Raw genomic sequence first — 72,089 nt, 5'->3', positions numbered from 1 at the left:
AAAGACTTGTACAATGAAAACTACAGAACCCTAAAGAGAGAAATTAAAGATCTTAGAAGATGGAAAAATATACCTTGTTCATGGATAGGCAGAACTAACATCATCAAAATGGCGATATCACCAAAAGTTCTCTATAGGTTTAATGCAATGCAAATCAAAATCCCAACGGCATTTCTTGTAGAAATAGATAAATCAATCATGAAATTCATATGGAAAAATAAAAGACCCAAAATAGCAAAAACAATTCTAAGCAGGAAAGGTGAATCAGGCAGTATAGTGATACCAGACTTCAAACTATACCTCAGAGCAATAGTAACAAAAACAGCATGGTACTGGTACCAAAACAGGCAGGTGGACCAATGGGACAGAATAGATGACACAGAGACCAATCCACAAAATTACAACTATCTTATATTTGATAAAGGGGCTAAAAGCATGCAATGGAGGAAGGATAGCATCTTCAACAAATGGTGCTGGGAAAACTGGAAATCCATATGCAATACAATGAAAATGAATCCCTTTTTCTCACCATGCACAAAATTTAATTCAAAATGGATCAAGGAGCTTGATATCAAATCAGAGACTCTGTGCCTGATAGAAGAAAAAGTTTTCTCCGATCTACATATTGTGGGGTGGGGCTCCAAATTACTTAATAGGACACCCATAGCACAAGAGTTAATAACTAGAATCAACAAATGGGACTTACTCAAACTAAAAAGTTTTTTCTCAGCAAGAGAAACAATAAGAGAGCTAAATAGGGAGCCTACATCATGGGAACAAATTTTTACTCCTCACACTTCAGATAGAGCCCTAATATCCAGAGTATACAAAGAACTCAAAAAATTAAACAATAAGAAAACAAATAACCCAATCAACAAATGGACCAAGGACCTGAACAGACACTTCTCAGAGGAGGACATACAATCAATCAACAAGCACATGAAAAAATGCTCACCATCTCTAGCAGTCAGAGAAATGCAAATCAAAACCACCCTAAGATACCATCTCACTCCAGTAAGATTGGCAGCCATTATGAAGTCAAACAACAACAAGTGCTGGCAAGGATGTGGGGAAAAGGGTACATTTGTACATTGCTGGTGGGACTGCAAATTGGTGCAGCCAATTTGGAAAGCAGTATGGAGATTTCTTGGAAAGCTGGGAATGGAACCACCATTTGACCCAGCTATTCCCCTTCTCAGTCTATTCCCTGAAGTCCTTAAAAGAGCTTAATATAGGGATACTGCTACATGGATGTTCATAGCAGCACACTTCACAATAGCTAGACTGTGGAACCAACATAGATGTCCTTCAATAGATGAATGGATAAAAGAATTGTGGCATTTATACACAATGGAGTATTACTCTGCATTAAAAAAGGACAAAGTCATCAAATTTGCAGGGAAATGGATGACATAAGAGCAGATTATGCTAAGTAAAGCTAGCCAATCCCTAACAAACAAATGCCAAATATCTTATTTGATATAAGGAGAGCAACCAAGAACAGAGTAGGGAGAGCAACCAAGAACAGAGTAGGGAGGAAGAGCATGAGAAGAAAATTAATATTAAAGAGGGATGAGAGGTGGGAGGGAAAGGGAGAGAGAAGGGTAATTGCATGGAAATGGAAGGAGACCCTCCGGGTTATACAAAATTACATAGAAGAGGAAGTGAGGGGAAAGTAAAAAAAAAAAAACAAGGGGGAGAAATAAATTATAGTAGATGGGGTAGAGAGAGAAGATGGGAGGGGAGGGGAGGGGAGGGGAGGGGGGATAGTAGAGGATAGGAAAGGCAGCAGAATACAACAGACACTAGTATGGCAATATGTAAAACAGTGGATGTGTAACCGATGTGATTCTGCAATCTGTATACGGGTAAAAATGATAGTTCATAACCCACTTGAATCAAATGTGTGAAATATGATATGTCAAGAACTATGTAATGTTTTGAACAACCAACAATAAAATTTAAAAAAAAAATAAATAAAATTTTATGGTGACTTTTTGAAATGAGATACCAATGCTAGTATGTGTCCATCCTGGTATTTGTATTTTAATGGCTTATATTCACATATAATTTAAAGATTGTAAGCATCGTGAGAACAAGAACCTTGACTCTCCTGTTTTCATCTATATTCCAACAATTTTACACAGTTCCACGCATTCAATACCAATTCAATGGAATCAAGGAATGTGGAAAGAAACTGTTTGGTTCAAACAGAATGAGGAGAAAGGTTTTTAGTATATTTTGATAAGAACATAGCAGAAATCTGTTCTTCTTGTAGTTAGTATACATAATTTTATAGATCAAATTCCTTTGAATTAATAGGAGTGAAACTACATAGTGCTTTTATCCCATTGCATGTATTGTCAAGTGGTATTCTGTCTGACACTGAGTAAGTGCTAAAACCTATTGAATGAATTAATGTTATCAATATCAATAACTTGTTTAGAGTATGTGGAGATAAGATTTATATTGGAGAGAAGGAAGATGGCGGCGGGGAATGAGTGAGCCGCTCTGTGCTCCGCGCCACCGCCGCCGCAGCGTATGTTGCTGCTTCTTAAAAGAAGAAGTAAAGATCATTAAAGGAGATCTGTCGACAAGGATTCAGCACCGTGTCAAGAAAAGGGCCTAGATGGAGTGAATCCGCCACGACTTCAGCGCGAGCAGTAAGGCTGCAGCCCCCGAGCTGCCGGGCTCCCTGGGCCCCTTCTCACTCCCCTCTCCGCCTCTCCACTTCGCTTCTCCCCCACCATCTCTCCTCCCACGCTCACTCCCTAAATCTAGATCTCAATCTCTTTCCCCCACCCCACCCGCCCTCTCGCATGCCCAGTACCCAGCCCGCGCGGGCCCCGAGGCGCTGCCTCCCCTCCCCCAGCCCGCACCCCCTCCACGGGGGTCCCGAAGGCCACAGCTTTGCCGCCGCCGCCGCCGCTGCCACCGCCGCTGCAGCCACCGCCGCTGAAATAACTAGTCGGCCCGCCTGAATTCAAAGAGGTAAAAGCCAACTGAGCACCACAGCCAGACCCAGGGAATCAGGAGTGACTCAGGACTAGCTGCGCAGAAATCCCAGCTATTGCTATCACCAGTGCTGACAACAGGTCCCTTGCACCAGCTATCAGGGGAGTTGCTGCTACCTGAGGGCAAACAAATTCGCTGGGGGCCCTCAGCCCCAAGCCCTACAAACTTAGGGTCTGAGGGAGGCAAACAGAAAGGGTGTGCCCAGGCACCCATGAAAACAGGGCTCCCAGGAGCAGCAGACCTGGCGTGTAGTCAGTATTGTGGTGAGTGTCACAGGTGAGCGGGGCCTGGCTTGAGGAACCACAAGAGAAGGCCCTAGGCACTCAGGATTAGAGACCCACACAGTCTGGGAAGAAGAGCTGAGGCACAGTGATTGGTTCCCACCTATCAGGAAGAAAAGCCTGGCCCAGTGGGCATAGCTCCACCAACTGGATGAGAAGTTAATCGAGCTATATGACTGCATTTATTATTATTATTATTATTTTTAATGATTATTATTAGTATTTTTTTTAATTTTATTTTCACTTTTTGTTGTTGATGTAGTTGTTGTTCTTTAACGTTCCTATTAATGGTTTCAATTTTTTTAAATTCTTTTTATTTTATTAGTATTACTATTATTTTTTAAACTTTAATTTCCATTTTTTTACTATCATTATAAAATTTTTTCTTTTTTTTTTGGTTTTAAATTTTTATTTTTTTTCGTTTCTTCTTTCTTTTCACTTTTTTTTTTCTTTTGTCTTCTCACTTCTTTCAATTTTCCTATTCCACCTTCCTTGAATTCTACCTGCCTACACTCATTCTCTTTAGTGACTTCTTCCCTCCCCTTCTAATATCTCTCCTCCCCAGTATCACACTAATTGGAGGAGGATCACAGCCACTACCTGCCCTGAAAGGGTGATTTTTCAACTATACAAGAGCAATATAATTAAATAGAGGGGGAAAATATCAAAGACACACAATTTCACCAAGCAGAAAGAAACGCCAGCAGTATGAAACGACAAGGAAAGAAAGGACCACAGGCAATGCAGGTCAACTCAACTTTAGAAGAGGTAATAGCTGCAACAGATGGAATGTCAGATAGAGAGCTCAGGACATACATGCTTCAGATGATCTGGAGTCTCAAGGAAGACATGAGACAGCAAAATCAGACAATGAAAGATCCTATTGACAAACAAATCCAGGAAGTAAAAGATCAATTTCACAGGGAGATAGAGGTAATAAAAAACAAACAAATAGAAATAATAGAAATACTAGAGATGCAGGAAACAATAAACCAACTTAAAAACTCAATTGAGAATACTACCAGCAGAGTTGATCACTTAGAAGATAGAATATCAGACAATGAAGACAGAATATTTCAACTTGAAAAGAACATAGATAGCTCAGCAAGTCTACTAAGAAACCATGAGCAGAACATTCAAGAGCTATGGGATAATATCAAAAGACCAAACTTAAGAGTCATTGGGATACAGGAAGGCACAGAGCTCCAAACCAAAGGATTAAGCAACCTATTCAGTGAAATAATACAAGAAAACTTCCCAGACTTGAAGAATGAGACAGAATCCCAAATCCTAGAAGCCTACAGGACGCCGAATGTGCAAAATCATAAGAGATCCACACCTAGACACATTATAATGAAGATGTCCAACATACAGAATAAGGAGAGAATTTTAAAAGCTACAAGGGAAAGGAAGCAGATTACATTTAGGGGTAAACCAATCAGGATAACAGCTGATCTCTCAACACAGACTCTAAAAGCTAGAAGATCCTGGAATAGCATATTTCAAACGCTTAAAGAAAATGGATTCCAACCAAGAATCGTGTATCCGGCGAAATTAAGCTTCAGATTAGAAGATGAAATTAAAACCTTCCACGATAAACAAAAGTTAAAAGAATTCGCAGCTAGAAAACCATCTCTTCAAAAAATCCTTGGCAAAACATTACAGGAAGAGGAAATGGAAAATAACATTGATAACCAACAATGGGAGGTAGGACAGTAAAGGGGGGAAAGTAGTCAAAGAGGATAACAAATCAGGTTTAGTAACATCAATAAACAAATATGGATAGAATAACAAACCATATCTCAATAATAACCCTAAATGTTAATGGCTTAAACTCACCAATTAAGAGACACAGCCTAGTAGAATGGATCACAAAACAAGACCCAACAATATGCTGTCTACAGGAGACGCATTTGATAGGAAAAGATGTAGATAGACTGAAGGTGAAAGGTTGGGAAAAATCATATCACTCATATGGACCACGGAAACAAGCAGGAGTGTCCATACTCATATCAAATAAAATAGATTTCAAGCCAAAGCTAATCAAAAGGGATAAAGAAGGACACTTCATACTGCTCAAGGGAACCATACACCAACAAGACATAACAATCATAAATATATATGCCCCAAATAATGGTGCAGCCGTGTTTATCAAGCAAACTCTTCTCAAGTTCAAGAGTCTAATAGACCACCATACAATAATCATGGGAGACTTCAACACACCTCTCTCACCACTGGACAGATCTTCCAAACAAAAGTTAAATAAGGAAACTATAGAACTCAATAACACAATTAACAACCTAGACTTAATTGACATATATAGACTATACCACCCAACATCAAGTTGCTACACTTTTTTCTCAGCAGCATATGGAACCTTCTCAAAAATAGACCATATACTATGTCACAGGGCAACTCTTAGACAATACAAAGAGGTAGAGATAATACCATGCATCTTGTCTGATCATAATGGAATGAAACTGAAAATCAATGATAAAAGAAGAAAGGAAAAATCAAGCATCACCTGGAGAATGAACAATAGGTTACTGAGTGATCAATGGGTTTTAGAAGACATCAAGGAGGAAATTAAAAAATTCCTAGAGTTAAATGAAAACACAGACACAACATATCGGAATCTATGGGACACATTGAAAGCAGTTCTAAGAGGAAAATTCATTGCTTGGAGTTCATTCCTCAAAAAAAGAAAAAACCAACAAATAAATGGTCTCACACTTCATCTCAAAATCCTAGAAAAAGAAGAGCAAAACAACAGCAAAAGAAGTAGAAGGCAAGAAATAATTAAAATCAGAGCGGAAATCAATGAAATTGAAACAAAAGAAACAATTGAAAAAATTGACAAAACTAAAAGCTGGTTCTTTGAAAAAATAAATAAAATTGACAGACCCTTAGCCATGCTAACGAAGAGAAGAAGAGAGAGAACCCAAATTACTAGCATATGGGATGAAAAAGGCAATATCACAACAGACACTTCAGAAATACAGAAGATAATAAGAAAGTACTTTGAATCCTTATACTCCAATAAAATAGAAGATAGTGAAGGCATAGATAAATTCCTTGAGTCTTATGATCTGCCCAGATTGAGCCAGGAGGATATAGACAACCTAAACAGACCAATAACAATAGAGGAAATAGAAGAAACCATCAAAAGACTACCAACTAAGAAAAGCCCAGGACCGGATGGGTATACAGCAGAGTTTTACAAAACCTTTAAAGAGGAACTAACACCAATACTTTTCAAGCTATTTCAGGAAATAGAAAAAGAGGGAGAACTTCCAAATTCATTCTACGAGGCCAACATCACCCTGATTCCGAAACCAGACAAAGACACATCAAAGAAGGAAAACTACAGACCAATATCTCTAATGAACCTTGATGCAAAAATCCTCAATAAAATTCTGGCGAATCGGATTCAAATACATATCAAAAAAATTATACACCATGATCAAGTAGGATTCATCCCTGGTATGCAAGGTTGGTTCAATATACGGAAATCAATAAATGTTATCCACCACATCAATAGACTTAAAAACAAGAACCATATGATCATCTCGATAGATGCAGAAAAAGCTTTCGACAAAGTACAGCATCCCTTTATGTTCAAAACTCTAGAAAAATTAGGGATAACTGGATCATACCTCAACATTGTAAAAGCAATCTATGATAAGCCACAGGCCAGCATCATTCTGAATGGAGAAAAATTGAAGGCATTCCCTCTAAGATCTGGAACAAGACAGGGATGCCCTCTCTCACCACTTCTGTTCAACATAGTCCTCGAAACACTGGCCAGAGCAATTAGGCAGATGAAAGAAATTAAAGGCATAAAAATAGGAAAAGAAGAACTTAAATTATCACTATTTGCAGATGATATGATTCTATACCTAGCAGACCCAAAAGGGTCCACAAAGAAGCTATTAGAGCTAATAAATGAATTCAGAAAAGTGGCAGGATATAAGATCAACACGCATAAATCAAAGGCATTCCTGTATATCAGCGACAAATCCTCTGAAACGGAAATGAGGACAACTACTCCATTCACAATATCCCCCCAAAAAATAAAATACTTGGGAATCAACCTAACAAAAGAGGTGAAAGATTTATACAATGAAAATTACAGAACCCTAAAGAAAGACATAGAAGAAGACCTTAGAAGATGGAAAAATATACCCTGCTCATGGATAGGCAGAACTAACATCATCAAAATGGCGATATTACCAAAAGTCCTATATAAGTTCAATGCAATGCCAATCAAAATCCCAACAGCATGTCTTATAGAAATCGATAAAAGAATCATGAAATTCATATGGAATAATAAAAGACCCAGAATAGCAAAAACAATACTAAGCAGGAAGTGTGAATCAGGCGGTATAGCGATACCAGATTTCAAACTATACTACAGAGCAATAGTAACAAAAACAGCATGGTACTGGTACCAAAACAGGCGGGTGGACCAATGGCACAGAATAGAGGACACAGTAACCAATCCACAAAACTACAACTATCTTATTTTTGATAAAGGGGCTAAAAGCATGCAATGGAGGAAGGATAGCATCTTCAACAAATGGTGCTGGGAAAACTGGAAATCCATTTGCACCAAAATGAATCTGAATCCCTATCTCTCGCCGTGCACAAAAGTTAACTCAAAATGGATCAAGGAGCTTGATATTAAATCAGAGACATGGCATCTGATAGAAGAAAAAGTTGGTTATGATCTACACGCTGTGGGATCGGGCTCCAAATTCCTCAATAGGACACCCGTAGCGCTAGAGTTAACAAATAGAATCAACAAATGGGACTTACTCAAACTAAAAAGTTTTTTCTCAGCAAAAGAAACAATAAGAGAGATAAACAGGGAGCCTACATCCTGGGAACAAATCTTTACTCCACACACTTCAGATAGAGCCCTAATAACCAGAATATACAAAGAACTCAAAAAATTAGACAATAAGATAACAAATAACCCAATCAATAAATGGGCCAAGGACCTGAACAGACACTTCTCAGAGGAGGACATACAATCAATCAACACGTACATGAAAAAATGCTCACCATCGCTAGCAGTCAGAGAAATGCAAATCAAAACTACCCTAAGATACCATCTCACTCCAGTAAGACTGGCAGCCATTAGGAAGTCAAACAACAATAAGTGCTGGAGAGGATGCGGGGAAAAGGGCACTCTTGTTCATTGCTGGTGGGACTGCAAATTGGTGCAGCCAATTTGGAAAGCAGTATGGAGATTTCTCGGAAAGCTGGGAATGGAACCACCATTCGACCCAGCTATTCCCCTTCTCAGTCTATTCCCTAAAGCCCTAACAAGAGCATGCTACAGGGACACTGCTACATCAATGTTCATAGCAGCTCAATTCACGATAGCAAGACTGTGGAACCAGCCTAGATGCCCTTCAATAGATGAATGGATAAAAAAAAAATGTGGCATTTATATACTATGGAGTATTATTCTGCATTAAAAAATGACAAAATCATAGAATTTGGTGGGAAATGGATGGCATTAGAGCAGATTATGCTAAGTGAAGCTAGTCAATCTTTAAAAAACAAATACCAAATGACTCCTTTGATATAAGGGGTGTAAACAAGGACAGGGTAGGGACGAAGAGCTTGAGAAGAAGATTTACATTAAACAGGGATGAGAGGTGGGAGGGAAAGGGAGTGAGAAGGGAAATTGCATGGAAATGGAAGGCGATCCTCAGGGATATACAAAATGTCATACAAGAGGAAAGGAGGGGTAAGACAAGATAATACAAATGGAAGAAATGATTTACAGTAGAAGGGGTAGAGAGAGAAAAGGGGAGGGGAGGGGAGGGGAGGGGAGGGGAGGGGGGATAGTAGAGAATAGGACAGACATCAGAATACATCAGACACTAGAAAGGCAATATGTCAATCAATGGAAGGGAAACTGATGTGATACAGCAATTTGTATACGGGGTAAAAGGGGGAGTTCATAATCCACGTGAATCAAACCGTGTAATATGATGTATTAAGAACTATGTAATGTTATGAACGACCAATAAAAAAAAAGAAAAAAGAAAAAAAAAGATTTATATTATATGTTGCTTTAAATTGCTGATGATAAATGAAGTTAGAAATACATATAGTGTGAACCTCAACTGAATTCATTTTTGTATTTCCTACAAAGATGCCTTATATGTCCTAGAAAAATGTAACTAATGATTGGGATGGAGAAATAGCTTAATGTTAGTATGTGTTTAGCATGTGAGGAATCTTGAATTCTATCCCCAGTACCAAAAAATAAATACATAAATAAAAATAAATTAGTGATAGCATAAAATTGCTTTAGAGAAAAAGCCTAATTCTCATTTTGACTAATTAAGGAAACTTCACAAACTTCATATGTAGGTTTAAAGTAAGGGAATAAGCATAAAACATTAACATGCAGTTTTGAGAATGAATTAAAGTAAAATTTTACTTTGCCACGAATCCAATTATTGCAAAAAGAAGCATATGTACCTCATTTGTTAGTTCCCAATAGTTTATTCTAAAATAAATTTAAAAGCTGTGAGATATCTTCATGTGAGATATTTACATTCTGGTTTGCTGTGTGCAGGTTTTCCCAAAAGCTGCTGAAATTAATTTCTGAACATTACCCTTTCGATATCAACTTCCAAGAAGAAAAACAAAGAAAATAGATAATAGCAATGACTATTATAGCTAATGAATTGATAATGTCTCCATATTAATAAAGTCCTCTTACCATTTCATTGAATAAAATAACATGGAATGGAAAAAAATGGAATTGTACAAGGTAATTTAATTCTGAGTCTGATATAAAAAAAACAGAAAAATAAATAGTTCTGTTGATGGGAAAAAAAAGAAGACAGGCCCCCCCCAAAAAAGAGTAGCATTGTATGATTTAATTATATAAAATTTTAATAATTGCAAACCAATCTGCAGTGACAGAAAGATTAATGACTGCTTGAGGACTGGGCTCCAAAGAAGGATGAGAGATTATAAAGGGAAATGAAGAAATTTGTGGGACTTGTGGATCTATTCACTATCTTGACAGTAACATTGATTTCTTGGGTATAAAAATGTGTCAAAACTCAGCCAATTTTATACATTAAATATGTGCAATACCTTATATGCTAATGCATTTAACAAAGCTGCTCTTAAAATCCCTCTGGGTCACTCCTTCTTTGCCATTCCATTGACACCATCTAGGTTGAGGTCCCCTCACTATAACTCACCTCTGCTATACATTTTTGCATTTTGTGTGTGTGTGTGTGTGTGTGTGTTGTGTGTGTGTGTGTGTGTGTATTATAGGGATATAGCTTCACTTGACTGTATTCACTTTAGTATAACTACCATTTTGCTATCAGGTGACCCTGGAATGTATCCCAGACCTTACAGGACAAACCAGATCATTAACATAGCTGAGCATATGGTGCTGACCTCTGATGCCTGTATTTTTTTCTGAAATGATGTTGGGTATCTTAATAGTTTTTCAGAAAAGTCAAGTACATCCCAGTGGTCATGGCTCCTCTTTGTCTAGCTTAGCATTCCCCCTTCCTCCTGCCTTGCCTTGGAGTGCAAGGATTCTCCTGCACTGCTGCTGCACAAAACATGCTTATGTCCATGAGTCCTTAGTAAGTTGCCCATAGTGCAACCCAAGATGTCTGTCTCTTTGTTCTCATGACATCTTCCACCTTTGGTAGCCCGTTGTCATACACTGGGACTGGGTTTTCCTGAGACACACATATATGCATGCATTTGTATATAGGTGTATCCTTGTATGTATGTGTCTATGTGCTTGCATATATTCTATATCAGTAGTTCTTGTCCAAGGTGATTTTGCCCCCACACCCTAGGGGACTCTTGGCTGTTTCTGGACACATTCTTGGTTTTCATAATTGGGGGCAGATGTGCCACTGACATCTATTGGTTGGAGGTCAGGGTTTTGCCACACATCTACAACACTTTAGACTGTGCCTATAACAAAAGGTGATCTGACCCAAAATGTTAATGGTGCTGTGACCTAGAAACCCTTTTCTAGTGAAGCAGACCTGTTGACACCTCTTCTTCTCCCTAGAATTATTGTTTCTACCATGTGTACCTCCTGACACCCTGCTGACCCTCTAAGTCCCCTATCAAAGGCCTGCTCCATTTGCATCTTGACCTTATTGAGAGCTATCCTCATTCAAATTCTTAACCCTTAGTTGTTTTATCTAGCACCTCCTTTAACACTTATAACATACTTCTTTGAGTTACCTTTGGTGTTCCTGTCTGAAAGTTGCAGAGACTGACCATAAGCTCCTTGAGGACAGATCCACTTCTTATTCATCTTGGTGTCTTTTTTGGATCCTGGTAATTTGACTAAAATATGAAGCATACCATGAAAAGTGCTATAATAACACTTGTTTGTTGGTTCATTCTGATCAGGAGGGTTCTCCCAGGAGATAGCATTGATCATGGCTGTTATTAGTGAATTTTCTCTCTGACATAAAGTATTTATCTTTAAATTACAATGTCTAAGTGTTTAAAAACTGTTTTTTTGAGATAGAGTGTCACTTGGTCTCCAACTGCTATACTTGAGTGGTCTTCCTGCCTCAGTTCCCCCAAATAGCTGGGACTATAGGGTTTTAGGACACCAAATTCAAGAGTGTTTTTATTTAACCTCTCAATCTCTGTAAATATTTAGAAATCTTTAAGTCATCTGTATTTATTGTCATGATGGCTTTTCTAAGACTCTAAATTATAAAAGATTAAGGACCACACCTAAATTACAGAGCATAGCAATGTGCCCTAGAGATTGCTTCAGCTTTAATCTTAAGCCTACATCTCTTGATAATAAATAGCATTGCCCAGCTGGGGATTGTTAAGGCCCATGAAATCATGTACATTATGATGATTGTGAATAGTCTCTATGTATCTGAAAGGGTCACCCACCTATGGATTAAGTAAAGCTAACACCTAGGACAGTTGGCAGCCTGCATTTATATAATTGTGGCCTCTATAAGTTCTTACAATTCCCAGAATTATTCTCATCACACTGCTTGTGAGTTTTCTTATTTCAAAAAACTTTAAATTCTTTCATGAAAGTCCTAGCAGAGAATAAGGGGAGAGAGTGACAAGTCAACTCCCTGGTCAGAAAGCTCCTGACCATGCCTTATCACTTCTCAGTTGCTGTCACACAAATGACACTGTACCCCCAAGCTAGAAGCCTGTGTCACCCTTTGACTCCCATGTCTGCATATTTCCAGGTGTCTCAATCTCCACTAATCTTCATCCCTCATTAAAGATCCCATTTTCTCTGTTGGACATATGATAACATCCTATTCAATCCCATATTTTCATCACAGTTCATTTTAGAAATTTAATCTGATTACATTGCTCTCTTTTTAAAATTTGTTCTAATTGATTATACATGACAGTAGAATGCATTTTGTCACATCATACATAAATTGAGTATGACTTCTCATTCTTCTGGTTGTACATGATGTAGGCTCACACTGGTTGTGTACTCATATATGCACATAGGTTTTTAGTGTCTGATTCATTCTGCTATCCTTCCTTCCCCCATACCCCTTCCCATCCATTCACTGACATCTGCCTAATCTGAAGTACCTCTATTTTTCCCCAGCCCCCTTACACCATTGTGAATTAGCACCCACATATTAGAGGAAACATTCAGCCTTTAGTTTGGGGGGATTGGCTTATTTATTTAGCATATTCTCCTGTTCCATCCATTTTCCTACAGATGCCATGATTACATTATTCTTTAAGGCTAATATTCCATTGTGTATATGTACCACACTTTCTTTATCCATTCATCTGTTGAAGGACACCTAGGTTCATTCCATAATTAAGCTACTATGAATTGAGCTGCTGTAAATATTGATGTGGCTATATCACTGTAGTATGCTGATTTTAAGCCTTTTAGATATAAACTTAGGAGTACAATAGCTGGTTCAAATAGTGGTTGCACTCTGTTTTCCAGGAATATCTATTTTGCTTTTCATAATGGATCCACCAATTTGAAGTCCCATCAGCAATGTGTGAGTGTGCCTTTTCCCCCACATCTTTGCCAACATTTATTGTTTATTGTGTTTTTCATAATTGCCATTCTGACTGGAATAAAATGAAATCTTAGAATAGTTTTGGTTTGCTAGAAATCTTGAACATTTTTACATATAATTGTTGATTGATTATATTTCTTCTGTGAAGTGTCTCTTCAGTTCCTTAGACCATTTATTGATGGAGTTATTTTTTTTTTTGGTGATAAGTTTTTTGAGTTCTTTATATAGCCTGAAGGCTAATGTGGACTGGGCATGTGGCTCAGTGGTTAAGTGCACCTGAGATCAAAGAAAAACCCTGGTAGAAGAACAAAACAAATATAAATAAATAAATAAATAAATAAATAAATAAATAAATAAAATGTAAAAACCTATAGAAACCTAGATCCTGGTTTTATATCCAGAGGATTAAATTATCATTTTTGAAAACACTGAAAATAATTTCTCTTAATTATAGCCAGCATAATTACACATACATTTCTCTTTATGACATCTGTCCTTCACAAACTTGCAACCTGCTTAGACTCTCTGCAACTTGTTAAAACCTTTAGATTTTGATCTTCTGGTCTATCTTTCTTCCCATTTTGAAAAAATCCAGTCATTTTACTTTAGGACAAACATCATAATTTACACACAAATCTTTCCTCATTCAAAAACACTCTCTAAAAGATATATCTTAATCCTTTTAACTTTCTTTGTGTCTCCCCCACCTCCAACTTTTTGTTTGAAATAAGAGAAAAGGTTTGTTCTGCCTTTTTTCTCTCTTAAATTTAAATTTAGAGGTTGAAAGTAACCATATGAATCTTTAAAATTTAGACAATTTCCTTCTTTTTAATAAGATACAATACTACATTTTTCAAAATCTTCATCAAAATGCACATTAAGATCTTTCTCCCTTTATCTCTCATTCTGTATAGAATTGCACATGTTAATTTGAACATTAATTCTTTAAAGCCCCTTTTTATTAAACCCAGGGACACTCAACTACTTAGCCACATATCCCAGCCATTTTTATATTTTATTTAGAGAAAGGGTCTCAGGAAGTTGCTGAAGTCCTTGCTAAATAGGTGAGGCTGGCTTTGAACTTTCAATCCTCCTGCCTCAACTTCCCTAACCACTTGTATTACAAGTAGGTGCCACTGTACTCAGTAGAGCCTTATTTTTAAGTAAATATGCAGGGAAGAGCAAAAGTAAGTTGTTTTTCTATATACCAATCATTTATAAAAATACATTTAATAGATATTATTATCAGGAAGCTAAGACTACTTGAACTTACATTTAGCAATTGATTTGTCATTGTTGTAATATATGAATGATTCATATGTTTTATCTTCATTTATAAGCATTTACCTTCTTATATTTACCTATTGCCCATTTTTAAATTACTTGTGGAAAACCAAGATATCAGACCAGGATAGTCAATACCTTATTTCTTTGTCAAACATAAAGGTGAAATTGTATTTAAAACAGAAAGCAATGGACATTGCATCTTAAACACCTAACAGAAATAAATATAATCCTGAATGGCCAGCAACCTGGAAAAATATTAAGAATTTTAGACATTTTATTTATTTATTTATTTTGTGTTGGGGTGGATACTGGGGAGTGAATTCAATGGCACTTGGCTACTGAGCCACATCCCCAGCCCTACTTTTTTATTTGAGACAGTATCTCACTGAGTTGCTCAGTGTCTTGCCTTTGCTGTGGCTGACTTTGAACTCAAAATCCTCCTGCCTCATTCCCTGGAGCCACTGGGATTATAGGTGTGAGCCACTGCTCCTGGTTAATTTTAGACATTCAGAATTTTATCTTACCAACAAATTTAAATTATCTCATTTGTGAGATGTATATTCACATTGAATTCTACTTATGAGCAGAAATTATGATAATATGTACTTATTGGTTTATAAAATGTGAGTTGAATAAAAATTACATTCACGGGAAACTGAATGACTGTTGTCATTTGGATATGGAATGGTGCCCAAAACCTTATGTTTTTGTTGGCTTCATTTGACCAATTTATACCAGTTTTATTCATAATGATAGATTTAACAGACTACAAAACTTATTTTGTTGTTGTTCTTGATGGAGATTAAGATGCCTTGAATTCGGTAGGGAATTGTGTACTTAGAAAGTAAGAGCTCTAAGTATTTTTCTACATTTTCTTTTCCTTCTTAAAATTTTTATTCAAAATATCTTTTCTATTTTATTCAAGAGAACATTTTACCGATGTAAAATCATGCTATGGTGGTCTAATTGTTCATAGGATATTCCAAAATAAAGGGACTCTGGAAGGTTTTCATGGAGGATAAACTGCCATCATATGATGCAAACTGTGCTTCTCTGTGATACTGATAATACAGTACCATTCAATGCAGCCTATACAATAATGTAATTTAGTCTAACACAATTGACCCTAATTTCTGACATTTCCATTGTTTGAAAAAACACATGGGAATAAAATGCTATATGCTTACAATGCACCTAGAACTTTTTAATAACAACCTTTTTTTGGTTTTGGAATCTTTACATTAGTATTTTTTCGTTTAGTGCCCTCTTTAACCAGAATCTCATAACTCTTTCTTTTTTGTAATAACATTTAATTTACTTATTTTTTATATAGTGGCCCTGCTACAATAGAATATAGCATCTTTTATATAATGGGAACCAACAAGGGAAATTTCCTTTAACTCCCTTTTTATATTTTATCATAATTAGCAACAGGAAAATGCATATATAGATCATTTCTAGACAAATTGTGAAGCTAATGACTGATTTGTTTCTGCCTATATGCATTGTCTTTGTTTTATTAGCAGTGGGCATTATGGTCTGTTAAAGAGGAAAGAAAGTCATCATGCTGTGTTTAGTGGCATCCATATATTACATGTCTGTATTTTTTGTTGTATTGTAAAGAATTTCCTAATCAACAATGTTATGATGTTATAAAACAAATGAAAACAATCAAACAAATGAAAAAAAACAACAAAAAAAAAAACAAGACATTAAGGCAGAATGTACTTCCAGATCACATCAGGGACAGACAAGATATCCCAGTATCTCAAAGACTGTGACAAGTCATTCGGTAGGATGTGGCCCTGTAAATCAAAGGCCCTTCTCTTGAGAGTCCCCCAAAACAGAATTTCTTCTGCCCAAGTACTTAGTGTAGGCTCTGTTCCCACAAATGCCCAGATGTTCTTCTATCTGCCTTTGATTTATCAGAAAAGGGTAAAGAGAGACCTAGAATCTGAGAACCAGCTGCTCATATTATGAGGTGGGTGGGGGATGAAAGAAAATGTTCTAAGAAGATCATGGCCAAGGGCAAGAGGGAGCCAGGGTTGTACTCAGAAGAGAGCACAGGAAGAGAGGCTCTGAAGAAAGTAAATGGACATGAACCACCACTTACCAGAAGCTGCAGTTAAGACAGAGACCAGTAGATAAATGGGTCTCCCCAGCTGGTTCCCTCAGGGGTGAGGGAAGAAAGATCCTTAACGAAAGGGACAAAGACAGAGCTTGGGGAGCAAGAGAAGAAAGAGGAGTCAGTAAAGGGGGGGATGATTTTACTGGTTTAGGAACCAGTTGCCTAGAACAGTGAAAGGAAAAGACAAGCCCAGGGACTAGGGTGTTAAGTAGCTAGTCAGCCATGATGGGTGAGCAGAGCAGGGACAGGAAGGGAGGCTGAAACTGAGGCTGGCCAAGGCCCTGAAGGATGGGTGAGACTCCCCTCTCACTCCCCCCATAACTTTATGGTGGCAGCGACAGGTTGGACCCAGGACCCTGTGGGCTGCTGATCTCCTAGCCCAATCTTGCCCATCCCAGCTGAGGACAACGCTGAGGACTCTAAGGATGTGGCACCTTTGGGAGGCACCATGTGTGGCCTGGATGGTGCTCATTGCACAAAGGCTGGCCAGGGCTTTCAGGGCCCATGAAGATATGTGGATACTCAAGTGCTTGTCCACTTGTTAGGCATCAGAGATGAGCCAACCAGGGCCCTCGGTGACCGCTAAGTGCTGGCTCCTGGAGACCACACTGTCCAACAAGGCAAAGGCCTTATCCACACTGAAGGGTGCGAGAATCCCCTGAGGAAGGCAGATAGAACCATTAGCCAACCTCAGCCACTTCCATCTCTACCACAGAGAACTAGAGATACATACCCTATTTGGCCAATGGGAAATGCCCACTACCTGTTGGGACGATTTAGTGCCCTTTGGTAGACGAACTGTGTGTATAATAGGAGAAAGCTGCTCTCAACAATGCCCCCCTGCCTCCACTCCCCTTGCACTAAATACTTCTGCTGCAAAATAATTAAGCACACAGGGGGAGTCTTTAACTCTGGAAAGGACCAGTGAAGCTTAGCCAGTGAGGGGGTGGGGCAGCGAGGAGGTGGGAGAGGACTAGTGGAAAGGAAGGGTTTCCTAAGGAGAGGATGGCACTGTAGTTTGGATCTGGGATGTCCCCCAAGGTCCATGGGTTGAAGATGTATTCATCAGCCTGTGGGGATCCTGGTAGATGGGGGAACCTTTGGAGGTGGGGCCTAGTGGAGGAAGTTAAGCCATGGGTGGTGTGTCTTGGAAGGGAATATTCAGGACACCAGCCACCTCCTCCTTTGCTTTCCAGGCCACAGTGAGTGAGAATCTTTGCTCCATCACTTACTGCCACCATGATGAACTGTCCTGACACAGGCCCAAGAGCAACCAAAGAGGCCAACCAAGCCTGAAACCTCTGAAACTGTGACCCACGATAAAGGATTCCTCCTTTCATGTTGATTATCACAAGTACTTTGTCACAATAACGGGAAGCTAACTATCATTGGTCACAACTGTACAGCTCCAGAGTAAAGGCAGAGTGTGGAATAGTTGGAAACTGCAAAAAATTCTATGAGGCTGGAGTGAAGGATTGATATTGAGAAATGGCAAAGGGGGATAGGAGAAAAGGTTAAATCAGGAACTATCTGGTTAGCTCTCAAAAAAGCTTAATCTTTATCCTAAAAGCAATGGAAAACTATCAAGTCTGATCACCAGAGGGGGGACCCCCTTAGCAGGAATGTAGCTGGACCACTTATTGTAGGCTTTCTACAATCAGCTGTGCGCCTTTGTGTTAGTCAGCTCTTCATTGCTGTGGCCAAATCATCTGACCAGAATGACCAGGAGAAGGAGATTTCCTTTTGCTCCCAGTTGCAGAGTCTCCATCCATGGTTGACCAGCTCCAGGGCTCTGGACCAGGGATAAGGCAGAGAATCTATCACTATGGAAAGAATCACCTTTAGTGTGTTCATGATTTTTAAATAAAGAAAAAAGAAATAAAAAAGTGTGCGTGAGGATATGCAGAGAAATTGGAATCTCATACATTGCTGGTAGGAATGTGACACAGTTTAGGCACTGTGGTTGGTGGTTCTTCAAAAGTTAAATAGAATTATCTTATGAACAACAATTCTATTCCTAAATCTGTATAAACACAGAATAGTGTAGATAGGTATTCAAGCAAATTCACAAATATGCAATTTCATAGAAGAACTACTAAAAACACACACACACACAAGGGGATAGAAATCCAAAGTCCATCAATGGATGAGTGAATAAAACAATTGTGTCATATTTAGGTACTGGAATATTATTCAATCATAAAAAGTAATAAAATACTGATACGTGCCACAAAAAGACAACCTAGAACACATCACAGTAAGTGAAGAAGCCAGACACAAAAGGTAATATATTTTATGATTCAGTCTAAATGGAATACGCAGAACAGGGAAATCCATGGACACAAAAAGCAGAATCATGGTTGCTAGTGACTAGAGGGAGGAAGGGATAAGGATTAACTGCTTAGTGGATACAGATTTCTTTTGGAGGCAATGAAAAACCTTTGGGCACACAGTAAAACTTGTGGTTGCACAACACCTTTGCACCATGTATTAGATGGCTCTGAACTGTGAAAATGTGGATGTCATTGGGATAAAAATATCTAAAAGGAACAATAAAGTTGTTGATGTTCAACAACTTAAAAAATTACTACAGAGGTCATATAGGATCAAATTATTTATTACCACACTATAGCATTTAGAATATAATCACAAATCTTGGAGACTTTAAGGCCTAGTCCAAAGACTAAGAACAAAAATGATTAATAAATAAGCAATACAACTATCATGGGCAGTTATTGTGAAAGTTCAAAGATGTACCTCTGATTATGGAGAATGGGAAAATGTCCTGAAGAAGATGACATTAATGGAACTTTAAGCACTAATGGCATGTCATTGTTTGGGTTGGAGGTTGAGGAATGCAATACCACCAGGCAAGGTATCCTAGCTGCAACGGGGGTATGTGGTAGTTCAAAGCTATTCAACTGTGCAATCTGGTTGTCATAGACACTGTATAAACTGGGAATACATATTAAAGAGCAGGTGCCAAAAGACCATGATTCTGTCCCCATGTGTTCCTAGCATATATTGCAATGCATAGCATTGCAATGGTGATTGGTGAATGCCAAAGGTAGATAAAATGTTCATTAAAGTTTTTTGTTTTTTTTGGTTGTAGATGGACACAATATCTTTATTTTATTTATTTTAATTTATATGTGGTGATGAGAGTCTAACCCTAACTTGCTAGACAAGTGTTCTACCATGGAGACACACCTTCCTTGAAGTACCAGGAAAGCACAAGATAAGTAGAAGGAATTGCATGTGGAATGAGTGGGAAATGTGTTAGGGGCCATCTGGGGAAAGTTTGCAAGCTATCCTATGCAATCTGTACTGTACGCATAATACAACAGGGAATCAGGACAGTCTATTGGCCATGACCCTGGTTCTATGGTACAAATGAGTGGGCAGTATGAGGACAGCTCAGTGTGGTGCATCATCAGATCACACTGGCAAGTTGTTCAGAAGGCTTAGGACCCTGCCCTCATTTTTCTACTTGGTGTTCACCTAAAGGTACATCCTTATGAACTGTAGTGAAAATTTGGGGACATGGAATAAGGGAAAATCTCCATGGAGAGGAAGTTCAACCCTTAGGGAGATGAGAATACCACAGAACAGAACAGTGTTGGATTCATTATGCCTGATGAAGAAAAGGAAGGGGTGGTCAGCACAGAATGTTGGTGAACATGAATCACAGTAACCCACTGGCTGCCGCAGCCTCAGTGCCTTCTTCATTCACCTCCATGACACTCTTGTGCACAACCTTGGACAGACACAGGTCTGTCTCAGTTGACATGGCAGACAAGTCAGCCTGGCCCTGTTGAAAGGCATTGACCATTCCCAAATGCTGAAGCACAGACTCCATGTCATAATCCCCCTGCAGTTTAAATCTCGGAAGGAGAACTTCCACTTCAGTATTATGCAAAGAGGCTGGCTTGGTCCAGGCTATGAATTTCTCAAAAGTCAGGTTATTTTCCACCTGAAAGACCAGAATCACAGGTTCATATTCAGACTATGGTGGGTATCGACAGACACATAGACATTTCCATGAACATTCCTTGTTGACTGTCCACATAGGACCAGCAGTGCCTTCAGCTGCCCAGAAACTTGTGAGGGATCTGGCTTGTCCACCACCCCACGTGCTAGCTCATATATATTTACCTGCAGGAAGCCTGTGGCTGTCCCTCCTTATTCATCCACTAGCAAACCACGTTTATTTGTGAAAAGCATCTATGCCAAGTCAAGGGGGCTTTTCTTGTGTGTTTTTTTGTTTGTTTTTGTTGTTGCTTTGAATGAGGTTTAGTTTTCATACAATAAACCATTGCCGACAAGCCAAAGACACTGGGCAAAGGAAGGGCTCTCAGTGTGGGCCTCTCCAGGAGAGGGACAAGTGCCTATGCTGGAATGAGGCACTGTTTGTGGAAACTCATCTTCACATTAGGGAACTGAAGAGAGGGAAAGCCCATGGGAGCTACTCTGCTCCCAATGACCCTTTAGGTCATCACAGTGTACTGCCACCATTGAGAGAATGATTGACTCTCTTTCTATAAGGATCATATCACAAGGAAGCAAGGAGGACAGGGCTGGGCCATTTGGGCTCTTGGGTTGGAGATACTATGAAAGAAAGGCACAGGGTGTACCCACTTCTTCCCCCAGAAATTGTGAGTTGAAAGGAGTGCAGCCCCTCCCAACTCACCACACTGAGGTCCACGTCCTTATCTGGGAGCAGGATGATCATGCTCAGCGTCTTGCCAGCATAAGGCAGCTCCAACACCTGTGTCTGGGCCTCACTGATGTAGACATAGTTAAAATTGGCTTCTTTCCACATCATCTGCACTGGCCTTTCCTCCTCCTGAGAGGATTGACCACATGAACACAGCATTTAAAACAGTATTAAAAGGAGAAACAGAACTCTCAACTCTTCTGTGGTCCAGCACTGCTAGAAATTAATAAATAGTTGTCTGAAACATGCCTTATAAATAAGGGGAGGAGCTTAATGCATACAAGCTTCCTTATTGCATTACATGGCATCTTTAGGGTTTACAGAATTAAGCAAAGTATTCTAATATCTGTTTTACTTAACCTTATAGCTCACAGTTGCCCAGGACCTTTGCAGTCATTTTTAATAATAAGAAGCTGCAGATGCTGAACCAATAATGATAAATTATAAATAACAACAATTCAAGTGTGATATTATTTTTTAAAATATTTTAGTTGTAGTTGGACACAATAACTAGTTATTTTATTTTATTTATTTTTATGTGGTGCTGAAGATCAAACCCAGAGCATTGCACATGATAGGCAAGTACTGTACCACAAAGCCACAACTCCAGTAACTAAATACGAGATTATTTTAATTTAAAGAATAATAGATGGAAAATCTGGGGTGTTGCTTCATGGTACACCACTTGCTTAACATGCACAAACTCTGAGGTTGATCCCTCATTGCACAAAATTGTAAAAACAAAGCAAAAATCCTGATTCAAGACATGTGTTTTCATATTCCTTCTTTGTACTCTGTCTCATGTCTGATATATATAATAGCAACTATTGTCTATAGGAAGATATTTGTGTCCAGAATAAGGTTAAACCAATACATGTAGGATCCTTCTTCAGAGGCAGTTAGAGTCGTAATGGGCTAGAAACCATAATAGATACTAAATATTATTTTTCAAATCATTTTTTCACTGAGATTAAAATTCATTAAGAGAGATAATAAGTTTGAAATTATTATTAAGCATTTATGCCTTTACAAAGTTAAAATTTCTATGCAATTTCTTCATCAGACTAGCATAATTTTTGACGTCTCTCCCTACCTGGTTTACTTTGAAAGGCATTTCTTTTGTGCTTGATTTGTCAAATGGCTTGTACCATGTTCCTTGGAAGTAGATGGCATTGACAAGAATCAGCCTGACCTGCTCATCAATCAAGCCCATTGGTAGCAACTCTGGAATTTTACCTTTTAAGAAAAGCACAAACTCTGTCAGTTACTTTTTTTGAATCTTTAGTGAATAAGCATGACACAATGTCTTGGAGATTCAAACATTCTGCTTTCATATGTGCTGAGTTTGGATGATGTGTATAAAAGTAAAAAATCCCAGCTATGAGTGGTATTCATGATGACAGGCACTGGATGAGCCACCAAGTTGAAGATATTGAAAGATTTCTATGTCACTGGAGGAAAGCAGATTGGGACAAAGCAGAAACTTGACTCCAGGTTGGAGAAGAAGACAAGCAGCAAAGCAGAGAGGGGCTGGGTAGGAGCTGACATTACCTGCTGTGGGTAAGAGCAGTGTCAGGTCTAAGACCCTGTGGACAGGCCCAGTTCTAACATTGTACAGCTACCTGCAACATTCCTGAGGCACACAGAATTGAATAGCTCCAAAGCAGGGACATGGGAGGAGTTTCTGGAAACTACAGAAGAGATAATATGATATCACCCTCCTGGCACCTGGAATCCCTGGAACAGGTAATGATTTGCATAGGTGAAGGTATGTCCTTCTTTCCCTGTATATCAAGTGGTATAGTTCCAAGGAACTAAGAGCATCCCTGCTAATTTGCTGCCTCTAGAGGGCACAAGAAGAAAAGATTCCAAGAAGAAATAGTGGAAAGTACTACCTCTAGTTTTTACTAATTCATTTGTTAGCAGAAATAGAGACATTCCTAGTGGTGTATAAGTGCCTGGATGGTTCAAACATCAAACCATTTTGATCTAGAGGACAAAGGTTAGAACCTGTCACACCCTAAAAAGAAATGAGTATGTTTTAACCTCACAAGCAGGTTGTTTTCAATCTGTGGAATGGATCAGCCCTGAAAGAGATTCTGTAGTTGACTAATCAATTCTAGGCTTCTCAAATTTGATGAAGTGTGCTTAAGTGAGAGATAGGAAAGAAGAAGTAGGAGAATTCACCTTAAAAGTGGGAGGAATAACGTCCGAACTGATCCCAGGAAGAGGAGGGCCAAGGGCATGACGTGGGAAGATCTGGCCATTGATCTGTTCTCATAGATAAGAGTCACCTGCTGTGAGAACAATACAGGCCAGTGACATGTAAAGTATTATATGGGAAATCTGACTCACAAGTTTCTGTTAACACTTGCATCAGTGACTCTGGTACTAGGAAAAGAGACAGCATTAATTCTCTGGTTTTGAAAACCTGAGCACTGATCAGATCTTCTGTGAGCCACTAAGGTTCACAGGCACCAAGAGGCTCAGCCAGGCAACCTTGCGCTGATGGTTCTGCAACACCAGTGACATTAGCAGTGAGGAGGAGAGGTAGAGGAGAGAGGAGAGGAGAACAGGGGTGGGGTGGGAGGAGAGAGAAATAACTTATAATTCTGACCTTTTGTTTCTTTAGAGACCCAAGTATTTATATGCTCCCTGGACTTCTCTGTAGCTTCAGCAAAGGACAGCAGCTCCAGCTCCGCATGGTAGAACTGAAGACAGGACTCCTTAAATGTCTTTGGAGAGAAATAGTTCAAATGGTCAGGTTGCTCAATAAAATGACAGTGAGCTTCCAAACATTATGAATGCTAGCTTTAGGCTATTCTAAAAATTAAAAACATGATCAAATATTAACCTACTTGATCATGAAACATTTTTGTTTGTAAGGAGATATTTTCTGAGCTTGGAAAAACCAGAGAAAATAAATGAAATTTTAGATATTGCCAAAATTGAAATAATACAAGTTATGAGTGTACAATTGGATTCCTTATAAAAAAATAGTTTACTGTGAGTTTCTCAAGTTCTCAAGAATATTGTTCTTTTTTTTTTTTTTGGCAAGTTTTTGCAGTACTGGGGATTGAGCTCAGGACCTTGAGCATAGTAGGCAAATGCTGTACCAATGAGCTATGTTCCAAGGCAGTTTTTCATTTTGTTTTCAAGACGAGGGTTTCACTAGGTTGCCCAAGCTGGCCACTAACTCTCCATTCTCCCATCTAAGCCTCCCAAGTGTGCCATCCTGCCTAGTCTCTAGGGTCTCTCTTCTGAGTTGTATATCACCAGGTATTTTAAATACAACTTTTATTGTTCTGCTGACTCAACTTACTGAGAGGAAATCACAGGTCTTCTCTCCAAAGAGCCTGTTGGCTGTTGTAAGCAAGTACTTTCAGCCAGGCTTGTTCACTTGGGTGAGAAGCATCTGGAAGCCCTTATGGATGTCTTCCTCTGTGTTTAAAGACATTGCCTGTGAAGGAAAGCAAGAAAACACTCTCAGTTTTGATCTTGATCTCCACAAGAATTTTCAAGCAATATTCTTCTCAAATACTGCATGAATTTATCCTTTGAGAGGAAGTTGATTCTAATTGAGAAGTGACACTGGTGGGATAGGTGGAGAGAGGGGCCAGGAAACTGCTGAGTAAGATACGGGTTTTGCACCTGCACAGAGCTCTCTGCATAGTTTATAGATGAGCAATAAAACAAAATGAAAGGGGCATGAGATGTTCAGAAAAGGGACTATTCTTAATTCCTGCATCCCACAGACACCATAAATTTGTCAGAAATAGAGAATAACTTACCTTTATTTATGTACAAAATTATGTAGTTCAAAATACTGAAATAACTTGCATGTCTTTATTTACAAAAAAGATGCAGTTCAAAAAACTAAAAATAAAAAAAAATTGGACAGGAATGCAATCATCATGATAATAGTTAAAAGGAAATAAAAATATAAAATGAGTAATATCATTAATAAGAATAAATTAGTTCTTAAACAGTATCCTAGAGAGAGATAATATATGTATACTATATGATACTTTATCTTTCAATAAAGGTGTCATATTGCATCAGAAGAAGAGTTTCATTTGACTCTGAAATACAGAAATCATAGTTTATATTTAATGACCTCAATGTAGGAAACTAAAAATCAACAACACTACAAACCAACAACATGGAAATTAACCTACTAATTATTAAAAACAATTTATAAAGAAATAACTCTCCTATGTAATAATCAAATAACTAACATGTTGTCTATTTTTTCTTTTGATTTACTCAGCACTAGCTTTTGACATTGTATAAATAAATGACAGAGCAGCACAACTTTGGGACTCAATCTTAAATATTAGTACTGAAAAAAGCTATAAAACTAATTTTTCTAGAATTTGTAAAATTACTTCCATTTCCCAACATAATTAAATTTAAATGACATTTATTTTCTCAATCTTCCAGTGGTCAACATACTAGCTTTCTTTGTTAGATATTAGCCAGAAAATATGAAGAAAACTCCTGTCGCCTAGCAAAGATATACAACCAAATTGCCAAACCTGTTGTATCAGCTGGACTGCCCTCTAATGGACTATATGAGGTATTCAGCTAAGAGGTCAATGTGACTTGGTTTGACAATTATATTCCACAGAACATATATAAACTTCTTATATCCTACACAAACTGAAGTTTCTTGATTAATTTAAAACCAAAATAAAAACCTTTTAGTAAATTAATTTTTACCATGAAAGAAATTGTCAGAATGACAATTGTACAAGTAAACAATTTGAATCATTTGGAAATTGGTAATGAAGGTTTATGTAATTTCAGTCTTTTCAACCTTGGAGGCAGATCCTAAACAACAGTAGTAACAGGCAGGAGCAAGAGGCATAATGTAACGACAATCTTTTGTGAATATTTCTGTATTAACACAATCATATTTTTGTTAGTCTATTCACTCTACAGATATTTTCTTATGCATAAACATGAGTCACAGTGGACACATGCTGAGTAGCTCATATCTGTTAAGTCTCTTGTCACAACAAGCAATAGAAGTTCTTTGAGCCTTTCCTCTGTGAAACACCATTTTGAGTAGCAAGTTGTTTTTCCTCTGTGGCTCATGCCCAGGCCTGAGACTTGCAGTACTGTAGGACCAGTTTACCATCACTGCCCAAACATCCCTCATCTGGGGGAGGAGCAAAGAACTGATTCCCATAAGTGAACAAATGTTCCAAGGCCACAATTTTAAGGAACTTCTTGATGAACTCAAGAAAAGTTATAAATGAAAAAGAGATTACACAGTGAACCCTGCAAGCAACCAACCACAACATCTCACTGGAGGAAACTCCTCACCTCTTTCCTTCCCTTCATTCTGTGCTCCCTCCCTGAAATGGTCCAGGCTCACCCCTCCTTCCTCAACAGTTCTGGAAAAACTCAAGGAGGGGATAAAAGACAACCTTGCAGACTAGTCCCTCCTTCTCATTGACAGGAAAGCTTACCTGAGCCATCTGATCTTTGGTGTTCCCCTTTGCCCCCAGGAGCACCATGGCCAGGGCAGAGGAGATGCTCAGGGGAGAAAAAAACACATTTTGTGAAGGTCTGTCTTGACACAGCATCTTCAAAACCTGGATGGCAAAGGTGCCATTTGCTTTTGAAAGAGAATCCATGATGCAGGGTCTGGGGGCAAAGAATACAGAGAAATACAATGAAATGGGGCTGAGGACACTGTGTGTGGTCTCTGCTTGGCTTCCATTTTTCTTGTGAATTCAGAAAATTTCTGAGTACCGGCGAAAGCCATGGGAGTAGATTAGACAAGTGAAGAAGGATTGGGTGTCTGTAGAACATCAAAGTGTCAAAGAAAGGAAGAACAGAAAAGCAGGCAGAGGAGAACAGAAGTTGACAGGTCAAAGAAAGAAGAGTGAGTAGTCAAAGCCAGAGCAAGGAGGTGCTGCTTGAAGCCAGAGACAGTGGAGTGTAAACACCATGGGGCAGCTCTATGCATGAGACCCTCCCTCACGGGTGGCTAGCCCTAGACCTTGGGAAACCTCCCTGACAACTTCCCATTTCTCAAAGATCCCCCAATCCTATGTCCAAGCAAGCATTTATCCCCCTCTCAAATCATTCTACCCCACTCCACTTCTCCAGCCCCTGTGATCCTGTGCCTAGTCTGAACCACCTGGCTCCTCTCCAGAGCCTCTGACCTCCCTGACCCAGAGATCTCCAGTACAATCAGCTCCTGCTCACTAAAATGCAAATCAAGTGGGCTAGGGAGCCTCATAACATGGGCTCCCCCAATTAGGACCCCAGATAGATAGACACACAGAATACTGAAAGGGAAGTGCTATCTTGATCCTATGAGCTCTCCCTTAAATCTCCAGTGGCCCTAGGGATAAGCTCAAAATGTATTTTGTAAATGGCATCCCACCTGCCTGGCGCCATCCCTTGCTGCAGTCCTCCTGTGTTATAGTCTCCACTTCTACCCACCCTGATCCCCCCAATCACCTCTGAGCTTTGGCAAACACTGATATCCAACTTAAAAGGATTCCTACTCCATCCCTTTCACCAGGCTCCAATCACTCATTGCTCGCTTCTAGGCTCAGCACCAGGAGGCCTCTGATGTCCTAGTCTAGAGCTCCCTCCTCCCCACCCTGACTCATCACTGCTAACTGTAATTCCTTGTCTTATTTATTGTTGGACCCACAAGACTGGCCACTGTCTGCAGGAAAGGTACCTGGAATCCTGATTCTAAGCACCTGCAAGTATGCTCAGGAAACAGCAAGAGCTCCATCAATTAGGGGGAAATCTCAGATAAATAAATGGTGAACTGGTTTTGAACTGGATTCTGGAGATTTTAAAAGCGCAGTAAAAGGTTAGGCAGAAGTTACTCTGTGACTCCCTGAGGAGAGAGGAGACATGAGGAAATAAGGCAAGTAGGTGGGAGTGGTGTTGGAGCATGAACACCCACCAGGGTGAGGGCCAGGGCCAGAGAGGGGCAGGCAAGAGGCAAGCAGAAAAGCCAGGAGGCTGTGCAGCATCTTTGTCTTCATGAAATCATGCAGCCCTTCTCTGGGACTTGCCCTAAGCAAGGTCCTCCTGCACCATTGACCCCCATGATCTCCCAAGAAGCTCTTTCTCTAAACACAGCAATTACATTGACTTGTCTTTTCTCATCTCAGCCTCTGGCATCCCTTCTCCCAGTGGTGGCCTGGGGTTTCTAAAACTTGCCTTTGTCCACTGTCACTTCAGCCCCTGCACAGAGAAGTCCTCACCTGCCACCTTCCACACAGTCTCTCCCTCAGGTCTCAGTGCTGCTAGCCTTGTGCTGACTTCTGAATCACAGGACCAGGATCCACAGCTGTGCCTCTCTCAGGTCCACTCTGGAGCCTCTGCACTCCCAGAGGCCTTTATGGGGCCTGTGTAGCTCTGGGACTTTCTGTCTTCCAATCAGCATTCACTGCCCCAGGGAAGAAATCCAGTGTGACCTGGGTCAGGTCACTAATCCCCTTGCTCTTGCTCTCCTATCCTGGCCTCTGTCACCCACTGGTTTGCACTGGAACACCAAGGGAGACACTGGGGTGGAGTTGTACACAGCATGTTTTCTAGAGGATTCTGAAAGTGAAAGCACTCTAAACTGACAGCCAAAGGCAGGCTGCAAAGTCCCCTGGGAAAAACACAGTGGGGACTGGGGAAGGACACAGATCCTACAAATCTGGGCTTCCCTACTGACAGAAAGAAAAGACAGAATGACAGCATGAGATTTTAGGGGAGGAAAGTCATATAGGTCTTATTCTGAGGCTCCTGCCTGACACAAATGAGAGATTCAGCTAAATGGAATGTGTCCCTTTCCCTTATATGCTGTTAGTGGAAACGTAAATTAGCCCCATCACTATGGAAAATGGTAAGGAGTTTCTTCAGGAACTAAAGGTAGTGCTACCTACCTCATGATCCAGTTATACCAGTCTTCTCTGTGTACATGTGAAGGAATCAAAGTCAGCATAGTACAGAAACAGCTGCATACCCATGTTTGTCCTAGCAGAGTTCACAAAAGCCAAGTTATGGAATCAGCCTAGGTGCCCATTAACAGATAAATTCATAAAAAAATGTGGTAAGTATATATGTACAGTAGAGTTTAATTTAGCCATAAAAAGGAAGGAAATGTAATTTGTAGGAAAATGGATGCAACTGTAAAACATCATATTAAGCAAAACAAGTATCTCATGTTTTCTTTCATATGTAGAATCTAGAGAATAATATAAAATGACATGAAAGTAGAAGATGGACTAATAGGGAAGATAAGGGTGAGGGAAAGTACAAGGGGAGAGAGAGAGTGTGTTACAGGTAGGGTGGATTCAGTTAAAGTACTTTACATGCATGTATGAAATTGCTACAATTAGACAATTTTTTTGCATAATTACTATGAGCTCATAATTATCTAAAAACAATTTTTTAAATGTTTTTTCCAAGGGCTGTGTATATAACTTAGCTGTAATATGCTTGCCTCATATGCACAAGACCCTGGCCTAATCCCCAGCACCAGAAAAATAAAAATAAAAACTTTGTTTTCCGGTTTCTACACCACTAATTATTACCAGTGCAACACCCTCATAGAGAACACATTTCTCCTAAATCTGAGCAGCTGATCTATTTTCCAACTTTTGGTACTTAGGCTGTGGAACTGGTATATAATCAGTCCTACTCCTCATTGGCAATGTGACAGAAACAGAGACTGAATCAAAATGGCTCGGACCTCAAGTGTGTCCATCATCAGGTTCAGAGGCATGGACCACCTGGAGCACATTGGTTTAGCAGTTCATGTCATCCAAGGTCCACACTCTTCCCCATCCCTCTTTGTACCAGCTTCAAGCAATTGGAAATACTTCATGTTGACATCTTGCCCAAGAAAGAGAACAGACCAAATGTCTCTTCCTCTGAAGCAGGGAGAATTTCCTAGAAGTTTGTCCATCAGCAGATACCTGTCTGTTTTCAAATTAATAAAAATTTGTTTTCTCTCCTGAGTGCCTGAGGTGAGGCAAAATATTTAACAGGCCATTTTCTTAGGTGCCAATCCTCCATTTACATGACCCCAAGAATGAGGGCTTCCATAAACTTTGTGCCCTATGTGCCATACCATTTTTTTAATAACACCTTTATTCTTTGGCACATGCTTGTAATCCCATCGGCTAGGGAGGCAGAGTTAGGAGGATCCAGAGTTCAAACCCAGCCTAAGCAAATTAGGAAGACCCTGTCTCAATCAAAAATAAAATTATCTGGGGATCTGGTTCAATGGTTAGGTATCCCTGGCTTTAATCTCTGTATACAAAATAAATCAATTAATAAACATGAAGATGAACAGATAAATAATGCTTGTTAAAAGATGAATATGCATACCATAATATTGAAAAGAGAAGGAATCTGAGACATTATAAATTCTGTTATTAGCAGAATGAAGGAAAGAAAAGAGTTTAAACTATCAGTTAAGCTAACACAACAAAGAAAAAATAACTGTAGCATATTTTTTGTCATATTTTAAGATCAGCCATTGAGACAAAATTTTATTCTACTTATCGACTCAACCAACCAAGAGGCTACAGAAACATGTCTCTGCTGACTCTCTTCCTATCCCAGGTCATATCCCTCTTCTCTCTATCCATTGTAGATTTAATGAAAGTAATCTGCACCTCCTGATCCCTGGATTTTTATGACAAAATATCTTTAGATCCAGTGGACATTTTTCCAGCTGCTACCTGGTAATGCTGCTAGTGACTTAGGGAATTTGCCCTAGGACCAGGCTAGCAACATGCACAGCTTGATAAACCCATGTATTTCAGAGATATCTCAATCTCAAAATTAGGGTTTAACAATAATCACTTCTTTAAATCCTACAATTCAGGATATTCACGGAGCTGTACAACTGTCTCCAATGTCTGAGTCCAGAACATTTACATCACTTCAAAATCAAATGGGATACTCATTTATAATTATTCTCCAGTCCCTCCTCCCTCTCCCAACCACTGGCAACCACTAATCCATTTTTTTTCTCTATGTATTTGCCTATTGAGAGCATTTCACATAAGGAATCATACAATATGAGGTATTTTGTTATTGCCTTCTTTTATTAACCTGATGTTTTCAAGAATCATTCTTCTTGGTTCGAGGTATGGGCATTTATCTCTTTTTGTTTTGGAAAAATACTCATAATAATATTGGGTGTATATATGTTCATTTTAAAATTTAATCAATTAGTAGGCATTTAGTTGGCTTGATTCCATCATCTGTCTGTTAAGAACAATGCTGCTATGAACATTTGTGAACAATTTTTGTGTAGACATATTTTCTTGAATTCACATTGAATAGAGACCTAAGTGTGAAATTTCTTGTTGATATGATAACTCTGAATTTAATTTTATGTAGCACTACCAAACTAATTTGCAAAGTTACTGCATGAATTTAAATGCCCACTAGCAATGAGAGTTTTAGTTTCTCTATGTCTATTGTCTGATTGTTACTATTCTAGAGCACATGGGGAGATATTTCACTGCAGCTTTGAATCGTATTTCATTGATATGTTATGATGTTGTGCTTCTTTTCATGGCTTATTGGTCTATTATATATCTTTCTCAAAGAAATGCCCATTCAAATGTTTTATCCTAGTTTTAAGTTGGGTTAGGATTTATTTTACTATTGAGTTTTTAATACCACATTTTTTACGACATGAGTTCTGGTTACTTCCTTATCTTTGGGTAAGTTCTAAATTTTCCCAGGGAAAAAATATTTTTACAGTATATAACATGTCATACAACACCACATCATGCAACACCACAGCATGTCATGCCAAACCACACCACACTTGACACCATTCAGAGGCCCCAAGCTCTCAGCAGTGGCTTAGGTTGGGAAGGGCAGGATTGAGGCAGTAGACTGGCAGTCCAGGGTGCTAGGTCCCATAGGTCTTCACCACCATCAGGTCATCCAGATGGGGGAGGCTTGAGGGTCCTTCAAGCCATGAGCCAGCCAGTGCAGGCCTGAGGAAGTAGAGGCAGAGGACCACAGAGGGCCTGGGGGGAGCAGGCCACACTCTGACTCTCACTAGGTACTTTGCTGGAATACATGGAGAAGGAAAGTGATTAACTTCATGATAGTGGAAAACAGCAAGAAAGGAAATGGATTTCCACTATCCCCTTGGAGGGCATGACCCCAGTGACTTAACTTTCTCCAACCAGGCCTCAGCTCTTAAATGTTCTACCACCCATTCAGAGGCCCCAAGCTCTCAGCAGTGGCTTAGGTTGGGAAGGGCAGGATTGAGGCAGTAGACTGGCAGTCCAGGGTGCTAGGTCCCATAGGTCTTCACCACCATCAGGTCATCCAGATGGGGGAGGCTTGAGGGTCCTTCAAGCCATGAGCCAGCCAGTGCAGGCCTGAGGAAGTAGAGGCAGAGGACCACAGAGGGCCTGGGGGAGCAGGCCACACTCTGACTCTCACTAGGTACTTTGCTGGAATACATGGAGAAGGAAAGTGATTAACTTCATGATAGTGGAAAACAGCAAGAAAGGAAATGGATTTCCACTATCCCCTTGGAGGGCATGACCCCAGTGACTTAACTTTCTCCAACCAGGCCTCAGCTCTTAAATGTTCTACCACCCGAAGCTAGGTGTGGTGGCATGAGCCCATAGTCCTAGCTCTTTGTAGGCTGAGGCACGATAATCACTTATATCTAGAAGTTCAAGGCCAACCTGGAGAACATGGAGACACATTAAATAAAAATAAAATAATATAAAGAAAAGGAAAGAAAAGTTTCCATCACTTATCAAAACTCCAATTTTGCAAGGATGGGGAGCAAAACTTAGACACCTGTGCCTTTGGGGGACATTTCATATCCAAACCACAAATAAAGGTATACTTGTTGGCAAACAGCTCATTTTTCAGTAGTTTGATTTTAATTGCATGTTTTCAGGAGAAACATACAATACAGATGATTCTTAAGCTGAATTTAAAGTGGGACATGTAGACATGTGCACACTAGGTCATGGAGCTGTCCCATGTGGGGAAAAACTGATTATGGTTATTTTGTGTCCCTGTAAAAATCCCAATGACCCATATTGCCATTATGAGCCCTGAGCAATAGATCCCTGTGTGGTTTCCAGGTGGGCTCAAGTCTATCCACCTAAAAGCATTGGAAAAATTTCCAAATTAGAATTATTACATGTTGAATATTCCTTATCTGAAATTCTTGCATTCAGAAGTCTTAAGAATTTCAGATATTTTTCTGATTTTAGAATACTTTCTTATATATAATGAATTGTCTTGTGGATGAGACACAAGTCTGAAAATGAAAATCAATTGTTTCATGAATATCTTATGCACACAGCTTAAAGGCAATTTAATATGATATTTTCTAATAATTTTGTGAATGAAACAGTATTTATATACATTGAATCATCATATTTGTGGTACCATGTTGATGCTTTAAAAGTTTTGAAATTTGGAGAATCTCAGATTTCAGAGAGGGAATGCTTGAACTATAGTAATGGTTGAATACCATTTGTCTTCAGAGAGCCTCTGTATGTAGAGTGTCTCATAGTGGAATTGTTGGTCAGAACAAATATTGATGAGGCCTATGAGAGTATATCTCAGAGGACTTGACTCCAAATATATCAGAACATTATTCTTTATTCTGAAGCAAAAGGCTAGTTTGGAGCCCAATAATTGATGAACATGAGTATTGGAAGAGAAGGTAGGGGTTGAGCAAATCTGTTTCCCAAACATTAATGTACATTTGAATCCCTGTGGGCTTAGTTCTGTCCCCCAGCATTCATATATTGAAGTCCTAGTTTATAGTACCTCAGGAAGTGACTGTATTTGGACATAAGATCTTTAGAGAGGTGATTAAGTTTAAATGAGGTCAGCAGGATGGATTCTCATCCAGTATAACTGCTGTCTTTTAAAGAAGAGAAAATTTGGACATAGACCAATAGAAAGGGAAGACCATGTATAGACACAGCAGGAAGGCTACATGCCTAGGGGAGAATCATGGAACAGATCCTTCCTCACAGCTTTTAGAAGGAACACTGCCAACACCTTGATCTCAGACTTCCAACCTCGAGAACTTTCAGAAAATTTTGTTACCTAAACCAGCCTCTAGTCTGTGCTGCTTTGTTGTGGCAACCCTAGGAAACTTATCCAGGATTCTCCTGGGTTTTTGTGAAAATGCAGGTTATCATTTGGTAGGTATGGGATTTAGCCTGAATTTTTCTACTGCACAGGACACTAAAGTAGGGGCTTTCTGATTTACCTGGTTTCTCCTATGAGCCAAGGCTTTTGCCATAAGCCAAATATGAGATCTGCCATAGCTACTTATGAAAATTAGGAGAGGTTGGGGACAGAGTTAATGTCTGGGAAGCTGTCCCTGTAATGCTGTATGTGTGAAGGCCCAGGTGATGAGGGGAGGGAAGGGGAAGATGCAAGTGGAAGCCTCCTCTCTCTCTTTCTTCCTTGTATATGAATGGAATGAACATAGATCTCAGAGAACCTGAAGACAGCTTCGCAGCAGGCAGTTGGCCTGGTATGTGGTGGCAAACAGGGATATGAAAGCATTGACATAAAAACTCTCTGTTTCTTATGTTCTCTCCCCAGAAGCATGGCTCCATTCCTCTTCAGAGGATTACTGAACTCTTCCTCTTCAACAGGCAGAAATTTGATCTGTGACCTTTGTCTCTGCTCTCCAAACTAGTTCTTTCCTTACAGTAATGTGTATTAAATCACTGTACATTTTGTATATGGGGGTATATATATTACATGAATATTTTTTATTGGTTGTTCAAAACATTACAAAGCTCATGACATATCATCTTCCATACATTTGATTCAAGTGGGTTATGAACTCCTACTTTTTACCCCAAATACAAGTTGCAGAATCACATCGGTTACACATCCACATTTTTACATAATACCATATTAATGACTGTTGTATTCTGCTACCTTTCCTATCCCCTACTATCCCCCCTCCCCTTCCCTCTCATCTTCCCTGTCTACCCCATCTGATGTTGTCTAATTCTCTCCCTTGGTTTTTTTTCCCCTTTCCCCTCATAAACTTAAATATAACTAAGTGGGTTTTGATTTTTTTTTTTTTTGAAATTAAATGTAAACGTCTGAAACAAGTTTAGGGCAAATAGTTCTTTTTAAAAAATCTATGCTGGTATCCGTCATTTTTACTGCTCTTTTACACTTTCCCATAAGATTACAGGGCATGGGGAGGCACAAGAATTTGCAGAGAATATTGGTGTGTTCATAAGAAAAAAAAAATCTCTACACTGTGTTAGACCTCACCATCCACTTGTATAGGAGCCTAGAGGTGGGTAATCAGTGTGTGTGGCAGGGGATGTGGTGTTGTCTGGATTCTAAGAATTGAGAATTTCAGTCTGGAAAAGTCCAGAAAAGATGACTAATAATGTACAATTTTACCTTTCCAGGGTAAAGAAACAAATATAGACTCAGAGTTTGTCTTTAATATTTAAGAATGACTGGCACTTTGGGGGAAACCAAGGCTGACTATATTGGAATGTGGACTGAGTTTTCACAGTTGCCAGAATGTCTAGGGGAAGCAGAACAGGACAAAATTTGCTGCTGGCCACCTTTCCTTTTCTCCACTGGGCAAATACCATGGTGGGGTCTCTTCTCCATGTAGAGGGATGACTCCTATTTATAAGTCCTTGTCCCTTCTGAATACCTTGCCTGAATTTAAATTTTAGAGGTTCAAATTTATGCAGCAGATAGTTTGTGAATGTCTGTACTGAGCATTATGTGAAGTATAAAGCTAAGAAGTTGTGATAGTCAAGCCAAAGTGAGTCCATTTTGTTTAGGAACTCCATTTTGTAAAACAATCATGTCAAATAGAAAGGTCATGACTAGGGCAAGTTGTTCTTTTTCTTTTGCTATAGAAATCCTTAAGAACATGGAACTAGCTAGTGGAGCATTGTTTCTGTAACTAGGGTAATGGGGCTGTGTTTCTGTAATTGGGGTAACTGGGCTAATTGTGATTGGTTAAGCTTCCCACCACCTGATTGCAATCTCCAGCTTCTGCAAGTTGGCTCCCTTGCATTGGTTAAAGCTCCAAATGTCCCTTTTGTGGTTTTCAGCTTAAAAGGGGTGCCCTTATAATTTTTCAGGGCTGATCAGGGGAACAGCTTTATGTTCTGGTCAGTCACCACCAGTGTGCTTCAATAAAGGCTGGAATCGAGTATACATGAGTGGTCTGGAAGTCAGTTTATGAAACCCTGGATATTGCTTTAACTATAACAAAGGCTTTGCCCATTTGGAGTATTTGTGTATCTCTGAGTGGCTCTGACCACACCTACATACCACACTTCCCAGGCTATGCACATTAATGTGGGCATCTCAGGAGTTTATCAGGGATTTCTGGAGCAGCAGGGTCTCTGCTGAGATGCTAATAAATACTTTAGGTATAATTACACTAAAACTAAAGTTTGTTTGAAATTGATAGGGAACAGAGAGATGTGAGCAGTGGGAACATGAGGTTAAGGGAATAATTCTATTATGTACCAACTTCCAAGTGCTTTATTTTTAAAAAAGCAATTTGGTTCCAGTTTTGCATGGCCTAAATTGTCAGAATACTTTACATTCCTCAGAGTACTATCTGTTATCTGTAGGAGAAATACAGCCCAGAAATGCCAATAAAGGTTCCCTGAAGAGGAACATTTGTGATCCTTATAAAGGATCCAGTTTGCAAAACTCAGGGGGATAAGGATCATTTCCCCTAACCATGACTTCTGGACCAAAGTGACCTAGAACTGTAATGGTGGGGGACTTTAAAATCTGATGTCATCCTGTTTTCAGTGAAAACTCAAGAGGTGGACCTGGGTGGGACTTCCTATAAACTTCCCTGGGATACCCCCAATTACAGCTATAGGACAGAAGAAGAGTGCCATCCTCTTTCCTGAGAGGACCCCCTTCACAAGACAGAGTGTCTTCTTTTCCCTTTTTCTGTCCCTTCTAATCAACTCATAACTGTTACTCTGAGAGACAAGTCTGAAATATTTCTGGCACAATTGTAAGAGTTGGGGTTTGAAGAGGGGGACTCTGAGACTGCCTCAGCTTCTCAGAAACATCTTCCAAAAAGTGTTCCTGTTAATCCTCACATGGTGCTGGGGATAAGTTCACATTTCTGCTAGTGCATAGGATGAACTACCTGTTATCCTAGCATAGCAGCTACTCCTTCTCATTGCTCTTTAGGAAGTGTGGCCGTCTTCTTTAACTTCTACTTTTTCTTCACCATTCTTGACAAATTTCTTTGTGGTGATTTCTATGTCATTTATTAGTTTTGCATGAGTTGATATGAATTTGAAGTTGCCCATCCCATGCCTCCAAGTGGCACAGAAGCAAATGAATGAGGCCCCCCTGACCTAGAGAGCCAATTGAAATATAGGTTGTATCATATTCAGAAAACCCATGTACAAATGGTGTTAATCCCCTGAAAGCAGAGAAAAAAACAGCCACAACATGGCCTCTGTTTTCCAAGGCAGCCTTTTTGTTCTCCTCAAAATTTTCAACTGGCCTTCAAATGAATATAACAAAAATGGGTCCCTTCCACCAAAATATTGCCTGAAGTCATCATCTGGATTCAAGATTACAAATTCAAATTCAAATGGACTATGAAAATGATTTCCACCATGTCCTTCTTTGCCACATTTGACATACATGTCCCATTTTTAGCATCTGAAAAATTCCTCATGTTCTCAGCCACTTGTTGGAATTTGCTCTCTGGGTCCTCTTTATTCTCAGGGTTTTTATCTGGATGCCACATTAGTGCCAGTTTCTGACATGCCTTCTGGATACCCTCGGGTGAATCATGTCTCTGCACACCTGGAACTTCCTAGCAACACATTGTTTTAACAAATAGTTGGCACATGTTTGAGGACTCTGGCACAGGCAGCAGGAAGGACAAAAGAGAGCAGTGGACCTCCTAGCTCTCCTCATGGCTCTGTTCCTCCTTATTTTTCATCATCTATAAATTACTTACCGACAGGTTGGATAATTACAATGATTTATATTAGGTGCTAGACCATAATGAATATCCTAACTATTTTCTCATATCCTTTCTTAAAATGGTGTTGTGGAGGTAAAAGTTGGGTTCATTTTGAAGCTTCTCCCAAGTTGGTCTCCAAAATGTTTTGCCACTTTTCACTCCCATGGACACTACCAATTACCCTACAAACAGTGGTCTGAATTATTTGTTATGAACTGTGCTGCACAATGTCTGCTCCTGGCTCTTACTTTGGACTCAGTTCACAACCTGTTAAACAAGTCATTCATAATTCAGCTCTCACTCAAAATGTACCAAGCTAGATTATGTTCCCCCTTAGACTACATTCATTTTAGGGGACACACACTTCAAGCACTTAGAGAAGTCAGCCAAGTAGATTTGGCAGAAAATAAATCCATAGAACCACAAAGCTTGTAACTGAAAGTTTTAAATTTATTTTCTTCTCTAATTTTTAAAACATGTTCTTAAATTTTTATTAAGTATAATTGACATGATAAACACTTAAATGTCTAATTTCACAAATTTCAACATTGTATTCTCCAGTAAAACCCTCACCACCATCAAGATAATGAGTATATTTATTACACTCCAAACATTTCCTTCTTTGCAATCACTTTGTCCAACCTTCTTTAAATCACCCACTCACATACTTTCAGAAAGAATGCAACTGTCACAAGAGAAGCCCTAAGGATATCCCCAGCAGAGAGAAGGGGACCTCAACTCAGCTCAAACAGGTTCTTGACTTACAGCACAGAAAGAAATTTCAGGATCCATCAAAAGACAAACAAGTAAAAAATGATTTAGGAAATCAAGATTTATTCAAAGGAAGCAAACAATAGAACAGGATACACACCCAAAGGGAGAAGGAGAGTAAGTGCTCCTAAGTGAGGCAGGAATTGGTGTTTCAAGTTCCTTCTTTTATATTTTTACTGAATTGCAATTATCAGAACTTTTTGTTTTCTCATTGTATTTTTATATCAAATATGAGAAATATTATTATTAGATTTTGTAATTATGTATATTTTGTATTTGCATATGAGGAAAAGACCATTCTTTCTCCCCTGAATTACAATTGCAAGTTGGCCAAAAATCAATGGATCATATATATTGGGGATATTTCTGTGATGTTTTGCATTGCACTTGGACTCTATCAGCAAGCAGTTACTAACCAGATAAGAACACTTGACCTCTGATCAGAAATGTGACCCAAAATAAACCCCCCTTTTTTCATAGCAAACACAGTCTTTGTTTTTGTGTTATTAGCAACAGAATTTGGAGTAAGACATGGTACTAAGTACAACTGGTGCAGAGGCATCTAAATGGTTCACACATGAGGCCGTCATTAATCTCAGGGGCCATGGTTCAAACAGGTCTTTCTCTGAAAAAGAAATAAATGAGGTTTGAACCAAGAAGAAGGGTATTTTCACTCCGCAGAACTGCTCAATCCTGAGAAGGAATCTGCAGTTAATATATCAAATCTAGTAATTTCAAGTCCAATTAAGGGAGCTTATATAGGAAACATGTAGTAAGTAGTCCCCTTAACATGTAAAGGTGGCAGGAAAAGTGACACACACTCCAGGAGGGGCATCCCAAGTGCATGAGTTGGGAAAAGATGGGTCCAACAGTCTCTGTCTCACAGACATTCTGATCAATCCTTAAGGTTGACATTCTTATCAATCCAAAACTAGAGGATTAATGCAACTGTCACAGGATAAGCCCTAAGGATATCCCCAGGAACAGAGTGGCTAAGACAAGGGTTAAAGAAACTCATAGGCCAGATTTCCCTTTTAATACTTTACATTAGAATAAACTGTCACTTGCCTGTAATTTTAAAATGACAGCTGACTGTCATCTCTGTGAGAAAATCAATGGCCAGATCTTCTTCAAGTCTTGCCCTTGACCCTCCTCTTCTAAGGTCAGTTTGGACTGCATTCCTCCAACTTTCACAGTGAATGTGACTTCTCCTAGTGCTTCTTTCCTGTCTCTCACTTAAGCACCCTTCATCAGACTTGAGAAGCCTAGACTTGATTAGTCAGCTACAGAGTCTCTCTCAGGGCTCATCCATTCCACACACTAAAAACACCCTCCGTGTGGGGCTAAAACTTACCTGTTGCTCTTTCAGAGTGTGACAAGTTCTAAGCTTGGTCCTCAAGATCAATGATGGTTTGATATTTAAACCATTTAGATACTTTTGCACCACTAGGAACATCCCTATTTCTGCTAATAAATGAGACCATAAAAAATAGAGGTAGTCTATTTCTTCTTGGAATCCTTATGCCTTGTGTCCTCTTGAGGCAGAAAATTCCTGGGGATCCTCTAATTTTTTTTTGGGGGGGGGAGTACCATTTGATATCCAGGTTAAAAGGAATATAACTTCACCTACCTAAATCATTACCTGTTCCATGGATTCCAGGTGCCAGGAGGATGTATGCCATAGTCTGGCTGGGCTCAAATCATGAGCCACTCAAGTAGGAACAAACTTTATTTCCGAACTCCCCCGAACGCCACCCACGAGGCCATCTCAGGGACACACCATACACCAACCAGAACTCCTTCCACCAGAACTTCACCAACAAATGCGAACTTCCCAGGAATCCCAGCAAGAACTCCAAAGTAAAAGGCACAGGAGGCGAACAGCAGGGGTCTATATACAATTGAATACACAGCCTGTTTCAATCCAGGATCATCCAGTCACAGCAATTATACACAGTTTAACTTAATTATCATCATCTTAATGGCTCGCCTCTCAACCACTTCTGGCAAACTACCAGGGGCCATTCCGACTCGGCTGTGGCTCTCAACAGATGGAATCATAATATCTCTTCTAGTACTTTTCAAAAACTTCTTCTGTGTCCCTGGACTGGAGGTATTCAATTTTGTCTGCTGCTGAAATTTTGCCAGGTAGCTGTACAGTGTTAGAACTGGGCCTGACCACAGGGCCTTAGACCTGACACTGCTCTTACCCACAGCAGGTAACATCAGCTCCTACCCAGCCCCTCTCCTTTGCTGCTTGTCTTCTTCTCCATCCTGGTGTCAAGTTTCTGCTTCATGACAATCTGCTTTCCTCCAGTGACTTAGAAGTCTTTCACCATCTCCAACTTGTGGAACTTGCAGTGGCTGTTGTCATATATACAAACCCTTAGATGGAGTTTTTAGCTTTTGTACTTAACCTTACAAACTCAGCACATTAGAAACCATAATGTTTGTATCTCCAAGACATCGTGTCATGCTTATTCACCACGGGTTCAGAAAAAGCAACTGATAAGAGTCTCTGCTTGTCTTTTTAATTTTTTTTTAATTTATATACAACAGCAGAATGCATTACAATTCTTATTACACATATAGAGCACAATTTTTTATATCTCTGGTTGTATACATATTATATTCATACCAAATTGTCTTCATACCTGTACTTTTGATAATAATGATCATCACATTCCACCATCATTAATAACCCCATGCCCCCTCCCTTCCCCTCCAACCCCTCTGCCCCATCTAGAGTTTGTCTATTCCTCCCATGCTCCTGCTTCCTATCCCGCTATGAATCAGTCTCCTTATATCAAAGAAACATTTGGCATTTGTTTTTTGGGGAATAGCTAACTTCACTTAGCATTATCTTCTCTAACTCAATCCATTTACCTGCAAATGCCATGATTTTATTCTCTTTTATTCCTCAATAATATTCCATTGTGTATATATGACACATTTTTTATCCATTCATCTACTAAAGGACACCTAGGTTGGTTCCACAGTTTAGCTATTGTGAATTGTACTGCTATATACATTGATGTGGCTATGTCCCTGTAGTCTTCTGTTTTTAAGTCCTTTGGGTATAGACCAAGGAGAGGGACAGCTGGGTCAAATGGTGGTTCCATTCTCAATTTTCCAAGAAATCTCCATACTGCTTCCTATATTGGCTGCACCAATTTGCAGTCCCACCAGCAGTGTAGGAGTGTACCTTTTTCCCCACACCCTCACCAACGTTTATTGTTGTTTGTATTCTTAATAGCTCCCATTCTGACTGGAGTGAAATGAAATCTTAGAGTGGTTTTGATTTGCATTTCTCTAACTAGTGATGATGAACATTTTTTCATGTATTTGTTCCAAGGAGTGTCTGTTCAGGTCATTGGCCCATTTATTGATTGGGTTATTTGGGATTTTTGTTTTGTTTTGTTTTGTTTTGGTGTTTAGCTTTTTGAGTTCTTTATATACCCTAGAGATTAATGCTCTATCTGATGTGTGAGGGGTAAAGATTTGCTCCCAAGATGTAGGCTCTCTATTCACCTCACAGATTGTTCCTTTTGCTGAGAAGAAACTTTTTAGTTTGAGTCTATCACATTTATTGATTCTTCATTTTAATTCTTGTGCCATAGGAGTTTTATTAAGGAAGTTGGGGCCTGACCCCTCATGATGAAGATTATGGCCTACTTTTTCTTCTATTAGACATTGGGTCTCTGGTTGTATTTCTAGGTCCATGATCCATTTTGATTAAAGTTTTGTGCATGGTAAGAGATACTGGTTTGATTTTATTTTGTTGCATATGGATTTCCAGTTTTACAAGCACCATTTGCTGAAGAGGCTAACTTTTCTCCAATGCATGTTCTTGGCAACTTTGTCTAATATAAGATATTGTAATTCTTTGTGTTAGTCTCTGTGTCTATTCTGTACCATTGTTCTACAAGTCTGTTATGGTGTCAATACCATGCTATTGCTCTGTAGTATAGTTTAAGGTCCAGTATAGTGATGCCACCTGCTTCTCTCCTCCTGATAAGAATTGCTTTAGCTATTCTGGGTCTCTTATTTTTCCAGATGAATTTCATGATTGTTTTTTCTATATCTATGAAGAATGTCATTGGGATTTTGATCAGAATTGCATTAAATCTGTATAGTGCTTTTGGAAGTATGGTAATTTTGATAATATTAATTCTGTCTGTCCAAGAGCAAGGTGGATCTTTTCATCTTCTAAGGTCAATTTTTTTCTTTAGAGTTCTGTAATTTTCATTATAAAGATCTTTTACCTCTTTTGTTAAGTTGATTCCCAAGATTTTTTTTTTTTTGAGACTATTGATAATGGGGTAGTTTTTCTCATTTCTCTTTCTGAGGATTTGTCACTGATATACAGAAATTCTTTTGATTTATAGGTAATGATTTTTATACCCTGCTACTTTGCTGAATTCATTCACTAGTTCTACACGTTTTCTGGTGGAACTTTTAAGGTCTTCCAGATATAGAATTATATCATCAGCAAATAGTGCCAATTTGAGTTTTTTTCCCTATGTGTATAGACTTAATTTCTTTTGTCTGCCTAATTGCTCTGGCCAGTGTTTCAAGAATTATGTTAAATTGAAGTGGTAAAAGAGGGCATCCCTGTCTTGTTCCAGTTTTTAGAGGGAATGCCTCCAATTTTTCTCCATTTAGAATGATGTTGGCCTGGGGCTTAGCATAGATAGCCTTTATGATATTCAGATATGTTCCTGTTATCCCCAGTTTTTCTCATGCTTCAAACATAAAAGGGTGCTGTATTTTGTCAAATGCGTTTTCTGTGTCTATTGAGATGATCATATGATTCTTATATTTAAGTCTATTGATGTGATGAATTACATTTATTGATTTCCATTTGCTGAACCAACATTGCATCCCCAGGATGAATCCAAGTGCACGATCCTTTTGATCATGGTGTGCCGCGTCCCCTCGCCAGCAAAGGAAACACGACACAAGATTCTTCCTTCAGCAGTTTATTCAGGCCTTTATTTTAACATGTCTTCTAGTTTCTACTTCTACTCCTACTGCTACTTCTACTGCTACTCCTACTACTACTCCTACTACTACTACTCCTGCTACGTGCCCCAGCCCTAATAAAGCAGATAAAGCCCCAATGCACAACTGCCACGTGGATCTTTCTCATAGGGTGTTTTACAGCTACGTGCCAACTCTCCCAAAATAAGGAGTTGTTTATCACAGGCCACGGCGCTTATCAGCACCATCTTGTAATGGCGGCCACAGTACACAGAAATGGCTCACTACAATGGTGCATGATCTTTTTGATATGTTTTTGTATTTGATTTGCCAGAGTTTTATTGAGAATTTTTGCATCTATGTTCATTAGAGATATTGGTCTGAAAATTTCTTTTTTTGATGTGTCTTTGACTTGTTTTGGAATCAGGGTGATATTGGCCTCATAGAATGAGTTTGGAAGTGCTGCCTCTTTTTCTATTTCCCAAAATAAATTGGAGAGTATTGGTATTAGTTTTTCTTTAAAGATCTTCTAGAACTTGGCTGTGTATCTGTCTGGTCCTAGGCTTTCTTGGTTGTACTCCTTTGATGGTATCTTCTATTTCATCCCTTGAAATTGATCAGTTTAAGTTGTGTATATCATCCTAATTCAATTTGGGCAAATTATATGACTCTAGAAATTTGTCAATGCTTTTGATATTATTTATTTTATTGGAGTACAAGTTTTCCAAATAAATTCTAATTATCTTCTGTATTTCTGTAGTGTCTGTTGTGATATTTTCTTCTTCATCATGTATTTTAGTGATTTGAGTTTTCTCTTTCCTTCTCTTTGTTAGCATGGATAAAGATCTGTTAATTTTATTTACTTTTTTAAAGAATCAACTTGTTGTTCTGTCAATGTTTTCAATTGTTTCTTTTTTTATTTCATTGATTTCAGCCCTGATTTTAATTATTTCCTGTCTTCTACTGCTTTTGGTGTTGGTTTGTTCCTTTTCTAGGGCTTGAGATATAGTGTTAAGTCATTTATTTGTTGATTTTTTCTTCTTTTAAGGAATGAACACGATGCAATGAATTTTTCCTCTTAAAACTGCTTTAATAGAGTCCCAGAGATTTTGATATGTTGTATTTGTGTTCTCATTCACCTCTAAAATTTTTTAATCTCCTCTTTTATGTCTTCTGTAACCCATTGTTCATTCAGTAGCATATTATTTAGTCTTCAGGTGTTGGAGTGGATTTTATTTCTTATTTTATCATTGACTTCTAATGTCATTTCATTATAATCTGATAGAATGCAGGTAGTATCTACATTTTTGTATTTATGAAGAGTTGCTTTATGGCATAGTATATGGTTTATTTTATATTAAGATCCATGTGCTGCTGAGGAGAAAGTGTATTCTCTCTTTGAAGGGTGAAATTTTCTATATATGTCAGTTAAGTCTAAGTTATTGATTGTATTATTGTGTTCTATAGTTTCTTTGTTCAGATTTTATTTGGAAGATTATATCTAGTGATGAAAGAGGTGTGTTAAAGTCACCCAAAATTATTGTGTTGAGGTCTCCTTGACTCTTAAACTTGAGAAGAGTTTTGTTTGATAAACATAGCTGCTCCATTGTTTAGGGCATATATATTTATAATTGTTAAGTCTTATTGGTGTATGATTCCCTTAAGCAGTATGTAGTGTCCTTCTTTATCCTTTTTTTGATTGGCTTTAATTAGAAGTCTACTTTATTTGATATGAGGAGGAAACCCCTTCTTGCTAATGCAGTCCTTGTGAGTGGTATGATTTTTCCCAAACCTTTGCCTTCAGTCTTTGGATGTATTTTTCTATGAGATGAGTCTCTTGGAGTCAGCATATTTTTTTTTTATTCAATCTTATAGTTTATGTCTTTTGACTGGTGAGTTTAGGCCATTAACATTCAGTGTAATTATTGGGACATGATTTGTATTCCCAGCCATTTTTGTATTTTTGGTATTTAATATGACTTGGTTTCTCCTTTGATTGGATTTTCCTTTAGTATACTATATAATCCCTCCCTCTACTGATTTTCATTATTGTTTTTTATTTCCTTTTATAATATTTTGCTTAAGATATTCTGTAGTGCAGGCTTTCTAGTTGTAAATTCTTTGAACTTCTATTTATCCTGGAAGGTTTTTATTTCATCATCAAATCCAAAACAGTCTATAGGTGCTTTTCTTCTTATAAACACACCAATACTCTCTCCAAATTCATGTGCCTTTTTCCTCTTATGAGAAAGAGTAAAACAGCAGTAAAAATGTCCGATACCAGCATAGATTTTTAAAAAGAGCTACTTGCACCAAACTTGTTTCAGATGTTTATCTTTCACTTTCAAAAAAAATTCAAAATACATTGGTTGTATTTATATTCATGTGATGTGTATACCCATGTATACACAATGTACAGTGATGTAATGCACATCATTGTAAGAGGAGAACTAGTTTGGGGAGGAGAGACAAAGGTCACACACCAAAACTCTGCCTGTTGATGAAGAATACAGCAGTCCTCTGAACAGGAATAGAACCATGTTTCTGTGGAGTGAACAAAAGAAATGGGAAAGTTTTTAGGTCATTGCTTCAGCATTTCTGTCTGCCCACACACACCAGGCTAACTAGACAGTTAGGAAGAAAGAAGAGATGGAAGCTTCCACTTGCATCTTTCCCTCCCCTCTTCACATGGGCCTTCACACATACAGCATTACAGTGACAGCCTCCCAGATATTAACTCTGTCCACAGCCTCTCCTATTTCTCTTACTAGCTATGGAAGATCTCATACTTGGCTTGTGGCAAAAGCATTTTGAACTCATAGGAGAAACAAGGTAAATCAGGCAGCCCCTACTTCAGCATTCTGTGCAGTGGTGTGCTGGAGCTGCTGATAACTGCTGGTTCCTGGTGAGGAGTCCTGCTTCCTCACATGTTGAAGTATGACATTAGAGAACCATGCTGAGGCAAGCATATAAAACAAGGTTTATTTAAAAGGGGTAACATGGACTTCTCCTGGGAGGTAGAAGGGGGCCATAGCTGGTATCTTTGCATCCCAAGTAGTGAGGCTTCCCTTGTCCCCTTGTTCTCCTTCCTTTCTCTCTCTCCTTCCTGCATACATGACTAGGCCCAGAAGATGCTCGGTGGGATGGTCAAAATGTGAGAAGCAGATGGCTAAAAGGATCCAAGGCAGAGTGATCTGGGTAGGAAGAGGTCATAATTAACAACTTTTATAACTCCCTGTAGGGAGGGACAATCCCTAGGACAATTTATATTAGCAACAGTTTGGAGCACGGGCAGGTTATCTTGATACTGGTGGAGGAAGGTCTCTGAAGGCATTTCAGTCCCTCAGTGGGCAGTCTCCAACTTCCCTGAACTCACTCAAATTGGCCTCTTTGATCTGATTTGACTCAATTTACCTATCTGTATTGACTGCCTGTCTAATTTTGTCTTCACTACCTCTCATCAGTGGCCAGAATTGATTCCTAAACTGTAGGAGTTGGATAAGCCCATGGTAAAAGTTTTATCAGTCTAAAGTCACCCATGGTGGGAGCATTCTCACCATGGAAATAAGTAAACTTTACCAATCAAGGCTTTTAAATTACCCAGAAACCAGGTTGGCCAGCAGAACATACTGCTCCTGTACCTCCTACCCCACAATTTTACTATCACACTGAACAGTCTCCTTTTCCACTGTGGAAGAGGACTTTCTCTTTTTGGCCAAGGAGAATGGCTCAGATTTACATTAGACCCTTACAACTCAAGGTGTGGTCAATGGACCAGCAGCATCTGCATTATGTGGAGACTTGTTAGAATTGAAAAAACTCAGGCAAAAACCCAGACCTCCTGAATGGAAATTTCACTTAAACAAAATCCCAGGAGAATCATGAATTTGTTTCCTAGGGTTGCTAGAGCAAAGCAGCACAGACTAGGTGCTCGCTTAGATTAAAAAAATAACTTCTCTTCTCAAAGTAATTGAGGCTGGAAGTTCAAGATCAAGGTGTTGGCAGGGCTCCTAGTAAAGGCTGTGAGGAGGAATCAGTTCCGTGGTTCTCTCTTTGGCTTGTAGCCTTCCTGCTGTGTCTTTACATGGTCTTCCCTTTGTATCATTTATCTTCTTTAGAAGACACCAGTCCTACTGGATGTGAATCCATCCTATTGATCTCCTTTTAACTTAACAACCTCTGTAATGACTCTGTTTCCAAAAACAGTCACTTCCTGAGGTATTGCAAACTCAGAATTAATATGTGAATTGTGCACTTATTCCAGACTGTGATGTACATAGTGGACAAATTGAGTCCCTACTTGAAACATTTAGTCTGTCTACTTGCTTATAGGTATCTGATGTATGTTAAATGTAAAGGTAGTAAAATATCACTTTGAAATATCTTTTGCTAAACTTCATAGGAATATTGTCTTTTGGGAATGGAATGTTTTTATTTCTTCTAATTAGTTACACATGATAGAAAATGAGTTTTGACAGATAATACATAAGTGGAGTAAAACTTCTCATTCTTCTGGTTGTACATAATATAGAGTATACATAGGGTAATCATGTCCAATTCATTCTGTTATCCTTCACTCCCCTCTGTCTAATCCAAAGTACCTCTATTCTTCCTTAGACCCTACCCTTATTGTGAATTAGCATCCACATATCAGAGAAAACATTTGGCCTTAAGTTCTTTGTGATTGGCTTATTTCACTTAGCATATGGTTCAGCTCCATCAATTTACCTGCAAATGCCATACTTTCATTCTTTTTCAATATTCCATTGTATATATAAACCACATTTTCTTTATCTATTCATCTATTAATGACACCTAGGTTTGTTCCCTAGTTTAGCTACTATGAATTGAGCTGCTATAAACATTAATGTTGCTGCGTCACTGTAGTATGATCATTTTAAGTCCTCTGGGTATAAATCAAGGAATGGGATAGCTGGGTCAAATGTGGTTCTGTTTCAATGGTTGCATCAATTTGCAATTGGAAGGATTATCTTCTGAAACTTTGAACATTATAGCCCATTGGGTGGCTGAATGGCCAGAATGCTTCTACTTTGAAGACTTTTCAAATTAAAACTATTGTTATATGTGTCAAGTTTATTCCAGACTGTCATGTATAAAGTAGACAAATTGAATTCCTACGTAAAACATCTAGTCTGTCTAGATGTTTAGAGGTACCCAATATATGTTAAATATAGAGGTAGCAAAAGATCACTTTGAAATATTATTTTTGCTAAACTTCATGTGAAATATTGTATTTTGGGAATGGAACTCTTTTTTTATTAGTTGTTCAAAACATTACATAGCTCTTGACATATCATATTTTATACATTTGATTCAAGTGGGTTATGAACTCCCATTTTTCCCCCGTATACAGATTACAGAATCACATTGGTTACACATCCAAGTTTTTACATACTGCCATACTAATGTCCGTTGTATTCTGCTGTCTTTCCTATCCTCTACTATCCCCCCTCCCCTTCCCTCCCCTCCCATCTTCTCTCTCTATCCCATCTACTGTACTTCATTTCTCTCCCTTGTTTTTCCCCCCTTTCCCTTCACCTCCTCTTATATGTAATTTTGTATACCAATGAGGGTCTCCTTCCATTTCCATGCAATTTCCCTTCTCTCTCCCTTTCCCTCCCACCTCTCCTTCCTGTTTAATGTTAATCTTCTTCTCATGCTCTTACTCCCTGCTATGTTCTTAGTTGCTCTCCTTATATCAAAGATGACATTTGGCATTTGTTTTTAGGGATTGGCTAGCCTCACGTAGCATAATCTACTCTAATGCCATCCATTTCCCGGCAAATGCCATTATTTTGGCAATTTTGAGTGTTGAGTAGTACTCTATTGTGTATAAATGCCACTTTTTTTTTTATCCATTCATCTATTGAAGGGTATCTAGGTTGGTTCCGCAGTCTAGCTATTGTGAATTGTGCTGCTATGAACATCGATGTAGCTGGATCCCTAGAGTACGCTCTTTTAAGGTCTTCAGGGTATAGACCAAGAAGGGGAATAGCTGGGTCAAATGGTGGTTCCATTCCCAGCTTTCCCGGGAATCTCCATACTGCTTTCCAAATTGGCCGCACCAGTTTGCAGTCCCACCAGCAATGTACAAGAGTACCCTTTTCCCCACATCCTTGCCAGCACTTGTTGTTGTTTGACTTCCTAATGGCTGCCAATCTTACTGGAGTGAGATGGTATCTTAGGGTGGTTTTGATTTGCATTTCTCTGACTGCTAGAGATGGTGAGCATTTTTTCATGTACTTGTTGATTGATTGTTTGTCCTCCTCTGAGAAGTGTCTGTTCAGGTCCTTGGCCCATTTGTTGATTGGGTTATTTGTTATCTTATTGTTTAATTTTTTGAGTTCTTTGTATACTCTGGATATTAGGGCTCTATCTGAAGTGTGAGGAGTAAAAATTTGTTCCAAGGATGTAGGCTCCCTATTTACCTCTCTTATTGTTTCTCTTGCTGAGAAAAAACTTTTTAGTTTAAGTAAGTCCCATTTGTTGATTCTTGTTGTTAACTCTTGTGCTATGGGTGTCCTATTAAGGAATTTGGAGCCTGACCCCACAATATGTAGATCGGAGCCAACTTTTTCTTCTATCAGATGCAGAGTCTCTGATTTGATATCAAGCTCCTTGATCCATTTTGAGTTAACTTTTGTGCATGGCGAGAGAAAGGGATTCAGTTTCATTTTGTTGCATATGGATTTCCAGTTTTCCCAGCATGATTTGTTGAAGATGCTATCCTTCCTCCATTGCATGCTTTTAGCCCCTTTATCAAATATAAGATAGTTGTAACTCCACTCTGATTTTGACTATTTCTTGAGTTCTGCTACATTTGCTGTTGTTTTGCTCATCGGAATGGAAACACTTCTGTGAGCATTATAGTACTGTCTGTACTTATTTAATGATGTGGAGGAAGTGGGAGGGAAGCAAATTAGCTGAAAGGGCTGAAGAACAAAAATTTAAAAGTACAGAGTGTATTTGTCCATGTTCAGGTTCTATCCTCCCACATAGACTAAGGCAGAGGCCCTGTTCTTCCTGAGGATTGCATTCCAAAGGAATGGTTTTCAGGTCCTTGAGAAATGCACTCCTGGCTTGTAGGAGATGCACATTTACATAGGCCAAGAGACAGAGGGAAGACTCACCATGGTAAACCCTTTAATGTAATTGCTTTGAGAAAGAGAGGTTATCTGTAACAAATGGTGAATTCTTTGAGCAGTCTTGAGTTTTCTGAGGCAGGTACTTTAAGGGGAAGGCTAGGTTCATCCTGCAGATATGACGTTGAACTATTGGAAACCATGTGAGTGTTTGTTTGAGTCTTTTAATGTGGAAGAGAGCAATAAAAAAAATCATGTGTGGCATTTTTATAAGCCATAGTTGAGACCTAGTTGAGAAGGAGGTTCAGCAGAGCCTGCCTGTTTGGTCCAGAAGAGAGCCTGTATGATTCACTGCTGCTCATCCCCCAGTCAAACTTGGACATAGTATTTCCAATTCCCTCAGCTTCATATTTTGCAGATCTAAGGAAACCCTCAGGCTGGGCTTCCAGCACCTCTACCTCAGACTTCTGCTGACCCAGGGGAGGAGTGGAGCCAGATAGCATCAGAGTCTCCAGGATGGGTTAAAATACTTTGACTCCCTGTGGTAAGATAAAGAAACCCCATGTCTGAAAAAGAACAAGTAGGACTAGTCATGCAGCAGCATATGTGGCTTCCCACTAGGTCTCAACTTTTACACTCAATGACTGGCTATGTTCTTCAGCAATGGCCACTCCCTATATTCATGCCTGTAAGCTTCCATCAGATTTCCATCCGGGTTTCAAGGTAAAAACACATTCTCCTGTTAATTAATCCCAGGAGAACATTACAAAGTGCAGAAGCTTCAAAGTGCTAAGTGGATTGTTGACTGTGCTTCTTGTGTCTTCCAAGGGAGAGGGATGTGAAGGAGTCTTTGGGATTTGATAGGGATCCCATGGACACTTTGTGGAAGAAACAAGTCCAAGGTCCCTGTGTCCTCCCTGCCAGAACAGAATATTCTCTTTCAAGCCCTGTGGAATAATATTAACACAAAACTACCAAAGTGTTCCACATATTCAATGAGGAAAGAAGAGTATAATTATGATGAGATGTATTGATAAAAATCAGGGGCCAGAGTAGGGGCACAGCTCAGTGGTAGACACAAGCTTAGCCTATGTGAGGCCCTGGGTTTCCTCACACCCAACCCTGGAGAAGGCAATGGAAAAACAGGAGTAGGAGAAAGAGGAAGAGGAGGTTGTTAGTTGAGAACCTTTTAAGGAATGGAATTTTCATTTTCTCCAAGAGCAGCCATGCTGAATGGCTTGTTCTGTGATCTGTGATGCCATTTTTTAGAAGCTAATTTGCTATTTCATCTAAAAATGATAAAGACATTTTGATGCTGATTTGACTGAGTTCAGTACAGCTATACTAAGGTGTATATTCAATTGACCCAAATCTCTTCTCTCTTCATACCACTCTTTCTATTTAAATGATTATAGAACCTTCTTAGATACTGCTTGGAGAGTCTATAGAATTGATGCAAAATTTATTTAAGATCTACTGCTGTCCTTTTTTATCCTCTGACACATTTAAATTAATAGTTTTCATCATCAACACAGTCTGAAAGTTGAGTCCTCAGCTATAAAGTGCTCATCTAGATAATCCAAAACATGCTAATATGAAAATATTTGCAATGTTCCCTAAATGAGAACATGCTATTAGAGAGAAATGATGGGAACTCATCATTGACCTAGGAATACAGTGGGGACCTCAATTTGAAAGCATCATATTAGTTACTTAATTGTATTTTGGATCTGAAGGAAATAGCATCTGCCATTGCTATTTTCTCCATTAATTCTAAGGGAATACCTGGAAGTATCACATGACAAGGTTTAGGAAGCTAAAACGGGGGATCTGTTTGTTTTCTAAATATGTCCATTACTTTGGGAATGCCTTGATTGGGTGTACTACAGAGAGAATATTTACATAGGAAATGTAATCCTCATATTCTTTTGGACTACAGCATATCAACAGGATGACCATACAACTTGGTTTGTCTGAGATCTCAGTTGTATTTGTGACCATGGTGTCCTTCCCATTTCAGCACTGGACATGGTTTTTCCATTTTTAATGAAGTATCTTTTATTAATAGCTACAGGAGAAACTGTGGCAGATCTTTACAGGAGTCCCCTTATCCATCAGAGGGATCCCAGGTTCCCCAGTGGATACCTGTAGCCACAGATAACACTGAACCCTATAGATACCATGTGTTTGCCTTAGGTCAAGGATTTCCAACTCCTCACTTAAATTAAGGATGGACTGTAGAGCTTCTCTTTGGTGTGTTTGACTTGTCAGCATCATTACTCTTGTATTTTGAGGACATTATGAAGTAAACAAGGGTTATTTGAACCTTAGTTTTACAACCCAAGGATTGATTGCCATGCTGTCATGTTAAGTATGGCCACTAAGTGATGAACAAGCAGGTAGACCATACAGTGTGAATAACCTGGATAAAGGGATTCACATTCCAGGCAGGACAGAGCAGGGTGGTGTGGGATTTATCATGATACATAGAATGGTGCACAAGTTCATTGAATAATTTTAAAACCTGGTTGACTGCAGGCAATTGAAATCACAGTGTACTAATACACTGGTGGTTCAGGTTTCTACCACAGTCGTTCCTAAGATCATATGATGTGACCTTCAGTCAGGGACCACTAAAAAAAACACATCAGTTATTTGACCAGAGGAGATTTAATATAAAATTGTTCTTTAGGGGAAGAAGAGAAATAGCATGAGAAAAAAGGGGCAGCATAATCTCAGACCAATGACAAATGAACAATGAACAGTCTAGGGTCACCAGGGACCTACATGTACACACATACACAGACTTCAAGCTTTTGAAGAGGACAAGGGTTCCATTGGATCAAGAAGCTGTCCTCTAGCAAAGGCACTGACCTGAGGGCAGCTGGCCCACAGAAACTGTCTGCCGCAGCATCAGGGTATGGGCAGGCTAGATGGAGCTGGTCTATACAAACAATTTGCCAAGTATTCATACAGCTGATTGAGGTTGCAGCATTGTGACTCCTGAAATGGCCATTGCACACGTACAGCTTGAGAGTGAGGCTAGAGATGGTCATCATGGATTGTTGGATCCCTACTCTGATTATTCCCTTCCAGAACCTGGAAGGGAAGTGCTTTTCCCCTAGGTCCTCACAGCGTCTCACCAGTGCCCTCTACTGCAATGCTGGCAGACAAAGAGCAGAGTGCAGGGAGACAGGCAGTGAGCTAGTGCTGGCCTGGCCAGGTCTCTGAGTGTTGGGGAACCAGTCTGTAAGCTAGTTGTTCTAAAATCTAAACTCAGTGGTCTTGTGAGAGCCACCATCCTGTCTTGGCTTTGGTTTCCCTTTCCTCTGGTGGCATTTCTGGTGCTAGCTAGGTTTTGGCTTATTCTGGTGGCTGCCTCTGGGCAGCTTGTTTGGTGGCAGCATTAGTGTAGCCATTCCCTTTTTGGCCACTGGACCTTTGTAGTGGATAGTTGCCACCTCCTTTGGTTCTCATACTACTTCTGGAAGTTTAAAAATTTTTAGCTGGGTTCTTGATCCCTATTTTTTCTGTGGTAAGGATTCCTCTTCTCTTGTTTAAGGCTCCATGGACATGAGGAGTAGGAAGTCATATCAGCAAAGTAGTGACTGCCTGTGGCTCTGACACAGGGCCCCATCTAGCTGTGACTGAGTTTGTTTGTTTAGATAACCACCCCACTGGCCTTTGCCAAGATTCTTGGGTAGGGACTTAGAAATTCATTTTGTTCTTGTCCTGAACAAAGAGGTTGAACTCTCTGATTTCATCAGGAAGTCCCTGGGCTGGGGACTCAATATTTTGGCCTTGATTGTCTGAAAGCCCACCTCCTGGTTTGTTCCTCACTCAATGGGACTTTTTTGAAAAACTTGTTAGAAATTGAAAAAACTGAAACACCCACCAGACCCTCTGAATCTGCTTGATGTTTGTCCAAAGAGCCCAGATACCATACACATATGTCTGTCATCTATCAGTCTATCTATTATCAATCTGTCCTCAACTGATTAGTTTGTTAGGTTTCCATAACTGTCACATGCTGGGTGGCTGAAACAACAAAAATTTATTTTCTCACAGTTCCAGATGGGATATCTGAAACCCAAGATCAAGGTGTCAGCAGGTTTGTTTTGTCCTGAGGCCTCTCTCATTGACTTGCAGCTGCCCACCTTCTTGCTCTGTCTCTAGAGGTATGTCTGAACTATTCTGCTTTTGACAACATCTGTCAGATTGGATAATGCACATTCTAATGGGCTCATTTTGGTTGAGATAGCTCTATAGAGGTTCTATTCCAAATTCAGGCATTTTCCAGGATCTGCAGGCTCCAGGGCAGCATCACACTTGCTTCCAGCTTCTGGTACAAGCAGCAACCCTTGGAGTTCCTGGATGTGTACGTGCATCACTCTGGCCCTTGCCCATCTTCATGTGACACTTTCCCTGTACTACTGTCTTCACAGATCACCTTCCTCTCTGTGTTTTTGTGTCCTTTCTTGGAAGGACACCAGCCCACTGGCCAAAGGGCTCCCTACTTCAGCATAAGCTCCACTTAATGAATTATGAGGGCAGTGACACTACTCCCAAAGCAGGTCACATTTGGGGGATCTGGAACAGAAACTATCCACCCCATGCAGAACCCACCAGAGGCCTCTGATCAGAGGTGACAGGATGTGGCTTGTTTCCAGAAGCATCTCTCTGACTGTGGGTACAAGTTCTGATGTGTCACAAGCCCCCCCAGTCCTTGGTGTTCTCAGTACCACTTGAGTCATATGAACTAAAACAATCTTAATGCCCCTCCCTTCCTGACCCCTGTGCATTCCCTCTGCAGTCATTCTTGACCTGGTGCAGGCTCCAGCTGTGTGGTACATACTACATTCCCACTAGTCCCCAGTGCCCATGCCAAATGACAAACATTCACTTTCAAGTATGTGCCAGCATTTCTAGCTGTACCATCTGGGGTCCTCTAGGAATGCTGAGGCTCTGTCACCAGGTGGGAGCAAACAACATATTCCAGTTATGGTGAATCATTTTCCATGCTTTTCTCCCTGAGGTGGTGGATGCCAGTGGCTCTTTCCTGTTTACTACCTCGGTGTGAGTCTTTGCACTCACTTTGGGACAGGATGAAGGCCCATGTAGTGGGGACAATTCCACTTACTGGTGCAGTATTTTTTTTTGATTTAGCCCAACTTCTAGATCTAAGCACCACAATACATGGACCCCTTGACCGTGTCAGGAGGGCAGTGAAGTAAGTGTCCTAGAGCAGACCAGAGAGTGTGAGTGGACTCTCACACATATTTTAGGTCCATACATCTGTACATGAGAGCCCCAGTGTGCATCATATTCTTTAGAATTGAAGAGAGACACAGGTTACCCTGGGCCATGGGGCTGCCAGTGCTCCTGAGGGCCAGTGCACTGACCACAAAGCTCAGGTTCTCTGCAGTCCATCACTAGGAGCTTCAGCCATCTTTATGCCTTCTGCAGAGAAACAGGGAGCTCAGCCATTAGGAGAAATGAGCCATGTGGAAAGGAGGCAGAGAAGAACAACTGTACTGAGGGTGAGTTCTCCTCCAGGGAATGCAAGCCACATTTCTCCATGGCCCATGTACTCAGCAAGGGCTCCAGGCTGGGGAGCTCCCTTCTCCTCTCAGCCCAGACACCCAGAGTGTGAGCACAGAGCCTTAACCACACACAAGGAGATCTCAAATAATGAAAAGATTACAAACTGTCAAGTAAATTCAAGGTGTATTAAATCACTAATCTAGGCAATCTGGTGTCATGTTTCCGGTGACTTCAAAGCTCAGGGATTTCTCTTGGGGAACTGAAATAACTGAGCTGCATGAAATAACTACACAAGAGACAGAAATACCTTTTTCTTTGGGGGTTCTGGGATGGCTCCTCTGAACTTAGGGGTCCACAGAAAGAGGAAAGAGAAAGTTCACATGTGCTAACCCCTTTTATTGAGAAGAAGCCATTCAAATGAGGCAAGGGGTCAGGATTCAGGAGGCTGAGTCTAGCTTCATGATGTCCACTGTCAGCAGGTTGACTGACATCTAGGTAGGCCATACCCAAGGGCAGAGTTAGCAAGAGGACTCACAAAGGGCATTTTCATAGAACATTCTATCCCAAACAGGGGAAGGGCTAATATCACAAAGGAACAGGTGGGTGTAGCTCCATCCATGGGGCTGCAGGAAGGCACGCCCATGCACAAAGACATATTTCCATTTTCTCAACCCTAAAGATTGGGGCTAATATCTTTGTTACCTAAGCAACCAGATCACAGGGTGACCGACAGTGCCAAACCTACCAAAAGGGGAGGCAAACGCTGGTCACATGCTATGTCGGCCTCCCACAATTCATGTCCAGATACTGCTTGTGCCTGGCCATTTTCCTTGGCTGTAAAAATAACTGTACAACCCATCATTGGTTGTGTGATTTTCAGAGGTGATTTTTAAAAACTTGGGCAGCACCTAGACTTGGAAGATGACTGTAAGTAACTCACAGAAGCAAGGGTGCCAGAGTGAAGGATAAAACCACCTGGAGATCACACTTATAGTCACTTTTACTCCTTGTTTGTTAATTACAAAACCTGCAGGGGGCTGGGGATGTGGCTCAAGCGGTAGCGCGCTCGCCAGGCATGCGTGCAGCCTGGGTTTGATCCTCAGCACCACATACAAACAAAGATGTTGTGTCCGCTGAAAACTAAAAAAATAAATATTAAAAAATTCTCTCTCTCTCTCTCTCTCTCTCTCTCTCCTCTCTCTCTCTCTCTTTAAAAAAAATCTACAGAGTTTAAATAAGCTCCCCTGTCCCATTAGAAGACAAGAACCCATGTTTTCCACCTTTTCCACCTGATTTACACAACCCAGATTATGTGGTTGGTTTGCTAAGGGCCTTATAGCTGGGGAAGCCAGGGAGCTTCCATGCCCCATACAAAAAGCTGTTTGCTGGATGACAGGGGATGAAGGGTGACCCTGAAAGCAGAGGTGACAGCTGGTCAGCTGATAACCCTTAGTGGGCCTCACCAATGCCTCTCTGTCATGAAATGGGAAGGGTGTCCAAATCTCGGCTTATGCCTCCCAGAAGTAAAGGAGTACTTCACTGGAGGGTAAATGCATGACTGGGGAGCTTCCTGAGATGGCTCTAGTCGAGGTCTCACCATTTCTGCCAGGAATCTGGACAACAGTTGGCTTTGTGAAACCTCATAGATCCAGTAACAGAGCAGCTGCAGCCCAGGGGCACAGCAAGCCAGCCACAGTGATGCCACAGAGGAACTGGTGGCAGTGTAACGGGGAAGATGGATCAGGCAAGGTCAGTGAGAAAGAGATCAAACTATTCACACCACCTAACTTGTGACACCCTCTCTCAGGTCATCAGTGTTGCCAGAAAGCAGAGAACCCACAGGGAGACAATGGAGCTCCATGGAGAGAAAACATCTGCACAAGCTTTGGCTCCATGCACCTCAGAGCTGAGACATAGGCAGGTGGGCAAGTGGTCAGGAAGAGAAGTAGGGATTCTCCCATGAAGCCTGGGAATTTTGAGTACAGGAAGTTCCCACAAGAGCGAATCAATCATTTGTAAAAACAATTTTTTTGCATAAGTTGCTTATTGACATGGTTCAAATACAAATGGGGTTCCTCTTGGGCGAATACCAGCAGGTAGGTGGCAGCAGCAGCTCATGCAATCACCATGCTGCTGTTACCCATGCTGTGTCTGCACCTTAAGGACACAAAATATCCCAGGGTCACCCATCCAGTGTCCATGGTAGGAATGGTCCAAGGAATTCCAGCCCTTCAGTGGCTGAATATGCAATTTATGATACCAGCCCTCAAGTAACTTCTGACTAATTTACTTCATAAGTACTGAGTGAGAATTGCCATTGCCATCTCCATCACACCCTGGGCATGAGACAGCCATGGGGAGATCACGAGGCTAGGTCAAGGTGGGACTGGCCAATCTGTGTCCCACATACCTGCCTTCTGAGGCTTGCCACCTCCTACCTCATTCCCATCTCTCCTTCCACTCATGCAGGGTGCCATATAAGATGGTTGCTCATCAAATCTGAATTTCTGAAAAACTACAAGAATGTTTTCTGGAAGAGGGTGCCCCATGAAATGTATGGGTGTTGTACATTTCATACAGTAAGGCTGCTGTTAGGAAAATCTGGAGGGATAGGCTTGGAGTTCCACAGAGATGAACAGGACAACCAAATGTCCAGTTGTATTTTGGACACCCCAAAGCCATCAGAGCTGTCATGTTACTCCAGTCTTGGCCAGCAGTCTAGATGTGGGCAGCCTCCTTCCCTTGCCCATCTTCTGGGTGTCTGCCTTGATTCTGTCCAGGGATGGCAGTGTGGTGCTGAGGGTGCCTGGTGACTTACTGAGTCTGGCAGGGCAGCTTCTCAACTCCTATCCTCTACTTTTAGTTTCCACATTTTCAAGACATCTTATTCTGTCTTTAGATCTAATAGGAAGTGATGGGGTTGATGGAAGATAGTCCCTGCTAGCGCTTATGGAACAGTGCCTAGATGGTGACACATGGCACAGAACACACAGATAACTCCATGCAGAAGTCTGTTCAAAATTTCCTATTACATTTCTGACCCCCACTGTTGACAGCCACAGCCGAGTTGGGATGGCGCCTGGCATTTTGCCAGAAGGAGTGGTGGAGAGGTGATGCCAGGGAGCCATTAATATGATGATAATTAAGTTAAGCTGTGTATAATTTCTGTGACTGGATGATGCTGGATTGAAACAGGCTGTGTATTCAGTTGTATATAGTCCCCTGCTGTCCGGCAATATGGCGGCTCCTGCTGCCTCGGGCACCCACTACTTTTGATTTCTCATTCCCATTGAGTTCTCGCAGAGTTCCAGTTGATTTCTTGTGGAGCCTGGTGGAGGGCTGAGAGAGTTCCTGGGGAGCGCAAGTGGAGTGCTGGTGAGAGTTTGGGCAATAAAGTAGTTTCTGTTTGAACCTACAAGTACCTCGTGGTGGCTCAGTTATTTGTGCCCAGCCAGACTGTGGCATTTGGTGGCCCGGGCGGGGGATGCCTGAAGCTTGGGGGTAAGTGAAATTGCTCGCCCCTGAGGGAGGGCGAGAGAATGGGTGACCATTTCAAAAAACAATGTGTCCTTGTTTTGATTTGTTACATTTCTGTTTCAATCTGCCTGCCCCTAGAAATAAATAGGATGCTAGAAAAGTTGTTTGGCCCTGAGGAAGAGATAAAGATAGACCAAGAATATACATTTCAAGAAAATAGGAAAATTGATACAATGCATTTTTGTTCCGTTTTTGTTTCATTCTGTTTCAGTTTTGTTTTGTGTTATCTTGTTGGGTTGCATTATCTTTATAGTAGAAATATGGGATACGAAATTAGTAAAAAACAAACCGAAAGAGTGTTAAGTAAATTGTTAAAGGAAGGAGGTACCCCACTAAAACCAAGAACAGTTAGGGCATACGTTGATACAATACAAAAATGAAGCCCATGGCTTTTTAAGGAGGAGTTGTTGAATATATCACAATGGGACTATCATGGAGAAGATTTAAGGGAGAGGGAAAAGAAAAACTCAGGAACTCTGCCAGTTGGCACATTGCTATTGTGAGTGATGATACAATTTTGTTTGCCTAGTCCAAAGCCTTCAGTTCAGACTATGGTAGAAGACATGTTAGATCAAGTAAAAGAGAAGGTCTATTGAGCTAGTCAGACAGAGGAAGAAAATTTACAGGAGGAAGGGCTATCAAGGGATATGTTACAACAGGACGCTGCTACTAACACCTTCCTATCACCAGAGGGCTTAAGTGTCCAACCAACAGCTCCACCTATGGAGACAACATATGCTGGGTGGCCCCCAACCCCCATAGTTGATAGATGGGATCCTGAGACAGGACCTCAAAGATTAGCATGCCCTGTACTTGAGACGACAGGAGAGCAGCAAATTCACCATACTCTAGATTTCAAAACAGTGAAGCAGCTGAAAGAGGCTGTAACAACCTATGGTCCTCACTGTAAGTATGGTCGAATCCATTACCAACTTGGACATAACATCAGCAGATTGGGCTAGTATGTGCAAAGCTGTGCTAAATGGAGGACAATATCTGTTATGGAAGATTGCCAATCAGGAATTTTGCACAGAGAAGGCTAGGCAAAATGCAGCAACCGGTTATCCTCAGAGAAATCTAGATATGTTGTTAGGAAAGGGACCTTATGAGGGTCAGCAGCAACAAATTGGATATGATTCTGCCATATACTCACAAATTGCTGCAGATGCAGTTAGAACATGGAAGACTTTACAAGGACATGGGGATTTACAAGGTCAATTATCTAAGGTAATACAAGGAGCTAATGAACTTTACGCTGAATTTGTAGATAGGCTTATTCAAACACCTACCAGAGTTTTTGGTGATACAGAACAAGCAGTGCCATTAATTAAACAGCTAGCCTATGAGCAAGCAAATAGATGGTGCAAGGAGGCCATTAGACCATGGAAACATGAAGATTTAAACACATATATTAAATTATGTAGAGACATTAATGAACAAGGGCAAGTCTTGGCATCTGCAGTGCAACAGGCTTTAGGTGCCAGGCCAAAAACATGCTACAATTGTGGACAAACAGGACATTTTAGAAGGAATTGCTCCATAGGAGGAGGGTTTAACAAAACTGGATATGATCAAAGGGGTAGAGTATCAGATATTTGCCCACGATGCCATAGAGGGAGACATTGGGCTAATGAATGCCATTCTCAAACCACCATAAAGGGTACTCCGTTATCAAAAAATGGACAAAGAATGCTATAGTGTCCCTTGAAGATGCTGGTAGGATTTCCCCTTCCTCTACTGTTTTCTCTTTGTTTTCCACTATACAAAGTCTAATCTGGGACAGAAAAGATCCATTCTTTATAGGACATATCAGGGCACATACAGGATTGCCTGGAGCCCTTAGTTTGGACAATGATTTAGCAGATAAAACTGCACATGACATACATATTTTCTCTACACTACAAGAAGCTACAAATTTTCATAAAAGGTTCCATGTCAATGCTAATACTTTACAAAAGCATTTTAAAATAACTAAGGAACAAGCTAGACAAATAATAAAACAATGTCAAAATTGTGTGACCTTTTTACCACAAGTTAATCTTGGAGTCAATCCTAGAGGACTGATACCTAACCATATTTGGCAGATGGACGTCACACACTTGCCAAAATTTGGAAAATTAAAATTTTAGCATGTTACAGTTGATACTTCTTCCGGATTTTTGATGGGCTCCCTTCATGCCAGAGAAAAAACTAAAGATATTATAGCTCATTGCTTACAAAATTTTGCCACTGTGGGTGTTCCAAAACAGTTAAAAACAGATAATGCCCCTGGTTATACTTCTACCTCTTTTAAACAATTTTGCTCATCATTTGGCATTACTCATATAACAGGAATCCCATACAATCCACAGGGACAAGGCATAGTTGAAAGAGCTCATCAAACTATTAAAATGTACTTATTAAAGCAAAAAGAGGGAATTGGGAAGGGGTATATATCCCCCAAAGATAAACTTAAAATAACCCTTTTTACTCTAAACTTTTAAAATTTGAATTCATCAGGGCTTAGTGCTGCGGAAAGGCACATGTGTCCAAAACATGTACATAATCCCAAGGTACTTTGGAAGGATATTCTAACAGGACAATGGAAAGGTCCTGACCCAGTGATTGTCTGTTTGTGTGTTTCCACAGGGAGAACAGCAGCCAATTTGGATTCCAGAGAGTTAACTAAAGTGATTTCTACAGACCAAAAAGAAGATGATTTGGCTCAAATCCATAACAGCTGATATCCATAACTCCAGTTTGGCTACCCTTACATCTGCAACAGTGGTTCTCCCACACCTGGAGGCTAATGAATGATGAACACCATTAAGGCCCATTTCAAATGTAAAAAACTTGAGGCTTACTTGTGGGAATACCTTCAAACCCATTTGCAAGCTACAGGAAGAAGGATGGGATATCAAAAGAAGAGTCAAACCCAGGTGGGAACCAGGATGCTTTTTTCAATATCTATTTTATTATTGCCCTTTGCCACATCATGAAGTTCTATTTTGTTTTTTGAGCTTATACAGACCTAGGTTAATGTTTTTCTGATCAGTTCTATTTTTTGACTGTGGAGTTTTTGAGCATTGCAATGAGGATTTCACCTGTGAAAAGCTACAAGGCCTTTACTATTATGTTATGTGTTGTATGTATTGTATTATGTGTGCACACTTGTGTTTTGTGTTGTATGTCTGTATGTGTGTGTGTGTGTGTGTGTGTGTGTATATATATATATATATATATATATATCATATGTCATATATGAAGAGCACTCATGAAAAAATGGATCCAAATTTTTTTTTATTATTCACGTGATTTAAATGGTTTAATTTAAATTGGCTAAACAGCTGTTGAGGATTGTTTAAAATGTGAACAAAAAAGGAGGTTAACAGATCTGTTTGTTTACTTTCACCTTTTCATTATATCTAATTCTATTTAGGATACTAAATTGTTTAGAAAATAGTTTTGTTTTTTTTTTTTAGTGCCTGCTGGAATGTTACATAATTTTTTTTAGCCATCATTGCCAGAATTCCTATCTTCATCCCAGTGCCAGTGAAGACAAAGAAAAAACCAAACTACAGCTTCTGCGATAGCTATCACTACAAACTGCATAAACTGATACATCAATGAATAATGTAACTCAACAAGTGATGCTCAATCAAGAAGTCAATTTACTTTGGGAGGAAATGCACATATCACATATTAATAGATTCCTCTGCTTTGAACTGCTTGCAGAACTTGCCTGGACTATGTATCACTTGTATGCATTGTGAACTATCTGTTGGTGCAGCAAATTGTGGTAGTGCTGGGGTATCTTTGCTGATGGTGTCATCGGTGGCACAATTTTTCCAAAAGGAGCCTTCAATTGACTTGGTGTCATGGCATTTTGTATCCTCCGCCCTTCTATTGTGATGGTACTTCAGCTAAAATTTGGGGGCCAACAGAGGTGAAGCAAAGAACTTAACCCCCGCACTGGTGCAAAGGCCTATCCACAAGTATGGCTGTATGCTGGTCCGGTAGTCAATGACGAGTAAGATCCAATTGCAATGGTGCCAACCTAAGACAGGAGGCTGACACCTTGAGGTCAGCTCATCGGATGATGGATAAGGGCCATATGTAGTATTGGACTATCTAAGACAGGCATGGTCCCTAAGCCACATGCTTGTTGTTTAATTAAACAGAAGGGGGGAGATGTTGAGGGCCACAGCTGAGTAGGGATGGTGCCTGGCATTTTGCCAGAAGGAGTGGTTGAGAGGTGACTCCAGGAAGCCATTAAGACGATGATAATTAAGTTAAGCTGTGTATAATTGCTGTGACTGGATGATGCTGGATTGAAACAGGCTGTGTATTCAGTTGTATATGGACCCCTGCTGTCTGGCAATAGGGAGGCTCTTGCTGCCTCAGGTGCCCACTACTTTTGAGTTCTCACTGAGTTCCCATTGAGTTCTCACGGAGAGGGCTGAGAGAGTTCCCAGGGAGCGCGAGTGGAGTGCCAGTGAGAGTTCAGGCAATAAAGTACTTCCTGTTTGAACCTACAAGTGCCTCGTGGCGGCTCAGTTATTTGTGCCCAGCCAGACTGTGGCACCCCACAGGGATTTTCCTACTGGGGTCCAGACAAGATTGTCCCCAGCCCTCCAGGCTGAGGCAGCTAGAGACTATAGACCAGAAAAGCATGTTCATCCAGGCAGGTGTGTGGAGCCCAGAGTGTAAGCTCAGAGTAGGCCCCACACCGCACCAGCTTCCAGAGCAGACCAGCAATCCACTCACATATTCTGGAGATGGTTAAGCAGGAAGTAGATGAGTAAACGTGGCTCCTCCTGAGGGCTCTGAGTGCCCATGACACTCCCTGTCCTGGCTTCTTCCCTCTGACATAGGTGAAGCAACCACTTCTCCTGGATCATCGCCCTCTTGCTGTGTTGGCCACTCTCAGCCCACATTGCAGTGCTCTTCCTGATCCCTGGCCTGTGGGGAATGGGGATGCTGTCTGGCTGATGCAGGACAATGGTGAGTAACCAGAGGCCAATGATGTGTAGCCCTGTGGCCCACTGGCCCAGCCCCCCAGGCACTGGCGATAAGCAGGTAGCCACTGTCATGGTCACCAGTTCTCAGCCAGCCCCAGCATCAGTCAGTAGGCAGGGGCTTGAATGAGGGAAATGAGAGAGAGAGAGACCAGGCTGTGAATACTCTGCAACATGCTCTGGGGCTGAAGTATATTCTCTGAGTGTCTTGTGTTTTTGAGAAACCCAGAAAGAACTTATTTCAACATCTCCAAGAAGGTCTGAGAGTGTTCTAGAATTTTAATGAACATTGCAAATGAATAACCTAGAATATAAACTAACTTCTCAAAACTCATTAGAATTTACCCTTTCATTTCTTTTCTTTCTTTTCTGCTTTTTTGTTTGTTTCCAGGGATTTAATCCAAGGGCACTGAGCCACATCCACAACCATTTTTTAAAATTTTTATTTTAAGACAGGGTCTCAGTAGGTTGCTTACAGCATCTCTAAATTGTGGTGGCTATCTTTGAATCTGTGATCCTCCTGCTTCAGCCTCCTAAACTGCTGGGATTACAGGTGTACACCACCACACCTGGAATGGGAATCTTCAGAAAAATTTATCTGCTAAAAATAAAGGAAATGTGGTAAATAGCCCTACAATAGTCTGTACAATTCCTCTGTAGATGTTTTACCTGATTGCAATAAGAATGTTTTCTTTCTCCCTGAAACACATGAATAATTGCTCTAATTTCCTTCTTTATATTCACATAAAATTATTCTTGGCCAACAAAGTCTTTGTCAAAACTTGTTCATAGATACTGAAGAGCCAATGAATAACAAATATTGAAGTCCAATGAATGACTTGAATGAGGAACCCTGGGATAATAGATAGCTTCTGATGAAATTATTTCTGAAAATTGTACAGGTTGGGTACGTTCTTTTTTCCAAAGACAAACATGTTGGAAAACACTCATTTTCATGTGTTTGGTAATTTCTTTTGGAGTGTGTGCTTACAGTTAGTTGCCTTATCCAGAAGTGGTGTTTCAATGCTGGATTCCTGATGTTGGCTTCACTAAGCTCCCTTGAATTTGTACTGCATGACAAGGAGCATCTCTTGTATCTGCTGTGGTGCCCAGCTGTAATCCCAGCAACTTGGGAGGCTGAGGCAGGAGGATTGCAATTTGAAGGCCAGCCTCAGGAATTTAGCAAGACCCTGTCACAGGGCTTTGGTAGACCCAATTCCCCCAGGCTGGTGGAAACTCCCCTCTGCTCAGAAATATCAAGAAATGAGGAGGTTCAGAAGGAGAGAGGAGAAGGCTGCAGGAGTGACTAGTATGTTTGTAAGTGGTAAGAGGAGACAGATAGGGTAAGGCTCACAAAGTGGCCTCATGCACACTTAGAAGGGTCTACAGTGACAGCTTGGGAGGGAAGGGTGGGCATTGTGAAGAAGGTAGAGTGGTAGAAGAAGGAGCAGCCAAGGCAGGGCTGGAACACTGACCTAGGGAACCTAGCTAGGTCCTCCTGAATCTTTCTAAGTCTAGTGTCCCAGACACACCTGCCCCTCACTCCTGTCCCAGAGGGTATTCTAGCAGATCTCATCTCCATCTATCAAAAACATCACCACCAGGAGCAGGAGGCTAAGTGATGTATGTTCATCTGGAAGCATTATTCAGAGTGCACACGTTTGAAACAGCTGCCAAACAGATGGCACAGTCAGGTGACTTCAGCATTCACTCACATTTCTGAAGGCCAGAGTCTGACAGCAAGTATGATCAGGACTGGTGCCCTCTGAGGCTTCTCTCTGAGCTTTCAGGCTGCCTCCTTCTTTGTGTCTTCATAGTGGCCCCTCTGGAAGCCTGTGCCATGATGTCCTTAAATATAGGGATGCTGCTCACATCTGATTAGGGCCACTCAGATGGTCTCGTTTAACCTAATAATCCCTGCAAAAACCCTGACTCCAAATATGGACACACTCTGAGGTACTGGATTTAGGACTTCAAAATTAGGACTGAGAGGGTCTAGGAGTTAGCCCATCACACAGACCAGACTCGCTCCTCTCCAAATATCAGGCCCCTGTGAGAAGATATGTGATTGCAACCTTGTGAAGACAGCTCAATAATACCAATCTAGTAAGGCCATTGTGACCTATACCAATCTGTGAGGAAAGTTTAATTAATATGTACCCTGTGAGGCCACCTTGTACCAATCCAGTAAGGCCACTCTAATCTATACCATCCTTTGAGGACTTTTTGATCAGCATTCGTCCTGTGAGGACAGTTCCGCCCACAGTGGCCCTTCACCAAGGCAATGGGGGGGAGGGGGCCTAGACCCTGTGCCTATTGGATAAACTCTTCTGCTCTACATTCTCAGGATAACCCCAACATGTGTCCAATTCCTGTGTGACAATTAAGAATAAAAATGCTATTAGAAGTTAAATAAAAACACTTAAGACATTAAGAAAAAGAAAGTCTTAAGGAAAAACATCCTCCCCAAGATAATAATGAAAATCCCAGAGAGAAGCAATGGTCTTGACTGCTGCTTCCCTTGGAAAAATCAGTCAGGATCACCGGCCTGCTAAGCTGCCCAGCAGCTCTTCAGATGGCCCCTAAATTCAGGAGCAGGTCTGGATCCACACCCTTGCTGGCTCTTGGCTGGTGGGGGGTGTTTTGCTTGGTCTGGGCTGGCTGGGGCTCCTTCCACAGGGAGTGCTCATACCATGGTAGTGCCTCCCACCCAGCAGGTCTCCCTGACTTGCTGTCTCCTACAACATGAAATAATTCTCCTCTGCTATTCCTTCACTCCTCTTCCCTCTATCTTCTTTCACCTCCTCTTTTCTCCTTCCCTATGCACTTCCCCATTCTTTCTTCCTTTTTCTCATCTTCCTCTATTTCATTCCTTCTCTCTTACCAAGTAAAATAAGGGGAAGAATCCATTTTGCTGGATTTCTCTGACTGCGGACACCAGGCATCACCCTGGGATGGCTTCTACCAGTTCAGCTCTGGTTTACCTATTTTGATCTGTGGTTGGATCTTACAGGAGCTGTGCCAGCCACACTCAGGAATTTGCACTGAGAATAGCATTTGCTGTCACTGCTCTGTGCTATGCGAGCATCAAGAGAATGGCCTTCTACCTCTGTGCAGAGTGAGGCTTTCCAGCAGCTTTTACTTGTTCTCCTCCAAAGCTCTGAGACTGGTGAGGGTCCCAACCACCACTCTTTCAGGAAGTCCTGCTGTACCTCCCTGCTGCTGAAAGACTGCTGGCCTTAAGCCACTCAGGTGCAGTGTCCTTAGTCCAGGAGTGCCTGTTGGTAGTGGTTGGGGCCCCTCATGGCAGAGCCCTCCTCCACCTGCTTCACAAGACCTTGCCCAGCCATGATGTGAAACAGGCATGAATTGCACACCACTGTGCTGAGGATCTGAGACTGGCCACGGGAGATCAGTCCTTCAGTTCTCTCAGGAGCCCCACCCAGGGTAAAAAGCTCTGGCCATGCTGCTGCTGTCAGGGTGGATTCTCTGCTGCAGCCTGGCCCAGAAACCTGCTCCCCCAGATGGAGCCCACCTTTGTGAAGCTCTGTAGCCAACGCTTCCTGCTCTTTCCCTGAGTGTCATCATCACTGGCTACACACATCCCCACAGGGAAACCACAGTGTCTCAGGTGCTGCTGATGCTCATTCTTGCTGTCCCACCACAGTGAGGGCTCAGTTTGTGTGGCTGGGACAGTGGAGCAGCAGCTCCCTGGACATTCAGGCCAGGAACTAAGGGCAGGAACCGAGGGCACATGCATCCTCAGGGCTGCAGGGTTTCTGCACCACCTTGTGCCCTCAGCTTCCACTGCCTTCCATTTCCTCTGCCGCACCTCTTGCCAGCCCAGAAGATGCTGCAAGGCTGATGCCATGAGGTTTGCATCTTGAAATCCATCAAACCCTGATTGTGTTACATAAGGAAAGTGGGATAACAAGTAGCCAGGGCCCATTCCATGTCTGTTTTTCTCTGGGTCTTGAGAGAATACTGATATGATTCTCTACTTTCCAGACAAGAGGTCTTGACATCAACTCTACAGACAGTGTGCCTTAGCATGAGTGTGCCCTGGAGTCCTTGTAAAAAACAGCAAGGTCTCTCTAGTTCCTGCCTCAGAAGTTCCACCACCCTCTCCCTGATGCTTCCCTTCAGGTGCCCACATTCTATCACAAGTACTCTCATCTGGGCTGTGTGCTCCTGACTCCACAGAGGCCACCCAGAGGACCACCTGGACTATTGTGGTGCCAATGACTGCCTGCTGACCATAGCACCCAACAACAATATCTACCCCCCTTCCCAGGAGCTGATCTACACTCTTCTGTGCATCTGCACTGGAATGTGCCCTTGGCCCCAGGGCAGAGTCCTGAGCAAAGCCAAGCCCAGCCTCTTCCTAGGTTGAAGAGAAGCATCCACAGATCCCAAGCCAGCTGTTTCCTTATAGTGCCCCTGCCCTGTGTAGACCTGTATGGTCCTGAGGGACTTCTCTTAGGAAAACAGGTACCATTGGCCAGGCTATTCAGTGGAGTAGCCATGACACCCGAATCTCCCCACATCCCCAGAGTCCCATGAAGTAGCCATCAGCCAATGTAGTTATTTGCATTCTAACTAATAAAAACCTAAAGTCTATTTCTAAGTCTCCCTAGCCATGCTCCACATGCTCAATGGCCACACAGGACTAGCAGCTACCATTAACAGATACTACCCAGGGGACCAGGGCATTGTGGACCAACATGCCCAAGTGACCCTGAAAGGTCAGTTTCTCTGGAAATTATTATTTCCTCTGAGCAAAGCATTTGACCCTAGTGGCACCAAGATGAGCTCTGTGGATCTCCATTGCTGTCACCAAACCACTGAGGGTGCATAGACTTTGGACTTTCACAAATAAGTGCTTGCCAAGAAAAATTGTTACAATGAATCTTATTCTCAGAGATACAACAAAATGAAAAAACTTATATGGAGAGATTTCTTCAAGAATTTATGTATATTCATAGATTCATTACTCGTTTAAAGGGGATACATTGAAATGTTTCTAAAAACCATATTGAAAGGTGTTTAAATGTATCCTCTGTCACTCTTGAATTTTGGAAGTCCAAAAGGCCTTGGGATGTGTCCTTAAAGATCAAAGGTCTGAGGCTATTGTGAATGAGCTAGTTTTCATAATTTCTCTTTCAGAGGATTCATCACTGATGAATAGGAATGCATTTGATTTATGGGTATTGATCCTGCTGCTTTGCTGAATTCATTAACTAATTCTAGAAGTTTTCTGATGGAAGATTTGGATCCTCTAAGTATAGAATCATGTCATTGGAAAAAAAATGATAGCTTGAGTACTTCTTTTCCAATTTGTATCCCATTAATTTTTTTCATCTAATTGTTCTGGCTGGAGTTTCAAGGACTATGCTGAATACGTGTGGTAAAAGAGGGCATCATGTCTTGTTCCAGTTTTTAGAGGAAATGCTTCCAATTTTTCTTCATTTAAAATGATGTTGCCTTGGGTTTAGCATAGATAGATTTTACAATGTTGAAGCATGTTCCTACTATGCCTAGGTTTTCTGGTGTTTTGAACATGGAAGGTGCTATATTTTGTCAAATGCTTCTTCTGCATTAATTGTTATAATCATATGGTTCTTATCTTTAAGTTTATTGATGTGAAGAATCATGTTTATTGATTTCCATATATTGAACCAAACTTGCACCACTGGAATGAACCCCACTTGATCATGGTGCACTATTTTTCAATATGCTTTTGAATTTGATTTTCCAGAATTTTATTAAGAGTTTTTGCATTAATGTTCATCAGGGATATTGGTCTGAAATTTTCTTTCCTTGATGTGTCTCTGCCTGGTTTTGATATTAGAATGATACTAGATTCATAGAATGAATTTGGAAGGGTTTCTTCTTTTTCTATTTCATGGAATAACTCAAGGAGCATTGGCATTGATTCTTCTTGGTAGGTCTTGGTGAACTCAGCTATGAATGCATCCGGTCCTGGACTTTTCTTGGTTGGTAGGCTTTTAATGGAGCCTTCTATTTCCTTGCTTGAAATTGATCTGTATAAATTGTGTATGTCCTCTTAACTCAGGTGAGTTGATCATATGCCTCTAGAAATTTGTCAGTGTGTTCAAGGTTTTCTATTTTACTGGAGTATGAATTTTCAAGATAGTTACTAATTGTCTTTTGTATTTCAATAGTGTCTGATGTTATATTTCCTTTTTCATCATAAATTTTAGTAATTTGAGTTTTCTCCCTCCTTCTTTTTATTAGGATGGCTAAGGGTTTGTCATTTTTATTTATTTTTTCAAAGAATCAGTATTTTTATCAATTTTTTGAATTGTTTCACAAAAGACATGAAAGATATCTACAGTGAAAACTACAGAACACTAAAGAAAGAAATAGAAGAAGACCTTAGAAGATGGAATGATCTCCCATGCTCTTGAATAGGCAGAATTAATACACTCAATGGCCATACTACCCAAAACACTATACAGATTCAGTGTGATTCCAATTAAAATCCCAACATCATTTCTTATAGAAATAAGAGATCCAGAATATCCAAGGCAATCCTTAGCAAGAAGTGTGAAAAAGGAGGCATCACAATACCAGACCTTAAACTATACTACAAAGCTATAATAACAAAAATGGCAT

General features: G+C 40.3%; 2 pseudogenes; both read right to left on the bottom strand.

Moving 5' to 3' along the window:
- Nucleotides 1–20,249: 20,249 nt before the first annotated feature.
- LOC113177132 (serpin B9-like) lies at nt 20,250–27,148 on the bottom strand (annotated as a pseudogene).
- A 10,570-nt stretch (nt 27,149–37,718) lies between these two features.
- On the bottom strand, nt 37,719–57,775 carry LOC113177131 (dnaJ homolog subfamily B member 6 pseudogene; annotated as a pseudogene).
- Nucleotides 57,776–72,089: the final 14,314 nt, after the last annotated feature.

This window comes from Urocitellus parryii, chromosome 8 (genome assembly GCF_045843805.1).
Source record: "Urocitellus parryii isolate mUroPar1 chromosome 8, mUroPar1.hap1, whole genome shotgun sequence".
Taxonomy (NCBI): Eukaryota; Metazoa; Chordata; class Mammalia; order Rodentia; family Sciuridae; genus Urocitellus; species Urocitellus parryii.
This window is presented reverse-complemented; position numbering and strand designations above follow the sequence as displayed.